We start from the raw sequence: 71,500 nt of genomic DNA, 5'->3' as shown, positions 1-71,500 counted from the left end.
AAAATCTGGATTTAGACCCTAAAACTGTGGGTTTAGACCGAAAAAAGGAGATTTAGACCCTAAAACAGGGAGTTCAGACCGAAAACTAGGACTTAGACTCTAACACTGGGTCTTTAGACCCCAAATACAAGGATTTAGACCCTAAAACCAGGGGTTTAATCTGCAAAACTGGGATAAAGACCCTAAAAGCGGGAGGTGCGGAGGCTCGTTGGCGCCCCGCAGCCTCCATTTCCCATCACCCCCAGCGCGTCGCTGCCGCCCAAAGCCGCGGGCGGGAGCCGCGGTGCGTGCCGGGAGTTGTAGTTGTGCGGCGGCGCCCGGCAGGAGGCGGCGTGCGGCGGAGGGGGCGGGGCCTCAGCTTCCCAGCGTGCCCCGCGCGGAGCCCTTGCTCGTGCCCCGCTGGCGTGGGCTGCAGGAGGCTGTGGCTGTGCTGGAAGCTCATCGTGGAGCGAGCTCCTGGCAGCAGCTGGGAGCCTGTGGGGAGGTGGCCGTGCAGAGCAGGTTTGTGTCAGTGCTTGTGAGCCTGGGAGGGCCCCGGGCTGGAGCAGTGTGTCCCCGTGGGACTGTTGTGGCGGTGGGTGACCCCCGCTGGGGCAGGGTGTGAGGAGCTGCCCCCATGGCAGGCCCCAGGCTGGAGCAGTCGGTGAGGAGCTGCAGCCCGTGGGAAGGAGCCACGCTGGAGCAGTTGGGGAGGAGCTGTTTGGGACTTCTGAGGGGGGAACTGTGTGGCTACTGGGAGGCACTGGGGAGTACTGGGAGTTACTGGGTGTGAACTGGGAGCTACGGGGTATTACTGGGCGGCTCATTGAGGCACAAGGGGCTGCAGTGAGGAGAACTGGGAGTCACTGGGAGCTACTGGGGGCCTCTAGGGGTAAACTGGGGGTTCCTGGGGAGGAATTTGGGACTTCTGGGAGCTACTGAGAAGAGACTACTGAGGGATAAACTGGGAGGATGTGGGAGCCTTTGGAGAGGGGAGTTGTGGCATTTTTAGGCCTTTTGGGGTTGTTTGAGTCCTTGAAGATTCTGGGGGGGTGTTGAAGACTTTTGGGGTGTTTTGGGGTTCCCTCCTCATCCTGAGCCCCCTCCCCAGCGTGGTGTGCCAGAGCAAATGCTGCGTTCCTGGAACTGGCCCAGTGACCCGAGTACTTCATGGGTGGCATTTCTGTGAGCCATGGTTACAGCATTGATCTCATTCAGATGGGGTTTTATTTCTTGAGGACAGTTCCCTTCCTCTTTGTGTATGAGCAGGTGGATCAGCACAGATCAGCAGGTCACCACCAAGGCTGCCATTCCTGTAGCCTGCCGTGTGCCCTGGCATCTCTGTGTCACATTTCTGGGGAGGATCTTGCCATAAGCTGATGCAGCTGTTTCTTGCTGCCAAACTGGAGTCCTGTCTCTGGTGCCCAGATGTAATAGCAGGGGTGCACCGACTGGCTGAAGCTGTCTTCCTCTGCTGATGGCTGATGGTTCAAGGAAGGAGTGTAGTCCAGGCTTTGTCTTTGTGGTACTTGTGCAGCAGAGACCAAACAGCTGAGGAGTTGCTCCTGCCCTGCTCTGTTCTGTCGCTGCATCTCTGAGAGGAAGCGGCGACAGAGCAGAAATGGGACGTTGAGGGGGGTTCAGTTGCACTGAGTGTAGCAGGAGAGAGCAGTGTCTGTGCAGGGATGGATTTGCACAGGAGCCCTCAGCGTTTCTGCTGCCCTCAGGGAGAACTGAGCGAGGGCTGCGAGGCCAGAGGACGGGCTGTGGGTGAGAGCAGAGCCAGGGCAGCCGGGCTGTGCCCCTGCCTGGTGCCCAGCGCCCTGTTGCTGCCCCTTTGTGGCCATCCCCTGTGCGCCTGCACAGCCCCAGCCCCTGCTGAGAGCAGAGGGATCCCCCTCACACCACTCCGTGTCTCGCCCTTGCTCAAGCTCTCAGCCCCCCATGGCCAGCCAAGGGCACTGAGGGCTCATTTCCCCGCCCAGCAGCACTGTCTGTGCCTCAGTGTGTCTGTGCTCTCTGTGGGGCACTGACACAGCACACAGATCCCAGCCAGAGCTGCTATGGCCCTGCAGAGGAGAAGGCTGAGCTCAGGGGCCCTTCTCAGTGCTGAGGGCTCCCTGCAGGGCGGGGGGCAAGAGGCTGGGGCCGGTGTGTGCTGTGTGGTGGGCAGGGACGGGACATGGGGTGCCGGGCACACGCTGACACAGGGGCGGCCACCCAAGGCCCTCCCTGGGTACCCCCAGGCACTGCCCATGTGCAGCCTGGGGTGTGAGGGGACGCGGCACGCAGCGGCCGCACGGGCACAGAGACACACAAGGGCAGCATCTGCCCAGCTCCTGCTTGTGCCCTCCAAGGGGAGGCCTTGGCAGCTCAAAAGGAGGGGGTTTGACCCAATGGGATGCTTTAGAAAGCTAAAAACGAGACTTTCAATGCTAAAAATAGAAGTTTGGAGCTAGATACAAGGCTTTGGAAGACAAAAAAAGAAACCTGGGCCCTAGCATGAGGGTTTGGAAGCTAAAAAGGAGCAAGTCTTTTTGAACCTAAAAACCCCCAGTTGAATACCCATTTTTGGGTCTAACCCCAAACATTTAGGATCTAAATCCTCATTTTTTGGGTCTAAACCCACAGTTTTAGGGTCTAAATCCTCATTTTTTGGGCCTAAAGTCTTTTTTTTAAGGTCTAAATCCTTGTTTTCGGTCTAAAACCCCTCTTTTAGGGTCTCAATCCCCATTTTTTAGTCTAAGCCCATGGTTTTAGGGTCTAAATCCCCTTTTTTGGTGTGTAAAGTCCCAGTATTAAGGTCTAGATCCTTGTTTTTAGGACTAAACCCTGTTGTTAGGGTGTAAATCCTTGTTTTCCGGGTCTAAACTCCCAGTTTTAGGGTCTGTATCCGTATTTTTAGGACTAAATCCCTGGTTTCTGGATCTAAATATGCATTTTTGGTGTCTAAACTCCTAGTTTTAGGGTCTAGACCCTCTTTTTTATTGCTAAAACCCTAGTTTTGGGGTCTAAACCCTCATTTTTTTGCTCTAAAGTCTAGCTTTTAGGGTCTAAAGCCTCGTTTTTGGGATCTAAACCCCCAGTTGTAGACCCATTTTTGGGTCTAACCCCAAGCTTTTAGGGTCTAAATCATCTTTTTTGGGTCTAAGCTCCCGGTTTAAGGGTCTTAATCCTGACTTTTTGGGCCTAAAGCCTAGTTTTTAGGGTCTAAATCCTTCTTTTAGGTGTATAGCACCTGGGTTTGGGTCTAAATCTACCCAATAGGATGCTTTGGAAAGCTCAAAACGAGGCCTTGGATGCTAAAAACTGAGATTGAGACCCGAGAATGAGGGATTGAAAGCTGAAAAGGAACAGTTTAAACCCAAAATAAGAACTTGGGCCACAAAGTGAGACTTTGGAATCAAAACCTTGAGGGCTGGGATCCAAGCAATAAGGTTGAAAAAGGCAAAAAAGAGGCTTTGGAAGCTCAAAATGAGCATCTGGGCCACAAAACGAGCATTTGGAAGCTAAAATTGAGTGTTTGGAAGCTAAGACATGAGGGTTAGGAAGCATAAAATGGGGGTTTGAACACAAAAATGAGGCTTTGGAAAGTAAAGATGATGGTTTGGATGTAGAAGAGGACGATTTGAAATCTAAACCCAAGGTCTGGAAGCTGAAAATCGGGCTTTGGGAGCAAAAATTAGGGTTTGGGTCACCAAGTGAGGTTCGAAAGCTTAAGATGGAGGCTTAGGCCTCCAAACAAGGCAATGGAAGCTAAAAAGGAGGGTATGGCCCCCCAAATGAGGGTTTGGAAGAGAAAACTCTCACTTTGGATGGTGAAAATGAGGATTTCTTCCAAAAGGTACCACTTGGCAAGCTAAAAATGAGAAGAGCTCGACCCCCAGGTCACTACAACCCCCTTCAGGCAGCTGTAGAGAGTGATCCTGTGTCCTCTCAGCCTCCTCTCCTCTAGGCTCAGCATCCCCAGCTCCCTGAGCCTCTCCTCATCACACCGGTTCTCGTGACCCTTCCCCAGCTGCGTTGAGACTCTGACACCCAGCTGAAGCCACGGTGCAGTTGCTGGCAGCAACAGGTTCCCAGGTGCTGGTGGGCTGCTGGGGATGGACACAGCGTGTGCCAAAGCACAGGCAGAAGCTGAGACTGCGAATGGTGCAGCAGGAGATGAGAGAAGCGACTGTGCAGAGGATTTCTGAGCTTCCCCAGCCAGCCCTCGGCACAACCAGCTCTGAGCCAGAGGCGTCCCTGTGGGGGGAGGGAGCTGCAGCCGTTGGCTGCTCCCAGGAGTCAGAGGCAGCCTGAGATGGAACCTTCCCTGACTTATTCACGATGGTGCCTTCCCCAACAGCCCCTTTCTTAAGCCATTTGTATAGTCTTTTCTTCCCTTTGAGGTGGGGCTGGAGTGACTCGGGGCACACAGGCCTTCATCGGGATTGCTGGGAAATGCTCTCGCTTTGCTTTAAAAGGTGTAGGGTAAGGAGAATGCAGAGCACACGCTCAGTGAGGGCTGGTGGCAGCTTGGAGGTGGGTGGGCTTTGGGATGGAGCTGTGTTTGGGTATTAGAATCATAGAATCACAGGATGGTGGGGGTTGGAAGGGACCTTTAGAGATCATCCAGTGCGACGCCCCTTCCAGAGCAGGTCAACCTAGGGCAGGTCACACAGGAACATGCCCAGGCGGGTCTTGAAGGCCTGCAAGGAAGGAGCCTCCACAGCCTCCCTGGGCAGCCTGGGCCAGGGCTTCCTCCCCTCACACTGAAAGAGTCTTTGCTTCTATTTAAGTGGAACTCGTTGTGTTCCAGCTTCATCCCATCACCCCTTGTCCTGTTGCTATACACAACAAAGTGTTGCCCCAGCATCCTGACACCCAGCATTGAGATATTTGTCACTATTCATCAGATCCCCCCTCAGTCTCCTCTTTTGCAGACTAAACAGCCCCATGATAATGAGAGTCTGATGAGCAAGGTGCACCCAAACCCAGCGCTTGCTAGAAAAGTGACAGACTCTTGGCCCAGGGTGTCCAATGAATTGCAGATGTTACAGAGCAGCATTTGGCCAGAAAACTGCAAGCACACATCTGTAACCGTTTGAAATATTGCCATTTAGGAACTTGTTACCCTTGTGGCAGTGCAAGCTTCAGGACATGGCTGATCTCTTAGAGTCACAAGAAGCTGTCACTGCAGCACATCTCACTCCTGTTGTGATCTGGCAAGAGCAGAACTTATCTTGGACCCATCAGAGTGAGACAAATGAATCAGCACCCGCTCAAGCCTGTTCTGTGGTTTGGACAAACACCAGGAAGCCAAAGGTGAGAAATACACTGTGAGGAAGACTCAGATCTTCATCCTCAGAGGCCCCTGTGGCTCAGCGAAGGAGGCGTGAGGGAGCTGTGACCTGGGCGGGCTGAGGCAGGGCCATGGGGGGAACTCATGAAAAGGTGCAATGAACATGCAGATCTAGTCTGGGACATGTGGAAAGTTTTGCTCTAAGCAGGGCACACACTTGGTGGAGCCATCCCCTGTGTGCCCAGCGCTGCCAGAAAGGCTTGCTTGATAGTCACATTGGCTACTGATTCCTGATTGGCACTTTCCTGGCATCACAGACATACAGCTTGTGAGTTCCACAGTACCCTGCTCCCTTCTTCTGCAAGAGCTCACAGGGCTGCCCACGCAGTCTCCACTCTGTCCCAGCCTCCGTGTTGCTGTCCCAGGGAGCCACTGTGGAGTGGGTTTCTTGCACCCCAGCTGCCTCCTCCCTGCAGCCCTGCTCAGTGTTAGACTTTTGCTGACAGTGTGAACAGTGCTGTGCCTTTAGTAGAAGTTGAAGTACTAAATGATTGCCAGGAATGATTGCAGAGGCCATCCCAGGGGAGGGGGAGCACTGTGGGTCACTGTCCTGGTTTAGGCCCATCAGGGAACAAAAGACCACCATTAGCCTCAAGTACTGAAGAGGCTGAGAACTGCCAAAGGGCAGGGAGAGCTTAATTGCAACTTAAGATTCAGGACGAAACAGAGCAGAACCCAGAGCAGGCTACTGGGCTTGGGGAAGGAAACAGAAAATAATTGAATGCCACATCAACTGAAACATAACCTCAAAACCCAAAACATAGCCAAAATAAACCAACTCAGATTAATACAACAATGAGGAGTCCAACCAGCCCTTTTAAGAACACCTTCTTGCCACACCTCCCCTCCTCCCTGGTTCAGAGCCCTGATCCCAGTGTCTTTACCCCCTCCACACCCCGAATGGCTTGGGGGGGTTGGGGGCCAGTGAGTGGGGGTTTTAGTCAGTCTGTTCACCATAGCTTCTGCCCTTTGTCCCTGCTCAGGGCAGGTGGGCTCTGCACCCGTCCTCCCTGCAAGCCCCTGGGGTCCCTCACACACAGGGCAGCCCTGCACTGGCTGCTCCAACGCTCATTTACTCCAAATGCTGCAGCTCCTCTCTGCCTCTCGTGTGGGGCTGCTCTGCTTACAAGGACAGTGCTGCAGTTCCCTTCCCCTGTTGCCAAGCAAAAAGCAGCTCCACACAAGGCCATGGCAGTGCCTCCTCCTGCAGCTGGAGCAGAGCCCCAGGCACACGGCGCCTGTGCTCCAGGCCAGAGGAGCAGCGGCGCTGGCCCCAGCACTCGCTTCTGTCTCAGTGCTGTCCTGTGCTGCTTTGCAGACGGATGTCTCCCGGGACAGGCGCTGGTGTTTCCCAGGGCATTCTGGCCAGGTTGTCATCAGGCTGCCAGCACGAGTCCAGCTGACTGCCGTGGCTCTGCAGCACGTCCCTGAGGAAGGCTCCTTGTCCGTGGCTGTCAGCAGTGCTCCCAGAGACGTGGCTGTCTATGTAAGTGTGTGCTGGGTGCTTCTGGCTGCATCTGGCCCTGGGGGGACGTGGCAGGGACTCGCTTGCTTTTGTGCCCCTCTGAGACTGCTGCCCTGCTCTCTGCTGAGCACTGCAGTGCCCTAGCCATGTGCCTCAGGGGCTCGAGAGCTTTCTCCCCCTCAAGACTTATTCTGGCCAAAGCCCCTCAGGGTTCTTGACCAAAGCTCAAGGCAGAGACTGAGCTCTTCCCCAGCCAGCAGTAGGCTGTGGCCATTGGCCAGGAGAAGGCGGGTGGGTACCAGGGCTGGTGCAGCACATCCTACTACCCAGACACCAGGCTGGGGAACGAACTCAGAGAGAAGTGTAGGGGAAAGGGATGTGGGGATGCTGTTGGGCAGCAGGGTGAGCATGAGCCAGCAATGGGCCATGGTGGCCAAGAAGGCCAAAGGCATCCTGGCGTGGATTAGAAAGGCTGTGGGCAGTAGGTGGAGAGAGGTTCTCCTCCCCCTCTCCTCTGCCCTCGTGAGACCACATCTGGAATACTGTGTCCAGTTCTGGGCTCCTCAGTTGCAGGAGGACAGGGAGCTGCTGGAGAGAGCTCAGTGTAGGGCCAGACAGATGATGGAGTGGAGCATCTCCCTTGTGATGAAAGGCTGAGTGAGCTGGGGCTTGGAGGAGATTGAGGAGTGACTTCATTCATGTTTACAAATCCATCAAGAGTGGGTGTCAGGAGGCTGGAGCCAGGCTGTGCTCAGTGATGGCCAATGACAGGACAAGGGGCAACGGGCACAAGCTGGAACAGAAGAGGTTCCAAAGGAACACAAGACAAAACTTCTTCCCTGTTGAGGTGAGGGAGCCCTGGAAGGGACTGCCCAGATGGACCGTGGAGACATTCAAACCCACCCGGAGGAGTTCCTGTGTGACCTCCTCTTGCTGGTCCTGGTGTGGCGGCGTTGTGAGAGCTGAGCAGCGTGTGGTGGTGGCAGCAAAAGGAGAACACGGGTTGAGACAAGGACAGTTTAATAGAACACCACAAAGGGAGACTGAACTTGATCCTGGCTGAAGCCAGGGCAAGATACCAGACACACTGCAACTACAGCTTCTACTTCCTCCAACCTAATGGCTACTGCTAAAGACCTGCAGCCGAGGGGCAGAGCCCAGGCCTGCACCTCCAGCGGCGTCCTGCTGCTCAAGCCGCTTGTCCCTTCATGGCCTGCAGGAGCTCCTGGACCCGCCTAAAGAAATCCCTGAGCTTCTGGAGGGGAAATGGGCAGGACCCAACCTGGCCCGCTGCTGGTGGTGCTGGGGTTTGTGTCAGGGCCGGTGCCTGTGTTGGTGCTGCAGCTGGGGCAAATGTTTCCCAGGTAAAGGGTCCTGAGCTGGTTGGATTCCAGTTCCACGCTGGGTTTGGTGCTGCGGTGGGTGCCTGTGTTGGTGCTGCAGTTGGGGCAAATGTTTCCCAGGTAAAGGGTCCTGAGCTGGTTGGATTCCAGTTCCACAATGAGTTTGGTGCCTGTGTTGGTGCTGCAGCTGGGGCAAATGTTTCCCAGGTAAAGGGTCCTGAGCTGGTTGGATTCCAGTTCCACGCCGGGTTTGGTGCCGTAGCTGGTGCCTGTGTTGGCCGGTGAAAGGGCCATGAGGCGCTGGGAAAACGTCTCCACGCCCGGGTGAGAGCAGCAGCCCTTCCTGCTGAGCGCATCTGTTCCAGTATCCAGTAGTAGAAGTGCTGGGTGGAGGTGTAGACCCCGGGCCTGTGCGCTCTGCCACAGCCTTTCCCCCAGCTGGTCACGCCCACGAGCCAGAAGAAGTTGGCGCCCGCAGCTCTGCAGACCAGCGGGCCCCCGCTGTCACCCTGCAGCACAGGACAGAGGCTCAGGGGGGTGTTGGGGAGCCCCAGCAGCCCCAGGTGGGACAGGGCTGCGGCTGCTGCTGCGGCTGACTCGCAGCTGCTCCTACCTGGCAGGCGTCGATGCCGCCCTGCGCGTAGCCGGCACACAGGTTGTAGCTGTGGATGGACCCATTGTTATATTGGCTGCTGTTACACAGCCTGGCATCGATGAGGCGCACCTTGGCCTCCTGCAGCACGTCGGATCCGTGGGCTGCGAGCACAGCAAGGAATTAGCCCCCAGCAGCTGCGGGACACTTCCCCTCCCCTGGCTGACAGAGCCCTTCCCTGGGCCTTGGCTTTGCACCTTGCCAAAGAGACACCGGACACATCTTTCCCGTGGGGCTGCCTTGGGGCCGTGGCTGAGAATCACAGCGTCCTAGAAGGCTGGGGGTGGGAAGGGCCCTCGAGAGCTCATCCAGCCCAAGCCCCTGCTCAAGCTGGTTCTCCTCAAGCAGGAGGCAGGGGAACGTGTCCAGCTGGGTTTGGAAACCACCAGGGAAGGAGCCTCCACAGCCTCCCTGGGCAGCCTGTGCAGGCCTCCAGCATCCTCACTGCAGAGGCATTTTTCCATCTCTTCCAGGGGAACTTTCCGAGTTCCAGCGTATGCCCCTTACCCCTCGTCCTGTCACTGGCCCCCAGTCAAAACAACCTGGCCCCAGCCTCTAAACCCCAGCCCTTGAGCTATCTCTCAGCATGGAGAAGGTTTCCTCTCAAAGGTCAGAGAGCTCCAGGTGCTCTCCTCACGAGAAAGGTGTCCCAGAGCCCTGAGCACCGTGGCAGCCTGAGGGAGCTCAGGCCCGTCTGCAGCCGCCCGTCCCCGCAGCCTGACTCTGGCTCCCGCCTGGGCTCCGCGCCAGCCTGAGCCATCTCCCCAGCGTGCCAGGCTTGCCCTGGGCACAGCAGCGCTTTCCCCAGGGGAACTCACTTCGTGCGGTGGTGTGGCCCCAGCCAGCGATGTAGCAGTCTCTCAGCTGGGACACCACCACGTCGGCGGGGTGAGGCACACAGGCCACCTGCACGTACTGGTTGCACTCCACGGGCCGGTCCAGCTCCAGCAGGGCAATGTCGTAGTCGGTGACGTTGAAGTAGCTCTGGTGGAGCAGCGCCCGCGTGGTGTATCGCACCTGCACCTCGGGGCCCGTCAGAGTCAGCTGGTTGGCCCCGACCACCACCCGAAACCACGGGAGTCTCCTGGAAGGCAGATGGGGAGCAGAGGGCTCAGAGGGAGCGGAGCCGTGCGCTGCAGCCCAGCCCAGCAGTGCCCTGCCTGCTGCTGGCCGAGGGAGAGAGGCGAGCCGCGCTGCGGAGGGCACGGCTGCCCCGGCGTGCCCTGGGCTCCAGGCAGCGCCGGCCCCAGGCTGCCGGGAAGCGGCGGCACCAGCCCGGCCCGTGCCCGGCACATGCCATCCCTGGCACGCCAGCGGCAGGCCGGGCCGCAGACAGGGCCCCTGCCGGTGCCGGGGGGACGGCCCTGCCCTGCTCCTACTCACCGGTAGAAGTCGACGCAGTGTCCTGCGGTGAGGACCCACTGGGAATGGATGAGGCTCCCTCCACAGAAATGCCCGGTGCCCACTCCCCAGGGATTCTGGATGCTGACGGTCCAGGGCCAGGCCCCCACGGGGGCATTCACGCCACCCACCACGCGCCACGGCTGCTCAGCCAGGGGCCGGGTGCCGCAGCTCCCCCTGCAAAGAGCAAGTCAGGAGTGTCCTGCTCCGGGGCTGGCTGCTGCTGGGGCTGCAGGGCAGCCATCTGCCCTCCCCAGCGGGCGCCGCACGGGCAGTGGGGCCGCTGGGGAACCCTTGGCTCCCAGCTCGTGGCACCGACGCACCCTGCAGGGAAGGGCTGCCCCAGCTCCCTCCCACAGCCACTTACCAACAGCTGTCCCCTGCCACGCTCGCAGGCCAGCAGCACAGGGCCAGCACGACAAAGACCAGCAGAAGCTTCATTGCTGCGGCAACACGCGGCAGCTGCCAGAGCCGAGGGAGGGCTCGTGCCCAGCAGCGCTGCGGCTGATGCAATGCCCGCAGTGCTGGCGCTGCCCGCGGCACCTCGGTCCCGGGGCTGATGTCACAGAGCCGCTGCCTGCGGGCGCTGGGGCGGGGGCCATTCTGCCTGGGGCACCATGCAGGGGGTGCCCCAGGCACAAGCAGGGATGGGACACTCCTCCCGCAACAAACTGCAGCACAGACTGTGCTTCGGGGGCCTGGGGAGAACGTGGCCGTGCTGCCTCCGGCAGCTGGCGGCAGCAGCAGCTCACACAAGTCAGAGAGTGTCTCTCTGACTCAACCAGAGTTGAGTTCTTGCCTCTTCCCAAGGAGGACTCTGTCTCCAGCTCCCATCAGCCGCCAGCTGCCTGCAGCCCTTTTTCTGCTTGTGCACAGCTTTCCAGCTCATCTGTGCACCTGCTTCCACTCCAAGTGCCTACATGAGAATGCAAATCTCTTTGGCATGAGTGAAAAAACAAAGGAGGTTTCATGCTTGGTGTTTCTTGTCAGTACTCTGCATCTCTCTGTGCTTCACCTCAGGCAGCTGTGTCCCTGCAGCCCAGAGAGGTGCCTGGTGGAGCAGAGAGCCACTCCCAGCCCGTGGAGGAGCCCACGCTGGAGCAGGTGGATGCCTGAAGGAGGCTGTGAGTGCGTGGGAAACCCATCCTGAAGCAAGGCTCCAGGAGCCCTTCCTACAAGGTGCAGCCCATCCTGCCTTCCCCAGCCACTGTCCTGGGTGCACTCCAGGGACCTCTTCTCCTCCCACAGTGTGCAGGGGTTTTGTTTGGGCAGGACCAGGACGGTCCGTTGAACCTCTGCTGTTAACCACCCAAATGGCTTCTGCTGCATCTTTATCCCACTGTTCCCATGCCCTATTGCCCAGTGCTCTGCACATAGAATCACAGAATGGTGGGGGTTGGGAAGGGACCTTTAGAGATCATCCAGTCCAACCCCCCTGCAGAAGCAGGTCCCACCTAGATCAGGTCACACAGGAACATGTCCCACATGTGTCTTGAAGAGCTCCAGGGAAGGAGCCTCGACACCATCCCGGGGCAGCCTGGGCCAGGGCTCCCTCACCTCACACTGAAAGACATTTTTCTTATGGTTAAGTGGAACTTTTTTGTGTTTCAACTTCATCGCATCACCCCTTGTCCTGTGGCTAGATACCATCGAAAAAAGTGCTGCCCCAACCTCCTGACACCCACCCTTTAGATATTTGTATCTATTAATAAGATCTCCCCTCAGTCTCCTCTGCTCCAGACTAAACAGCCCCAGGTCCCACAGCATTTTCTAGTATGAAAGATGCTCCAGTCCCCTGATCATCTTGGTGGCCCTGCGCTTGACTCTCTCCAGAAGTTCTCTGTCCCTCTTGAGCTGGGGAGTTCAGAACTGGAAACAAGACTCCAGATGAGGCCTCACCAGGGCAGAGAAGAGGGGGAGAAAAACCTCCCTTGACCTGCTGCCCACACTCTTCTTGATGCCCCCAGGCTGCCATTGGCTTCTTGCCCACGAGGGCACGTTGCTGGCTCATGGTCAGTTTATTTTCAGCCAGCACTCCCAGGTCTCTCTCTGCAGAGCTGCTCTCCAGCAGGTCACCCCCAGCCTGTCCTGCTGCAGGGGGTTGTTCCTTCCCAGCTGCAGGACTCTGCCCTTGTCCTTGTTGAACCTCAGGAGGTTCCTCTCTGCCCAACTCTCCAGTTGGACGAGATCCCACTGAATGGCAGCACAGCCTCTGGGGAATCAGCCAGTGCTCCCAGTTTGGTGCCAGCAGGGAACTTGCTGAGGGTCCCTCTGTCCCCTCACCCAGGTGGTTGATGAAGATGTTGAACCAGACTGGCCCCAGAACCCATCCCTGTGGATCTCCACTGCCCACAGGCCTCCAACTCGACTCTGTGCTGTTGATCACCAGCCTCTGGGCTCTGTCAATCTGTCAAATCCTTGACTTAAAGATTATTTGGGACATGGAGTTTTGGAAAGTTTTGACAGAACAGAGTTCTCCTGGTCCTAGGCTGCGAGTGTGAGCAATGTGATCTTCCACCTTCCCAGCCCCAGGCTGTCTTTCTGTTGATGAACCCATCATAATATGGGAGGGGGAGGCTGTCTGAGGGGCCTGTCAGAACCCTCATTCCTGCCCCCATGAGTGTCCCTGTTCTTGACCTCACTGCTCTTCCTCAGGAGTCTCTTTGATAACAGACTTGAGAGATTTCTCATGTACAGACCTCAAGTTCCTACCCTCACTTGCTGTTTTATACACACCTGAGTTGGATGTTGAGTTGAATAGTGAGAGAATTGCAAGTACAGGGTTCAAAGCACCAATGGCCACTTCTCTGTTGTGCAGACACTTGTGAGCTGAGGCCTTTAAAATCAGCCTGGGGAGTGACTGAGGGAGAGAGCCTTACAACAGAGCATCGAAACAGCTTCCCAACAGTGTCAGTGAGGCCCAAGTACAAGACCATCACTTGGTTTCTCTGATGTGTATGAGGAGTGTTGTTTCATTGCACAGGGGCACGTTGAGTGGAGCGATCCGCCGTGCACCCAGCGCTGCCATAAAGGAATGTCTGCTTCCCTGAGAGGGGTGTCAGCCCCTCTGCCAGGCTGCCCAGGGAGCGCCCAGCCCTGGAGGGATCCCAAAGCCGTGGAGCTGAGGTGCTGAGGGCTGTGGGTCAGTGCTGGGCTTGGCAGGGTGAGGAGAGGGCTGGGACTGCAGCAGCTCAAAGGGCTTTTCCAACCCAAACGATTGTGTGGCTCTAATGGTACATTGGCACTGAGGAGTCTGTTCCCAGGCCAGTGACACCTCTGTGCCAGGCAGGAGGCAGTCGTGCTGCCCAGGGAGCCCTCGGGGCCTCTCCCCCTTGCTGGGCCCCACTGTGATGTTCTCTGCCCACAGCGCCATGGTGACGAGGGAAGGAGCCCTCAGAGGCCATTTGGCAGTTGCCTGGGGCAGTTGCTCCTGGAGAGCTGCTTTGGCCTGAGCAGGCAGGGGCTGGGATTGGGGTGTGAGCAGGGACCCTGTCTCTGCCCAGAGATGCCGAGAAGAAAGGCAACGGCGGCAAGAGGCCGACGGCCCTCGTGGAAGCCAGAGGAAAAGGCAGCGGAGCCAGCCCAGGCGAGCAGGTCCGAGGGGGTGCAGGGAGGGATGAGGGGAGAATGGGGCTGGGCTGCTGGCTGGGCTGCTGCCACCTTGGTTCCTCTCCTCCCACTGCAGGCCTTGTGAAGCTAGGGATGGGGAAAGGAGAGGGGAGAGCCCTGGAAGCAGCCCAGCCTTGCTGCCCTCTCTCTCTGCAGCTGGGACATGCCCTGGGAGGCTGCCAGAGCCCAGCTGCTGGCAAGGGCCTTGGCTCACACAGCCTGCAGACAGTGGACAAGCGGCACCTCTTTTGTTTCTCCTGCCATAGGACCATCAGTGTAGAGCTGGATGTCAGCTTGCCATCAGCTCCCAGCTCGGTCCCTGCTCCAGAGCGGCCTGTGGCGTGGTACCACAGAGCCCGAGAGGTTCCAGGTAAGCTCAGCACTGCTGCTTGCTGCCAGGTCCTAGGGATGAGCTGGGAGAGCTGCGCTGTGCCCGTGGCAGCAGCGACAGGAGAAGCGCAGGCTCCTCTGCCCTTTGTGCCTTTGTCTTCTGCCCGTGTCCCTGCAGGGAGGCAAAAGACTCTCATCCCTGAGAAGAGGCCTTAAGAGACAGGCCTGACTTTTCTCTGGTTTCTTTGCCCAGGGATGATCTTCAGCCTCGCCTGCACACTGGCAGTCTGCCTGTGGAACCGCCTGCCACCCTCCAACACCTTTGCTAGGTACGTGCTGCATGCTTCTGCTGGGGACAGGGGGAGAAAGGGAAGGTCTGAGGGCCAGCACAAGCCCAGGAGAGAGCAGAGAGGCCTCCCCAGGCAGCTGCCCCCTGCTCCCCCCTGGGCACCGCAGCTTGAGCACTGCTGGGGCTGTGGCCATTCGCAGGGAGAACCAAGAGCAAAGCCCCTTGGCACTCTCTCTCGCACATCTGCCAGAGGCCCAAACTTGGCCACGCTGGCACAGTCACTAGCCAGCCACTTGCACAGGGAAAGGGTGAACCCCAGCTGTGGCAAGAGACCATGCAGGTGTGGGAGGGCCCTGAGAGCAAAGCCAGACGAGGCTCTTGCGCTTCCCAGCTGTGCAGAAACAGCCCTTAGAGAGAGCTGTGTGATGGCAGCGAGAGCACGCCTGCATTCTCAGCCAGACAGAGAGCAAGGTCCCCAGCAGAAAGACTGCTGAAATGCAGTCTCTGTGTCTGCTCCACCTCTTTGCTTCCCAGCATGACTGTCAAGGCCTTTGGAAGGTGCTCCTGGAGCCCTTCCCTTGGGCAAAAGCTGCTGGCACTGCTGAAGGGTGAGCACAGGATGTGTTCCTCCTGGGCGCTGCTCTGCCAGCTCTCTCTCTGTCAGCAGCAGGCATCCAAACACGGGCTTTTCAGCCTGAAAAGGGAAATCTGCCTGTGAAGGGGTTTGCTCCAGGCTCGGCTCACTGATGGCCACAAGACTCCCTCTGTTTCAGGCTGAAGACACTCCTGGAAAGCAAGAGGTTCAGGGCAGCCCTTGAAAACAAGCTCTTGGTGGTGCCTGCAGTGTTTCTGGGTGAGCTGGCGAGAGCAAACGCCCGTGTGTGCTGGATGGCAGCCCTCAGATGGCCAGCTCTCCTGTTTGTGTGTGGGAATTCTGGGGCCCAAGTGCTTCCTGAGCATGTCCTTGACTGGGACCAGCTTTTGTACGACCGCTAAGGCTGGTGCTGTCTCCGGCACAATGCAGCTCTGGGCAGTGAGCCAGAGAGCTCAGCCTGTGTCTGGGACAGAACGGTCTGTGTATTTCCAAGCCTGAACTGGAGACTGCCAGAGGGGCCATGCAGGGGACTGATGGACAGTTACCTCCCCTGGCCCCTGTAGCCTGGTGTCAGAGCTCAGGGAAGCAGGGGGGGGAAATGGGGCCCCGAGCACAGCTGGAGCCCAGGGCTGCGCAGCCCCTGGAGCCTGGGCTGATGGCTCCTGGGCAGAGGCACGCGGCCTCTCTCTGCAGCTCCCGTTCCCCACCTCTCCAGTTAACCTGCTGTCCCAGCCCAAGGCAACAGGGAGGAGACAAGGTGAGTGCAGGACTGCTTGCAGCGCCAGGCAAATAACTGTCTCTTGCTGATGTCAATTGCAGTTGGCATTTACTGTGGGACCCTGCTGGCAGCGTGGAGGATGCAGGCAAAGGCACGCACAGAGGTTGGTGACACTGGTGGGATGGGCACCTCCTGCAAGGGAGCAGCCAGGGCCTTGCTGGCTGAGCTTCTGCCCTGCCCTGGTCCTTCTCCAGTTTAACGAGCTGCTGCAGGCAGTGCAGGACTCCTGACGTCCTTTCCCTTGTAGTGCCGGTGCTGTGGCTGCGCCCCTGAGGCAGGGCTGAGAGCCAGGCACGCTCAGAGGACCAGCCACCGCTGGCAGGGCCTGAACCCATCTCCCAGCTGACCTGGAGAGCATGGAGGGTGCCCATGAGGGTGTGGGAACCCTTGTCAACCCAGCTCACAGCCACAGCCTCAGACAGTGTTTCTCAGCCTCTGTGGCTCAGGTCAGCAGCAGCAGCTCTCAGCTCCATGGACAAGGCTTGCCTCCAATTGCTGACGCCGACCTTTTGCATCTCTGGGTGCCAGCAGGCACGCTGAGCAGCCTGCTGATGGCCTTTTCTGTGTTCCTTCATGGCTTTCCCAGGAAGACGACCAGGGAGCGTTGGGGATGAGTTTAGAAGACATGATCAAGTCTAACTGGGCCCTGAAAAGCTTGGGTAAGGACACAGGCAGCCCCATCTCCTTGCCCCGTGCCTGTCTGCAGCAAGCCCCAAGGAGACTGTGCTCCAGGCACTGCTCTCCAAAGTGGGGGAGCTGCCACGCTCGCTGCAGCCCAAGAGGAAGGCTGTGGCAGCGTGGCTCTCAGAGAGCCTCCCGCTCCTGCCCTCAGCTCCTGCTGCTGCCCCCACACACGTTCCTGTGCTGATGGAGGGACTCTGCTCCTCTCCATGGCAGTTGGAAGGGGACTGGCTGGGTCATCTTTGCTGCTGGTGCAGCAGGCCCTCAGCCTTGCTCTGCTGACACCCACATGGGCGCCTGCTGTCTCCCAGCACCCTCAGCCCTTGTCCTGCCACAGGGACAGGAGTGACAGGCTTGGAGCTGCTCAGCTGATCTCGGGGCACCGAGGCCTCCTGATCTGTGGCTCTCGCAGTCATCTGCTCTCCCTTCCTCACAGGTGCCACCATTGACCTGACAAGAACTTCCAAGACCTACAGGTGCAGCTGGAATTGCATCTTCAACATTGTTCTGAGCAGAAGGTACCCTGAGGATGGGCCTGATACCATCCTGCAGGTACTGTAGCAGAAACCATCAGTGCTGCTTGCCTGCCTGCCTGCCACTGCTCCTGTGGAAGCCCACAGCGTTGGTCAGGTTCCTGAAACCAGAGCTCCAAGACAGGGCAGGGCTTGCTAGAAACCAGCGGTTTCCCTCAGGAAGGGAGCGGAGCAGGACTGAGGGGCCCTGCTGTGACCCCGCTGCCACCCTCTTCCCTACCAGTGCACTGACCCAGAGCTGCTGGTGCCTCTCCGCCCTGCCATTGCTCTCCACGGGTTGCAGGGACACAGCTGCTCTCTCACCACGGGCTACAGAGGGGTCTGTGGTCCAGTGCTGCTCTTTCCTTCCTCCTTCTCTGACTGGGATCCCCATGCTCTGCTCCATTTTGTACCACCTCCTCTTCTGGCTTAGATTTTGCTTCTTCAGTAGTGATGGCAGAGGCACCAGCTTGGCCTGGCCGGGCTGGAGGTGGATCCAGCTCAGATCCAGGGCATGTTTTGAGAGCTGCTTACAGGGACAGCGCTGCAGTTCCCTTCCCCTGTTGCCAAGCAAAAAGCAGCTCCACACAAGGCCATGGCAGTGCCTCCTCCTGCAGCTGGAGCAGAGCCCCAGGCACACGGCGCCTGTGCTCCAGGCCAGAGGAGCAGCGGCGCTGGCCCCAGCACTCGCTTCTGTCTCAGTGCTGTCCTGTGCTGCTTTGCAGACGGATGTCTCCCGGGGCAGGCGCTGGTGTTTCCCAGGGCATTCTGGCCAGGTTGTCATCAGGCTGCCAGCACGAGTCCAGCTGACTGCCGTGGCTCTGCAGCACGTCCCTGAGGAAGGCTCCTTGTCCGTGGCTGTCAGCAGTGCTCCCAGAGACGTGGCTGTCTATGTAAGTGTGTGCTGGGTGCTTCTGGCTGCATCAGGCCCTGGGGGGACGTGGCAGGGACTCGCTTGCTTTTGTGCCCCTCTGAGGCTGCTGCCCTGCTCTCTGCTGAGCACTGCAGTGCCCTAGCCATGTGCTTCAGGGGCTCGAGAGCTTTCACCCTCTCAAGACTTATTCTGACCAAAGCCCCTCAGGGCTTGACCAAGCTCAAGGCAGAGACTGAGCTCTTCCCCAGCCAGCAGTAGGCTGTGGCCATTGGCCAGGAGAGGGCGGGTGGGTACCAGGGCTGGTGCAGCACATCCTACTACCCAGACACCTGCTGGCAGACCTACATGGCTGCCACTTCCAGTCTAGGAGATGCCTTCAGTGCATGGATGATCACTTCTTGACGCAGGTGGTGGATGTGCCAACTAGGAGAGGAGCACTAGTGGATCTTGTGCTGATGAGCAAGCAGGGTCTGGTGGAAGTGGTGGAGGTCGAGAGCAGCCTTGGCTGCAGCAGCCATGAGATGGTGGAGTTCAGGATCTGGTGTGGTAGGAACAGAATACCAAGCAGGACCACAGCCCTGGGCTTTAGCAGGGCCAACTTTGGCCTTTTCAAGCAATTGCTAGGGGACATCTTGTGGGACAGGATATTAGAGGACAAAGAGGCCCAAGAGAGTTGGTCTGTATTCAAAGATCCTTTTTTCCAGGCTGAGGATCAGAGCATGCAGTGGGTAGGAAGTCCAGGAAGGGAGCCAGGAGACCCACATGGTTCAACAGGGAACTGTTGGGCAAACTCAAGTGGAAGGAGAGAGTCTAGAGATGATGGAAGGAAGGGATGGCCACTTGGGATGAATGTAAGGCTGTTGTCAGAAGATGTAGGGAGGCAAGTAGGAAAGCTAAAGCCTCATTGGAGTTGTACCTTGCAAGGGAGGACAAGGACAACAAGAAGGGCTTCTTCAAATACACTGCAGGTAGAACTAACACCAGAGGCAATGTAGGCCCAGTGCTGAACGAGGTGAGTGCCCTTGTGACAGAGGAGACAGAGAAGGCAGAGTTACTGAATGCCTCCATTGCCTCTGTCTGTATTGCTGGAGACTGCCCTCAGGAGCCCCAGACTCCAGAGGAAGTCAGGTTGAAGGAGGAGTTGTGTTTGGTTGCTGAGGACTGGGATCAGGATCAGCTGAGCAGGCTGGATGTGCATCAATCCATGGGCCCCGATGGGATGCACCCGCGGGTGCTGAGGGAGCTGGAGGCAGCCATTGCTGAACCACCCTCCATCCTCTTCAGTAATTCATGGAGGACAGGAGAGGTGCCTGAGGGCTGGAGGAGAGCAAATGTCACTCCAGTCTGCAACAAGGGTAAGAAGGAGGAGCTGAGAAACTCCAGAGCGGTCAGCCTCAGCTCCATCCCTGGGAAGGATGGAACAACTTCTCCTGGGCGCTGTCTCCAGGCAGTTAAAGGACAAGAGGGTCATTGGGAGCAATCAGCGTGGCTTGACCAAGGGGGAGTCATGTGTGACCAACCTGAGAGCCTCTGATGAAGATGTAAGCAGGTGGATAGATGGTGGCAGTGCAGCAGATGTGGTTTATCTGGGTTTCAGTCAAGCATCTGGCACCTTCTCCCACAGCATCCTGGCAGCAAAACTGAGGCAGTGTGGGCTGGATGATCAGACCATGAGGTAGAGTGTAAAGTGGCTGAAGGGCAGAAGGCAGAGTGGTGACCAATGGGGCAGGGTCCAGCTGGAGGCCTGTGTCTAGTGGAGTCTCTCAGGGGTCGGTGCTGGGCCCGGTGCTGTTCAATCTATTCATTAGTGACCTTGCTGTGGGAACAGAGGCACTGTCAGCAAGTTTGCTGCTGATACTGAACTGGGGCGGTGGCTGCCACCCCAGGGGCTGTGCTGCCATCCAACCAGACGTGGACAGGCTGAGAATGGGCAGAGAGAACTCTAAGGAAGTTCAACAAGGGCAAGTGTGGAATCTTGCACCTGGGAGAGAACAACCCCATGTACCAGCACAGGTTGGGAAATGAACTGTGAGAGCAGTGTAGGGGAAAGGGACCTGGGGGTCTTGGTGGGCAGCAGGATGAGCATGAGCCAGCAATGTGCTTTCGTGGCCCAGAAGACCAATGGCATCCTGGAGTGGATTAGAAGGACTGTGGTGAGCAGGTGGAGAGAGGTTCTGCTCCCCCTTTCCTCTGCCCTCGTGAGACCACATCTGGAACAGTGTGTCCAGTTGTGGGCCCCTCAGTTCAAGGACAGGGAGCTGCTGGAGAGAGTTCAGCACAGGGCCACAGAGATGATGGAGTGGAGCATTTCTCTTGTGCTGAAAGGCTGAGGGAGCTGGGGCTCTGTAGCTTGGAGGAGGGGAGACTGAGAGGTGACCTCATTCATGTTACAAATGCATCAAGGGTGGGTGTCAGGAGGATGGAGCCAGGCTGTGCTCAGGGATGGCCAATGATAGGACAAGGGGCAATAGGGACAAACTGGAACAGAAGAGGTTCCAAAGAAACAGAAGGAGGAATTTGTTCCCTGCTGAGGTGAGGGAGCACTGCAAGGGGCTGCCCAGATGGGCTGTGGAGTCTCTTTCTCTGGAGACATTCCAACCCAGCTGGACGAGTTCCTGTGTGACCTACTCTAGGGAGTCGTGCTCTGGCAGGGGGGTAGCACTGGATGAGCTTTCCAGGTCCCTCCCAACCCTTGAGATGCTCTGGTTCTGTGATTCTGCACGTTGCCTCTTTGTTGACATGAATCTGAGCTGCTCTCCTTGTGCTTTGCCCCGAGGGACTGGAGGCATCCGGAAAAGAGGAAACTCAGCTTGGGACCCTCACGTACGACGTGGCAAAAGAGGCCGTTCAGCCCTTCCCTCTGAAGGTACGGCCTGTGCACGGGGGAGAGATGCCATGGAGCAAAAAGGGTTTGCCTGCAAGTGCACAGCAGGCAGCGTGTGAATGCTGTTTCCCTGGGCACTGGCTCGCTTTGAGAGAGACCTGGTGGGGTTATGAGAGCTGAGCAGCGTGTGGTGGTGGCAGCAAAAGGAGAACACGGGCAGGATCGGGCGGGTGGGAGCACAAGCTCTGAGAGATCTCTGGCTGCAGCCACTGCCTTCAGCAGAGCCAGCTGCACACACAGACACTGCACAAGGCCTTTGTGCCCTGCAGAAAGAGGGGTGCCCCGTGCCAAAAGCCCTCGGGCAGCACCAGCGCTGTGTCCTGTGGCCTATGGCGGATGGGACAGTGTCCTCTCCTCCCAGTACAGCCCCTTCTGTCCCCTGCCCTCAGGCTGCAGGGGAAGGCGAGCCCAGGGGACAGCGGGAGCTTGGTGGGGCTGCCCAGCAGCTGCCCTACGCGTCAGAGCCCCTCCTGGGCCTCTCTGTCAGCACAGAACAAGCAGCAGAGGCAAAGGGCCGAGGGAAGGAGGCGCAGCCCCAGCGGGGCCGGCGTGCAGAGGATGCCCAGCTGCTTTGGGGAGCCTGATCCCTGAGCAGGAGCGGGGCTGGCAGGGGGAGATATGGCTGCACTGTTGCTCTGAACACCTGCATTTCCTTGTCTCTCTTCACAGAACACGCCGCTCCCCAGAGCTTTTCCTTACATCAAAGTTCTTGTTACAAGCAACTGGGGAAACCCAACGTGCAGCTGCATTTCCAGAGTGTGGCTGCATGGGAGGATGGCGAATCAGGAGAGCCTCAGATGACAGCAGGGACAGCGGGTGTGGACAGTGATAACTGCTGTTTGCTCGTGTCCTTTCCTTCATGTATTTTCTATGTATTGTCTTGAATGTATTTTCTCTGGAGTTCAAGTGAGGGGCTCTGCCTTCCTCACGCTGCTGCTGGGCTCAGTTTGTTGTGTTATTTCGCTGGTTCTCTTAGTGCTTTAGTTGTCAATAAAACTGCCCCTGTTTCCTTTTGACTCGGTGCCTGTGTGCTTTGTTCTGGCCCCGCTCCCAGCAGAACGATTCTTGCTGTGCCCATGGTTTCTGTCCTCATTTCATCCCTTTTTCTCCAGTTCCCCGACACCCTTTGGTTTGTCATTGTTCTTTCTGAGCCCATTTGGATCCGTTTGCTGCTTTCCAGTGTTTTCCTTCCTTCCAGCATCACAGGGGCTTCCAGAATCTTCTGTTGAACCCATCCTTTGGTGTCCATGTGTCACGGTGCCAGTCTCTGCCCCGCTCGTGTCCCTTTCCCGGGGGCAGACTGGGAGCGGGGCCGGGCGGCAGAGGCAGGGGTTGGGTGAGTGTGCGGCTGCAGCCCCGAGTGACAAAGCGTCCCCTCAGCCCCGGCCCCGCGGCCGCCTGGGGCTGCTCCTCGCCCGGGCGTTTGCCGATGGGGCTCTGCTGGAGTCCAAGCCCTGCCCTCACCCTGCCACGGCCACCACTGACCGTGGCCCTCAGCACCTCAGCTCTGCGGCTTTGGGATCCCAAACCTGCCCCTCAGCACCGTTCCCTCGGGTCTGTATTCCAATGGCTCCGCGGGATTTGGTGCTGCAGACAGAGCTGGTTCTTGCCTGTGGGTTCAGTAACTAAAGACGTGTCTCTCCACGTGCTGTAGCTGACATTTAACAGCTCTCTGCACAGTCTCCTTTGGGTTTTTTTTCACATAAGGACGAGTCCCTGACTTTCAAAGAGCTCCAGTAGGTTCTTCCAGCCCTTTCCCCAAAGTCAGCCCTGTTGCTTAGCTCTGTGCTCTGTCCATCAGAGACACAGGCCAGAGCATCCCATGAGTTGAGAACAGTCTCTTCCCTTCTCCTGTAGGCACAGATGGGATCCAGCATGGCATGGCTAAATTTAGGTCAGAAGTCTTGATCCTCCCAACAACTGACCAAGGTCACAGGAGATATTGCTACTGGTTTCCTACTCAATCTCCGTGCCCTGAGACTGCATCCCAAATTGCTCTTTGCTCACGATGTCTGTGCTCTTGGACCTCGCAATTCTCTGAGCAAAGTCTTGTGTCTTGTCTTTGTCTCTTCCCCAGAACTGACCAGTGCTCACCAAATGGAAAAGGCTCAAATGCAGCTGTGTCTCCAGGTTGGCAGCCCCACTGTTTCATTCCCCACCCCTGTCTCTCCAGGTTGGCAGCCCCACTGTTTCATTCCCCACCCCTCTCTCTCCAGGTTGGCAGCTCCACTGTTTTATTTCTCACGTGGCTGTGGCAGTTTGAGGCAGCTCAGCAGTTGTGCAAAGAGCACTGGTGTCAGGTCCCAGAGAAGAACACCAGTTTCACAGCAGCTGTGACTTTTACTCTTGCACAGAGAGAGGTACCAGGTGTAACCATGGTGATGGCCTTCTACCATGGCATGGCTGGCTGGGTAGATGAGGGGAGAGCAATGGATGGCCTCCACCTCTAGGTGCTCTCCAGAGGTGCCTCCCAACTCCTGCCATTCTGGGATTCAGCGAATGCTTTGGACGGTAACAGCAACACAATTGCTTAAAATAACATCTTGTTGCTGTGTCCAGCTCTGAGATGGATGAGCATTGAAAGTCCACATCACTAACTCAGCGTTGCCTGTTGCCACATTAGAAGCCCAGCAAGGTGATGGAAGCAGGGGTGGGCTGTCTCCTGCCTCTTTCTAACTCCAGGATCCACACCAATGGGCTCTTTCATGCCTGAGATAGAAATGCCAGCAATCTGAAGGAAGGACAGGCTTGTTCTGCTGCAGCCCAAGGCAACAGGGTGACAGTTTCACAGAGCAGTGCCAGGCAGGGTCAGCAGCCGCAGGTGCTGCGGGGGTTTCGGGCTTCCCTGAGGCACTGCATATTCAAGCAGCCCATGGCAGGGCTTTCTAAGCCCTGTCCAGCTCCCTGGTGGGTTCAGAGCACATGCTGCCTCATGTGAGTGGAAGAGGAGTGAGAACATGGTTGGGGTGTTTATTGGCGTGTCTGCCCTCCAGGCCCTCACTGTCCAGAACCAATCTTTCCAGGCCAAACTCTACCATCTTGATTGAGAAGGCTCTGAAGAAAAGCTCCGAGGAATACAGGAAGGTTGGTGGCAACTCCATCCACTCATCAAGACTGGCATTTCTCAGGAGGACTCTCACCATGGAGGCAGTGGATAACAATGGGCTTCTTACCCCATGGACTGGTGGGCAGGTCTCAACTGAGATCCCTGATCTTGAGCTCTGAGGTGGAGTCAGAAATAACTCTAAAATGAGCCCCCACAAAAAAGAGCTTTCTTGGAACCCTGGGGCAATTCTCTGTGTTAACCCAATGGGATGGGGAAAACACCCTGTCCAGAAAACCCTTAGTCTCAGCTGCTGCCAAATGCATCTGCACTGAAGGGTCAGTCTCAGCTGCTGCCAAATACACCTGCACTGAAGGGTCAGTCCCAGCTGCTGCAAATGCACCTGCACTGAAGGGTCAGTCCCAGCTGCTGCCCAATGCATCTGCACTGAAGGGTCAGTCCCAGCTGCTGCCCAATGCATCTGCACTGAAGGGTCAGTCCCAGCTGCTGCCAAATACACCTGCACTGAAGGGTCAGTCCCAGCTGCTGCAAATGCATCTGCACTGAAGGGTCAGTCCCAGGTGCTGCCCAATGCATCTGCACTGAAGGGTCAGTCCCAGCTGCTGCAAATGCATCTGCACTGAAGGGTCAGTCCCAGCTGCTGCCCAATGCATCTGCACTGAAGGGTCAGTCCCAGCTGCTGCCAAATACACCTGCACTGAAGGGTCAGTCCCAGCTGCTGCAAATGCATCTGCACTGAAGGGTCAGTCCCAGGTGCTGCCCAATGCATCTGCACTGAAGGGTCAGTCCCAGCTGCTGCACTGAAGGGTCAGGTTTCTACTGACTTTTGGCCTCTTTAGACATAATATTTTAGTATCTAAAATATTTCAGAAGTGGTAAAACCCTCTAACTCCTGGGGATTTGTGGTTTTTTCCCTATTTATGCAGGACTATGAGGAAAAGCACGTCAGGCAGCAACCTCGGCTTGGTATTTGGCCCGGCTCTGCTCAGGCCACATCAAGCAGATGCTTTGTCATCACTTCTGGATTCCTGTTAGCAAATGTGGATGGCAGAGCTGCTCATCACATACTATGAGGAGCTATTGGCTGTGCCTCAGAAGGCACCTGGCTGGCTTGGCCGCTGCAACCCAAATGATGGATCAACATCTTGAGCCCAGGGCGGGATGGAACAGGACCGTGGCCCAGGCTGGCAATGCCTGGTGGCTTTGCAGTCACTGTTCTAATCTCTGTTCCATGTCTCATTTCATGTTTTATGTGGCCAACAAAGGAAAAGAAATGTTGTGAGGGTTCACCTGTAGGTCAAAAGACCAACTGAAGTGCTGAGGCCTGAGCAGCAGGCCCCAAACTCAAGCTGACCTCTAATGAACCTCACAGCCAAATAGGAGATGAAGTGAGTGTCTGATTATCAGTGAAATACGTGAGATGATTAGTGACAGACGTAGCCAGACAGAATAGAATCATTAGTGAAGAGAGATGCCACAAGATTCCTTTGCTTGTTTGGAGGCAACTGTCGAGGTCATGAAACCAGGTGTCTGGCCTGGCGTGAAAATACATGATCAGAGCCGAACAGGGAAAGAAACTCCCTTGGTTCCTCCCTGAGCCCTGGCCAGGCTCCGGGGGGGATCTCAATGCAGTGTGCAACCAGCTGTTCCCGCTTTGGGAGTGATGTGACGTTGTTGATTCGAGAAGAGAAGAGCTGGACCTTCTTGGACACCTCCCCTACGAGTGGACGCGCTGCGTGGGACTCCCCAGTTGCAGCAACAGGTTCTGCAAGTCCTGGCTGCACTGGGGCTCCCCAGCCACTGCGGGTCTGGGTGATGAGAACTCAGGCACCTGCCGATGTCTCTTCCTTAGTTACTGTCCATGACTGGATGCAGTTGGTGGATGGAGTGTAGTGTATGCTCACGCTTTAGATGTCAGTATCAATCAGCCTGTTTCCTTCTGACTCGCTGCCCGTGTCCTTTGTGCTGACCCCACTATGAGCACAACAATTCTTGACATGCTGATGGTTTTTTGCCTCCAATGTCTTTGCCAAAGTATATTAGATGTCCATTCTGCACGTCCATAGTGGTTCCCTGACGCTCATTTTCACCTTTCCCCTCGTTCCCTTAATTGCTTTTAATTTTGTCTGTTGCTTTTCATCCATTTGCTGCCCTATTTGTTTCCTTTTTCCCTTGCCTTTCCTCGTTCCCTTCTCTTCTTCTCTTTCCACATCCCTTTTAGTCTCTGTCCCCATTTTGTCCCTTTTTCTCTTTAGTTCCCTTACACCCATTGATTTTTAAGTGGTTCTTTCTGTGCTTTCTATATCTCCCATTGAGATATATAACTTCTACCAACAGTGTGTACTTTTTCAATGGGAGTTGAGGAGTCAAAGTGAGTGTGATTGGAGATAGCTCCCACAGGAAAGCAGCTGCAAATGTGACACCGTGCTGGCTGATAGACTGCATGGGGACCTACTTACTACTGTAGCTGGGGTCTGCCTTCCTGCTTTCTTGTAGCTCCCATACTCAGTGGTATACGTTAAGGGAGGGCATGTGTTATTTCAGTGGGAGCTGAGCAGTCCAAATGGGTGGGACTGAAGATAGCTCCCTGTTCTGGTTTTTCCTTCCTGCCTCTTACGTGGCAAAAAGTGGGGTTTTAGTAGAGTTTTGAGAAGAAAAGTAGGGCTTGGGGGGGGTTCTGAGGGATAAAATAAGGTTTTGGCGCAATTGTGAGAGAAAAAGTGTGGTTTCAGTGGAGTTGTGAGGGATGAAAGGAGGTTTTTGGGCATGTCTGAGGGGAAAGGTGAGGTTTGGGTGGCATTTTACAGGAAAACAGTTGGGATTTGGGTGGAATTTGATAGAGGAAAAGCGGTGTTTTTGAGCAATTCTGAGGGAAAAAGTAGAGTTTTTGTTTATTTCTGAGAGCAAAAGTGAGGTTTTGTTGGAGTTGTAGGAGAAAAAGTGGGTTTTGGTGCAGCTTTGCAGGGAAAAGTGTAGTTTGGAAGAGTTTTGAGGGGAAAAGTGGGGATGGAGTACATTTCTGAGGGCAAAAAGCCGTGGAGTTGTGGGATAAAATGAGGTTTTGGTGCAATTCTCAGGGGAAAAGGTGGGATTTGGGTGGAGTTTTGAGGGAAAAAGTGGGGTATGGGTGGATTTTTGAAAAAAACAAGTGTTTTGGTGGGGTTTTGAGGGGAAAAATGTGGTTTTGTGGAAATTCTGAGGGTAAAAGTGGAGTTTGGGTGGTGTTTTGAGGGGGAAAATGGGGTTTTGGTGGAGTTTTGAGGGGAAAGGTGCGGTTTTGGGGAACTTCTGGGGGAAGAAGCGGGGTTTTGGTGCAGTTTTGAGGGAAACAGTGGTGTTTTGGTGGAGTTCTGAGTGAAAAAGTGAGGTTTTGGAGGTATTTTCCGAGGAAAAGTGGGTCTTGGGTGCTATTCTGAGGGAAAAAGTGGGATTTTTGGGAACTGCTGGGTAAAAAAGTGCCATCTTGAGGGAAAAAGTGGAGTTTTGGAAGCGTTTTGAGGGGGGAAAGTGGGGTTTGGGGGAGTTGTGAGGGATCAAATGAGGTTTTGGTGCAATTCTGAGAGAAAAACAAGGATTTTGGAGGAGTTTTGAGGCTGTAAAGTGGGGTTTGAGTACATTTCTGAGAAAGAAAAGTGGCATTTGGGTGGAGCTTTGAGGGAAAAGATGAGGTTTTGGGGCATTTCTGAGGGAAAAGGTGGGATTTGGGTGGTGTTTTGAGGGAAAAAGCAGGGTTTTGGTAAATTTCTGAGAGCAAAAGTGGGGTTTAGGTGGAGTTTGTATGGAAAAAGTGAGGTTTTGGAGTAATTCTGAGGGGAAAAGAGGGACTTTGGGGAAGATGTGAGGAGAAAAGGGGTTTTGTGTGAGTTTTGAAGGACCAAGTGGGGTTTTGGGGGAGTTCTGAGGGATGAGAAGAGGTTTTGGGGTAATTGTGAGGGAAAGCAATTGGGATTTGGGTGTAGTTTTGAGAGGAAAAGTGGGGTTTTGGAGCAATTCTGAGAGAAAAAGTGGGGGTTTGTGTGGAGTTTGGAAGGAAAATATGTGTTTTTGTTGGGGTGTTTAAAGAAAAAGTGAGGTTTTTGGGAAATCCTGAGGGGAAAGTGTGGGGGTATGGGTGGAGTTGTGAGAAAAAAAGGAAGGTTTTGGTAACTATCTGAGGTCCAAAGTGGGGGTTTGGGTGGAGGTTTGAAGGAAAAAGTTGTTTTCTGTTGGGATTTAGAGGGGAAAAGTGAGGGTTTGTGGGAGTTGTGAGGGATAACATGAGGTGTGGGGGCAAATCTGAGGGGAAAAGTGAGGTTTGGGTGGCATTTTACAGGAAAACAGTTGGGATTTGGGTGGAATTTGATAGAGGAAAAGCGGTGTTTTTGAGCAATTCTGAGGGAAAAAGTAGAGTTTTTGTTTATTTGTGTTCTGGTTTAGCAAGGAGCAGCTTTTGGCTTAGTAACAGGGGGAGCGGGTTGCAGTGAAGACCCGGTAAAGTGTTTGCGGACTCTCCCCCGGCTCCTGGGTTCACACCCACCTCCGGCCCGGCTGGGCCAATCTGGCGCCTCTGCCAGCACTATTTAGGGGACGGGAATTTGAAATGCGAGGCAGGAGGTGTAAGAGTGACACGAGATGGAGGCGACCACGCGGACCCTTCAGCCAGAGAAGGAGGAAGGAAGGAGAAGCAAATGACCAGAGACCCCTCTGCAAGCCGTGGCGAGAATGCAGCTGTGCCCCTGCAGCCTATGGAGATCCATGGCAGGACCGAGAGTTCCCAGCAGCTCCGTGTGAGTGAGCCCGGACGGGAGAGGGACTGTGTGGGGAGGGGCCATGGCCCAGGCTGTGCTGGAGAGCCTGCACGCCGCAGAGCAGCCCCACACGAGAGGCAGAGACGAGCTGCAGCCTTTGGAGTCAGTGGGCATCGGAGCAGCCCGTGCAGGGCTGCCATGCGTGTGAGTTACCCCACGGACTCGCAGGGAGGACTGGTGTGGAGTTCACCCGTCCTGAGGAGGGACAAACGGCAGAAGCTATCGGGAACAGACTAACTGAAACCCCCACTGCCTGCCCCCCCCCCCGAACCGTTCATGGGGGGACAAGGTAAAAACCCCGGGATCAGGGCTCTGAGCCCGGGAAGAGGGGAGGGGTGGCAAGAAGGTGTTCTTCAAAAGGCTGGTTGGACTCTTCATTGATGTATTGCTCTGTGTTGTTTCATTTTGGTTATGTTTTGGGTTTTTGGGGGTATGTTTTAGTTGACTTTGCATTCAATTGGGCTTTTTTTTTTCTGTTTTCTTCCCCAAACCGAGTGGCCTGGTCTGCTTTGTCCTGAACCTTAAGCGGCAATTAAGCTCTCCCTGCCCTGGAGCAATTCTCAGCCACTTCAGTACTCAGGGCTAATCGTGGCCTTTGTTCCCTGATGGGCCTAAACCACGACAATTTCTGAGAAGAAAAGTGAGGTTTTGTTGGAGTTTTAGGAGAAAAAGTGGGTTTTGGTGCAGTTTTGCAGGGGAAAAGTGTAGTTTGGAAGAGTTTTGAGAGGAAAAGTGGGGATGGAGTAGATTTCTGAGGGCCAAAAGCCGTGGAGTTGTGGGATAAATTGAGGTTTTGGTGCAATTCTCAGGGGAAAAGGTGGGATTTGGGTGGAGTTTTGAGGGAAAAAGTGAGGTTTTGGTAAATTTTTAAAGGGAAAAAGTGGGGTTTGGGTGGATTTTTGAAAAAAACAAGTGTTTTGGTGGGGTTTTGGGGAAATTCTGAGGGTAAAAGTGCAGTTTGGGTGGTGTTTTGAGGGGGAAAATGGGGTTTGAGTGGAGTTTTGAGGGGGAAAAAATGGGGTTTGGTAGAGTCTTGAGGGGAAAAGTGCAGTTTTGGGGAACTTCTGGAGGAAGAAGCGGGGTTTTGGTGCAGTTTTGAGGGAAACAGTGGTGTTTTGGTGGAGTTCTGAGTGAAAAAGTGAGGTTTTGGAGGTATTTTCCGAGGAAAAGTGGGTCTTGGGTGCTATTCTGAGGGAAAAAGTGGGATTTTTGGGAACTGCTGGGTAAAAAAGTGCCATCTTGAGGGAAAAAGTGGAGTTTTGGAAGCGTTTTGAGGGGGAAAAGTGGGGTTTGGAGGAGTTGTGAGGGATCAAATGAGGTTTTGGTGCAATTCTGAGAGAAAAACAAGGATTTTGGAGGAGTTTTGAGGCTGTAAAGTGGGGTTTGAGTACATTTCTGAGAAAGAAAAGTGGCATTTGGGTGGAGCTTTGAGGGAAAAGATGAGGTTTTGGGGCATTTCTGAGGGAAAAGGTGGGATTTGGGTGGTGTTTTGAGGGAAAAAGCAGGGTTTTGGTAAATTTCTGAGAGCAAAAGTGGGGTTTAGGTGGAGTTTGTATGGAAAAAGTGAGGTTTTGGAGTAATTCTGAGGGGAAAAGAGGGACTTTGGGGAAGATGTGAGGAGAAAAGGGGTTTTGTGTGAGTTTTGAAGGACCAAGTGGGGTTTTGGGGGAGTTCTGAGGGATGAGAAGAGGTTTTGGGGTAATTGTGAGGGAAAGCAATTGGGATTTGGGTGTAGTTTTGAGAGGAAAAGTGGGGTTTTGGAGCAATTCTGAGGGGCAAAGTGGTGTTTTGGTTTATTTCTGAAAGGAGAAGTGGGGTTTTGTTGGAGTTTTGGGAGAAAAAGTGGGGCTTTGGTGCAGTTTTGCAGGGGAAAGCTGGGATTGAGTACATTTGCGAGGGCAAAGAGCGGTGAAGTTGTGGGCTAAAACGGGGTTTTGTTTCAATTCTGAGAGCAAAAGTGTGGGTTTGTGTGGAGTTTGCAAGGAAAAAGTGGGTTTTTGTTGGGGTTTTGAGGGGAAAAGTGAGGGTTTAGGGGAGTTCTGAGAGATAAAATGAGGTTGGGGGCAATTCTGAAGTCAAGTGAGGTTTGGGTGGCGTTTTGAGTGGAAAAATGGGTTTTTGGGGAACTTAGGTGGCAAAAAGTGGGGTTTTGGTAGAGTTTTGAGAAGAAAAGTAGGGTTTGGGGGGTGTTTGGAGGGATAAAATAAGGTTTTGGCGCAATTGTGAGAGCAAAAGTGTGGTTTCAGTGGAGTTGTGAGGGATGAAAGGAGGTTTTTGGGCATGTCTGAGGGGAAAAGTGGGGGTTTTGGTGGTTTTCTGAGGCGGCAAAAATGGGGTTTTGAGGGTATTTCTGTGGGGAAAAGTGTTTGATTTGGTAGAGTTTTGAGAGGAAAAGCGAGCTTTTGGGGAAATCCTGAGGGGAAAGTGTGATATGTGGGTGGAGTTGTGAGAAAAAAAAGAAGGTTTTGGTAACTATCTGAGGTCCAAAGTGGGGGTTTGGGTGGAGGTTTGAAGGAAGAAGCTGTTTTCTGTTGGGATTTAGAGGGGAAAAGTGCGGGTTTGTGGGAGTTGTGAGGGATAACATGAGGTGTGGGGGCAAATCTGAGGGGAAAAGTGAGGTTTGGTTGGCATTTTACAGGAAAACAGTTGGGATTTGGGTGGAATTTGATAGAGGAAAAGCGGTGTTTTTGAGCAATTCTGAGGGAAAAAGTAGAGTTTTTGTTTATTTCTGAGAGCAAAAGTGAGGTTTTGTTGGAGTTTTAGGAGAAAAAGTGGGTTTTGGTGCAGCTTTGCAGGGAAAAGTGTAGTTTGGAAGAGTTTTAAGAGGAAAAGTGGGGATGGAGTACATTTCTGAGATCCAAAAGCAGTGGAGTTGTGGGATAAAATGAGGTTTTGGTGCAATTCTCAGGGGAAAAGGTGGGATTTGGGTGGAGTTTTGAGGGGAAAAGTGGGGTTTGGGTGGATTTGTGGAAAAACAAGTGTTTTGGTGGTGTTTTGACGGGAAAAAGTTTTGGTGGAGTTCTGAATGAAAAAGTGAGGTTTTGGTGGAGTTCTGAATGAAAAAGTGAGGTTTTGGAGGTATTTTCCGAGGAAAAGTGAATTTTGGGTGCTATTCTGAGGGAAAAAGTGGGATTTTTGGGAACTGCTGGGTAAAAAAGTGCCATCTTGAGGGAAAAAGTGGAGTTTTGGAAGCGTTTTGAGGGGAAAAAGTGGGGTTTGGGGGAGTTCTGAGGGATAAAATGAGGTTTTGGTGCAATTGTGAGAGAAAAAAAAGGATTTTGGAGGAGTTTTGATGCAAATTGCCTTTGCATCAGGCCAGTGCAGAGAGCCTCAGGTTCCATCAGAAATCATCTGCTGGTTGTTTCAAGTGCAAAAATCCATCTTTATAGATACCAATAATTCTAACTCCTGTGGCTCTGTTGTTATTATTGGCAACCATGAAATGATCAAATTCCAGTTGTCAACTTTGCCATTACCACATCTGATGGAACTCCCACCAAACAGGTAGAAAAAGGATTATCTGGAGTGGCCATTGATAAACATATTGTAGACTGATTTATTGCTTTGGACAGTAAGTCACATGTTTTGCTTGGGTTGTTGAAATTGTCTAAAACCATTTACTATAATCATTTGAAGCATCAACATAAACCACCTTTTAGCTTCTCAATGCCAAAATGTTCTGTTCTTCCAAGTTCCATTCCCAACACCCAAACGCCTTAGAAAGCCTCCACTGTAAGAAAACCACTATTCATCATCACATTTACAGCAAAATGCATAACATCACGACCAACAGTTTTTACACTCGTTGAGGCAAGGGACTGAGGATGGAAAGGACGAGCCCAGCGGTCCGTGAGGGCCGGGGCCGGCGGTGTCGGCGCGGTGTGTGTGGGGGGCTCCGGAGACACCGACCGGGCGCGGGAAGCGGCTGCGCGGCGGCGGCTGCGGATGGAAGGGGCGGGGGGGTCTGGCTCACTCCGTGCCGTACTCTCTCCCGTGTTTTCTTTGTCTCCCCTCACATGCCCGATGGTGTCAAGTGTAACACGGGGTCGAGCTCCCCCACTCTCCTCTGATCATCCTGCGCCGCACCCCGGCCCGACTCCGCCCGCTCGGCATTCCCCTGCGAGTCGCCCCAGGGGTAACTCGGCGGGCTGGGCTCGAATGGGAAGCAGCTCTCCCGCGGGGGCTCTGCTCCGAAGCCCCTTCGCCTCTCTGACTTTGTAAATACTCTTGTGTAGAGAAGAACCTTTTTCTTTTTTCTCGGTATCATCCGCCTCAGCGCCGCTCCCGACACTACTCGCTCCCGGCGCTTCTCCCGGCGCTACTTTCGGTGCCTCTGCCAGTTCACTCTCTGCCCCAGGGACAGGCTCACTAAGTGGCGGGGGCAGAGGCGGGGGCTCTTTAGGCCGGCACTCTTGTTCCTCGGGAGGGGCTGATGGCTCATATGGTTCTCGTACCCCGTCCGTGCCTCCAGGGTCATTTTCTACACGCGGGGGGAGGGGGGGAGCACTACTTTTGAGACGGTAGGAGCCAGCGGGGTGGATTGGAACCAGTCACGCTCATCGTTTTTGTTTTTACTCTGTGCTGCTGATGCGTACTCAGCAGCCTTCTTTTCTGCCTGATGTTGCAACAACTCATTGTGCACTATCCGCCAAAACTTCCCTAACTTTTCAGCTATCTCATCGTCCTCCAGGGTAGCTTCCCACAGCAAATCCCCAAATCTACACCATTCGCTCAATTCATGCACTGTATGTGGATTCTGAAACACTCCCTTAGCATACCCATAAGCTAACAACCCTGGGAGGTCTTTTTGCAGATCTATACCCTTTATCTGCCGCTTCTGCAAGAATGCAGTAAATAAATCATATGCCGCTTGCCTTTCCACACCTATTTGTCAGCGCGCTGTTGCAGCCCTTCAAGGTCCAGCTGCAGGTATCGGCCGGGCTCGGCTATACGGTCACCCAGGGCACGACGTGTTCCCAATTTTCACTCTTATTGCCGTCCTTGCTGCATAGGACCCGAACCCCTTCGTCGCTCCGCCGTGGCACCCAGTCAGTATATCACGTCCTTCGTGTATCGCGTCGGGGTCACCATTTGCTGAAGAGGACGGGAGACAAGCCCACCCTGCAGTGCAACAAGTCTCAACTTTATTTGCAAAGATACAGCTCTTTTATAGATACAATAATCAGGCTCATGCATATTGCAAAAGCTAAGCTCATCATTGGTTCCCAATTACGTACAACCCCCCCCCCCCCATTTCAACATACTTCAGATGCTTGTGGCTGCTCAACCCAAACCAGGCTCCTGATTTTCTCATCCTGTTATCATACAACTCTCTTGCTCTCACGGCCTTGAGCAGGAGTCCAGTAGCTTATCGCTTAATGCTCACTGCCTAACCAGCTATATTCTATCATGTCCTCTTTTCTCTAGCCAAGTCTCTACAAAACTCCCCACAACTAAGTATTGCCTTTGTCATCTATTTCATATGGTTTCAGAGTTTTCAAAATCTTGAAGACAGAAATTTTGTCTTTCTTGGCAAGAAAATGAAGCCACCATCAATTCTGGAAACAGCACCACTTCTTGAAGATCTGGGAAGGGTAATGCTAATGTAATACATTACATTTAGTATTTTTAAGACTAGTATCATACCTTAACTTTCAGATACTAAATACTATAGTAGCTAATTTTGATTGAGGAATGTGTAGGAGGTTGTTCATACGGTTGAGTAAATTATGCTTCAGAGAGACTGTAGAATTGTACAGTTTCATCTGATCTATCAACCACTGCTACAAATGATGGCATTTGAATTAGATGTAAGAATTTAACTCCTCATCCCAGAAGAACTCTTATCATATTGTGTGTTAAGGAAATGTATTATGCAGTGGGTCAAAGGCTTTTAAATTGCTCAGTGCTTTGTGTTGCCTTGTTGGTGTTTCAAGCACACGATTTTCAGGTAGAACTCTTTATTTCTCTTTCTGTAGGAACTTACTTGGAAAAAAGATGTAGGTCCTAACTCCACTGAATCTTACTGTTGGCCACCAATAGCTCAAGGATGTGATGTAGTTGCCATCTCATGTCAGGGATTTCCCTTTCTTGTATATTCCACCAGTTCTTATACTTTTGCAGTTGAGCAGTTGCTACAAACCTTGAGAAACAGGAGTGGAGGATGTATATATTAGAGTACTGCAGGTTTTGTGTTCTAAGGTGCAAATGTCAATGAATGATCCAAAAGGTAGTGCATGTTGAGAATGGGTGCATCTGATGTCATCTTAGAGTATCTTCATGATGCTTCCCAGGTTATTTAGGCCATCTGCTTAGACATTGACAGAGATGGACTGCATGAGTGTGGGAGTCTGTAACTTATTTATCAAGTAATATCTAACAAGTGGTTAATGTCATATCACTTTGATACTCGATGAAGCTTGATTTTTAAGGGGCTGTTACATAGTGAAATGGAAATGATTTGATTTTTAAAACATTGTCATTCATTTTCTAATGCATAATAACACAGAAACATAGACTCACTGAGACTGTAAGGGACCACTGAAAATAGTACACCTCTGAAATAGTACAATGACTAAGATTCTAAACAGTTGTCTCATGCTATACTGTAACACACCTAGCCACTAGCACTTATCTTGTGTCCTGGGTGGAAGAAGGCACAACTTGTTTTTGAGCTACTGAAAACATACCAGAGATGCTCCAGACAGCTTCATCCAATGTTGTTAATACTTGGGCAGAACAAAGAAGCAGCTAAAAGTGTGAAAATCTGAGGAAGTAAGAATACTTCTGTCGTCTTAATGACACTTGAATGCAATGTAGGCTGTCTTAGTTGTTTGTGACCAGAATGTTCAGAATGTTTTTGTGGTTGTTGATTGAGTGGCAGAACTACAAGTGAGTTTTCCAAAGACAGAGCTAGTAAAATGCTTGTTTGACTGCTCTGTGCCACACAGTGCAGAAATTAATTTGATCTAATATTTTGAGAAAGCTACTGTATATCCTGAGGTGTCTTCTCATGGAACTTCCAGTCAGTGTGGTATAGAGCTGAACAATTGTATCAAATGTTACAAGGATGATCTGAATTCTTCAATGACTCAAAACATAATCATTTGGGGATTGAAAATGTTGGGAAGTCTCTAAGACCAGACATTCTGAGCATGACATGAAACTGGAAAAACATCACTTTTTGTGAAAAGTCTAGTGATTTGGCAGCACTGCAAATGTCCATGTTTTGGGGCTTTTTTTAAGACTATCTGAGGTAGTGCACTGTGCTTATGGAGTGTGAAACTTCTTCAGTGGTACTTCAGTGAGAAACTTCAACACTGACAAATCATCAAAAATCACACGTATAAGAAAATACCGATGTGAGATTTTGATTGTGATGGGTTTTAATTTTGCTTCTGGAAGCTGTCAGAAATTCACATCCTGTGTGAGAATTGTATATTGTACATTATAAGTTTAACAGAAGATTTAGGATTTACCAATGTTCTTTGGCATATAACAATGCTTCGTGCTTCTTAAAAGAAGAAATACACAGTAAAGCATGTCTAGATTACATGAATTACCAGCCCTCTGGTTTGTATCCACCTTTAGGTTATACAGCCTTGTATGGACAGTGAAAGAACCGCTGTGTTACTCAAAATACTGGCTTTTACCCACAGTAATCTTCAGAAGGTGCTGACATTCACTAATTCAGGAGATGAGGCAGAAATGATTCATCAGGTGAGCATCATTTTACACAGGTAAGTGGGGTTTTTAATTATTAAGATATAACAAACTATCTTGACTTCTAAGAATAAAGGAGGTTGGGAATTTGTAATTTAACTACTTCTGCTAAAAATAGCCCAAACCCTGCCCTTCTGCCAGCTAGAAGAAAGGCTGACAGGAATGTCTGACACAGAATGCATTCATGATGACATTTTTAACTATGTTCTGTCTCATTGTGATAAATCCCAATATGGTTCCTCCCCACAGTTACAGCTGTGGATATTGGGTCCCTCCTTCGGGACACGGCCTGCTCTGGCCATAGTGATAAAGAAGGAAATCACTGCCCCTGGCTCGGGGCCAACAATGAAGTGAATCGCTGCCCCTGGACTGGGGCCAGCTTTAGCAAAATGAGTCTCTACCGCTGCTGTAGGGTCTTTAAAGAAATGCAAACAAACCTCAGCTTCCCCAGTTCTCTGCATAGAATGCAGGGAGGTCTCTGTTCCAGCACAGCTCCTCCTCTCTTTCATCACTGACCTTGGAGTCCGCGTGGTTGTTTCTCTCACTGTTCCTACTCCTTGCACCACTGTGGAGAGTGTTGCTCAAGTATGGCTGAAAGAAAGAGGTCATAGCAATGTTAACCTAATAGACATGTCTTAAATAGAAAAAAGGTTAGCCCAAGGGCGCATTGTCCTTGAGATAAGGGACTGCTTGCAGCTGCATGTAGACAGGATATAAAAAGAGGATGTATTAACCACAAAAATGTAGAACAAGATGTTTCTTAAGAGGAATTGACATTTAGACAAATAGCCAATGATGAGCTTAGCTTTGGCAATATGTATGAGGCTGATTATTGATGCTATAAAAGAGTGGTGTCTTTGCAAATAAAGTGAGATTTGCTGATCATCCTTGTTGGCCGTGTTGCATTTCTCCCGCCGTCTCCGACAAATGGTGACCTCGACGTGATACACGGGGGACGTGATATACCGAGGTGATACATGAACGACGTGATACAAGATTGGCAACCACGGCGGAGCGGCGAAGGAGCTCGGGTCCTAGCAGCGAGGACGGCAACTAAGCACCAGAAAGCAGAAGGAAGGGGTGGTGCCGTGCCCTGGGTGACCGTACAGACGAGCCCGGCCGATACGTGCTGCTGAGACCTTGTGGGGCTGCAACAGCGCTGACGACTTCTGAAAATGGAAAGGCAAGCAGCATATGATTTATTTACTTGCTTTTTAAAGAAGCGACAGGTTAAGGGAATAGATCTGCAAAAGGATCTCCCTGGGCTTTTAGCTTATGGGTATGCTAAGGGTTGTTTTCAGAACCCACATACTGTTCATGAGTGAAGTGAATGGCGAAAGTTTGGGGATAAACTATGGGAAGCTACCCTGGAGGACGATGAGATAGCTGAAAAGTTAGGGAAGCTTTGGAGGATAGTGCACAATGAGTTGTTGCAACATCAGGCAGAAAAGAAGGCTGCTGAGCACGCATCAGCAGCACAGAGTAAGAACAAAAACGATGAGCATGACTGGTTCCAATCCACCTCGCTGGCTCCTACCGTCTCAAAAGTAATGTTCAACCCCCCCCGTGTAGAAAATGGGGTGCGGGAGCCATGTGAGTCATCGGCCCCTCCCGGGGCACGAGAGTGCCGGCCTAAAGAGCCCCCGCCTCTGCCCCCCCCACTTAGTGAGCCTGTCCCTGGGGCAGAGAGTGAACTGGCAGAGGCACCGACAGTAGCGCCAGGAGAGGTGCCGAGAGCAGCGCCTGGAGCAGCACCGAGAGTAGTGTTGGGAGCGGCGCTGAGGCGGATGATACCGAGAAAAAAGAAAAAGGTTCTTCTCTACACAAGAGTATTTACAAAGTCAGAGAGGCGAAGGGGCTTCGGAGCAGAGCCCCCGCGGGAGAGCTGCTTCCCATTCGAGCCCAGCCCGCCGAGTTACCCCTGGGGCGACTCGCAGGGGAATGCCGAGCGGGCGGAGTTGGGCCGGGGTGCGGCGCAGGATGATCAGAGGAGAGTGGGGGAGAGCGACCCCGTGTTACACTTGACACCATCGGGCATGTGAGGGGAGACAAAGAAAACACGGGAGAGACTAATACCGACTGCGCCGCCGGCGCCGGGGACGGCACGGAGTGAGCCAGACCCCCCCCACCCCTTCCATCCGCAGCCGCCGCCGCGCAGCCGCTTCCCGCGCCCGGTCGGTGTCTCCGGAGTCCCCCCACACACATCGCACCGACACCGCCGGCCCCGGCCCTCACGGACCGCTGGGCTCGTCCTTTCCATCCTCAGTCCCTTGCCTCAACGAGTGTAAAAACTGTTGGTCGTGATGTTACGCATTTTGCTGTAAATGTGATGATGAATACTGATTTTCTTACAGGGGAAACTTTCTAAGGTGTTTGAGGTGTCAGGAACAGAACATTTTGGCATTGAGAAGCTAAAAGGTGATTTGTGTTTTAGGCAATTTCAACAACCCAAGCAAAACATGTGGGTTACACTGGCCAAAGCAATCAATCAGTCTACAATATGTTTATCAATGGCCACTCCAGATAATCCTTTTTCTACCTATTTGGTGGGAGTTCCATCAGATGTGGCACAATGGCCTGTACCAAATGCATTAAAAACAAATCCCTTAGTTAAGGGTAATGGCAAAGTTGACAGCTGGGATTTGATCATTTCATGGTTGCCAATAATGACCACAGAGCCACAGGAGTTAAAATTTATTGGGATCTATAAAGATGGATTTTTGTGTTATGTTTAATTTTACCAGCAATACCAAAACATTTGGGACAGAATGTGGATCCCATCCTGGGCGTGTATAAGAACACAACATCTTGGTGCAATTATACTTCACCAAAAAGATCCAGGTCTAGTCTTGTGCCTGTACAGTTACCAAAGGGAATTTTTCTGATCTGTGGGGACCAGGCATGGCCTGGAATACCCTCGAGATTACAAAGGGGACCACGCAGTTTGGAACAACTGACGCTCTTGATGCCTAATCACACAATGATTTAGAAACATCATTGTCCAAACCAATTTGTGCATGCATTTACTGGCGAATGTGATGACCATGTTACCTTTGGTCTCCCTCAACAATAATAGCAACTAGTATATTTGCTCCAGGTGTAGGAGTATCTGCTTTATTAACTCAGCTATGCAAATTAGGATAGTGGCCTAGCAAACAAAGTAACCAAACCTCAATGACATTAGAAGACTTGATTAGTAATGTAAGTAGTATTAGCCATACAACTTTGCAACATAGACCTGCTAGAGATTTTACCTTTAGCACAAGTATAATAACTTTGTTTGTCAGCTGTGGGTTTTTTTTCAGTGTATGAGAAGAAGCTTAACAGGCATGAGTTGCTATCACTAAGGTGCAGATTGTCCTTGAGCTGCTCTCTACTGTGAGAAACGAAGAAGCAAAAATACCTACGAGATAACAACTTGGAGCAAGGAGGAAGCTGAGGCAGCGTGTGAAACTGCAAGGCTTCTCGCAGAAAACTACAGCTGGCTTTTAGAGAAAGGACCAATTAGAAGTACTATAAACACGCTGGCTTTGCTGCTGATTGTAAGGGTCTGATGCTTGTTAGTAAAATTTGAGTTATAGGCTGCCCGCAGGGGCTGCCATGCATTGAGCCACGGTATCCCTCACACTAGTCTTAGGGAGGGGGGGAGAGCATGGGGTGTAGAAGAGTCACTCAACTATTGGCAAGATTGAATAGTGAAGTGGAACACAACCAGCACCTGATCATATCTTCCTGCAATTGGCTCAGCTAGCATATGTGCTGGGCAGACACGTTATGTAGCAGCCCGTGCCACAGGACACTGGAGTCATCAAGCATAGGAGATGTGGTAGGCATCTGGAAGATCTCGGGTTGTGATGTGAGAGGTGAAAGGTACAGAAGAGGTGGGCATTGGTGGAGTGAGAGGAGGTGCTGGTGGTAGCAGATATAAGCACATGGTGTAAACAAAGGGCCAGCCTATATAAGTAGAAGCATAGAACAGTTTATGAGGCAATGGGGAGTTAAACATGTAGCAGGGATTCCCCATTCCCCCACAGGACAGGCCATAATAGAAAGAGCTAATGGGACTCTAAAAAGATATCTTGGCAAATATGGGGATGTTAAAGACCCACATATGAAATTGTTAAAGGCCTTATTTGTTATGAACCACCTGTGTGTGTTTGGGGAACAGAAGCTACCACCTGCAATAATACATCATAATCCAAAGGCACAAAAGGAGAGAAAGAAAGAAATATGGGTTAAATATCGTGACCCTAAAACAGGGATATGGCAGCCTCCGGCCAAAGTATTATACTGGGGACGTGGGTATTTGTGTGTTGATTCTCATACAGGATCCATTTGGGTGCCAGCCAGGTGGACAAGAGCTGTCCTTGAAGCTGCAAAGATCAAATCATCTGATGAAAAAGGACAGGAAGAGATTGAAGAATAAATACACCCTCGTCTTGCAGTCATTGGAGGACTGGCTAACAATCAAAAGACTGAAGGTTATATAACAGAAATATAGCGATTTTTAATGAATAATAATGTAATGTTTTGTTATAACCATAGCTTCTAGTGTAACTATCATTGCTAACAGCTTGACACATTTTAATCAGCCTAGAGATAATATTTGGATAACCTTTGCTAATCGAACTGGTCAATCATCTCTTTGTCTTAGTTTCGGAGGGGTTACTAATCCTTTTTAAAACATGTTTGGTAGGATTGCCCGTGTGGAATCTGGAGGAACTTTGTGGACTAGTAGATGATAACACCTTGTGTAATAGAATGAGGCTGAATGCAATTAGGATGGGAAACGTCAATGTGAGATGATTAAGTCCCTTAATACCACATTAGCCTCACCCCCTGAGGAAATAGACCTGTTTGGAAGAGCCAATGCAAGCTTCGCTACTAATGTAACTGGGGGAAAAATTGGATAAGTTTTAGGCCACAGGATATCCATAACTTTAATAGGAATCAAAAATACTGGGCCACCTTAGACTCTTCTTTGAAGTCAGAAACAGTATTTAAGCAATTGCATTCCAGCTGTAATGTTTCTAGTATTACATCACCGAAGAAATTGCCCACGGGTATATTTTTAATCTGTGGAGAAAGGGTCTGGAACGGAATACCAGTAAATCCCCCGGGTGGACCCTGTTCTTTGGGGAAACTCTCTTTATTCCACCCTTACTTAACCACGCTAATGCAGCTTACTGACCATAATAATACCTGTCGCAAAAAATGTAGCTATTATCAGTTTGATTGTACTGAAATTGGTGCCCATGATTTTAGAGTGAGTGGGATTGAAGATAGCTCCCAAAGGAAAGCAGCTGCAAATGTGACACCGTGATGGCTGATAGACTGCATGGGGACCTACTTACTACTGTAGCTGGGGTCTGCCTTCCTGCTTTCTTGTAGCTGCCATACGCAGTGGTATACCTTAACAGACATATGTATTTTTTCAATGGGAGCTAAGGAGAAAAAGAGTGTGGTATTGAAGATAGCTCGCACATGAAAACAGCTGCAAATGTGACACCGTGCTGGCTGCTAGACTGCATGGGGACCTACTTACTACTGTAGCTGGTTTCTGCCTTCCTGCTTTCTTGTAGCTCCCATACTCAGCGGTATACCTTAACCGACAAATGTATTCTTTCAACGGGAGCTGAACAGAAAAAGTGTGGTATTGAAGATAGGTCCCACAGGAAAGGAGCTGCAAATGTGACACCGTGCTGGCTGATAGACTGCATGGGGACCTACTTACTACTGTAGCTGGGGTCTGCCTTCCTGCTTTCTTGTAGCTCCCATACTCAGCGGTATACCTTAAGAGACAAATGTATTCTTTCAATGGGAGCTGAACAGAAAAACTGTAGTATTGAAGATAGCTCCCACAGGAAAGCAGCTGCAAATGTGACGCCGTGTTGGCTGATAGACTGCATGGGGACCTACTTACTACTGTAGCTGGGATCTATCTAACTGCTTTCTTGTAGCTCCCATACTCAGCGGTATACCTTAACTTAAAAAATGTAGTTTTTTCAATGGGAGCTGAGAAGAAAAAGTGTGGTATTGAAGATAGCTCCCACAGGAAAGCAGCTGCAAACGTCACACCGTGCTGGCTGCTAGACTGCATGGGGACCTACTTACTACTGTAGCTGGGGTCTATATTCCTGCTTTCTTGTAGCTCCCATACTCAGCGGTATACCTTAACTGACAAATGTATTCTTTCAATGGGAGCTGAACAGAAAAAGTGTGGTATTGAAGATAGCTCCCACAGGAAAGCAGCTGCAAAAGTGACACCGTGCTGGCTGCTAGACTGCATGGGGACCTACTTACTACTGTAGCCGGGGTCTGCTTTCCTGCTTTCTTGTAGCTCCCATACTCAGTGGTATACCTTAACTGACAAAATGTAGTTTTTTCAATGGGAGCTGAACAGAAAAAGTGTGGTATTGAAGATAGCTCCCACAGGAAAGCAGCTGCAAATGTGACACCGTGCGGGCTGCTAGACTGCGTGGGGACCTACTTACTACAGTAGCTGGGATCTATCTTCCTGCTTTCTTGTAGCTCCCATACTCAGTGGTATACCTTAAGAGACAAATATATTTTTTCAATGGGAGCTGAACAGAAAAACTGTGGTATTGAAGATAGCTCCCACAGGAAAGGAGCTGCAAATGTGACACCGTGCTGGCTGCTAGACTGCATGGGGACCTACTTACTACTGTAGCTGGGGTCTGCCTTCCTGCTTTCTTGTAGCTCCCATACTCAGTGGTATACCTTAACTGACAAATGTATTCTTTCAATGGGAGCTGAACAGAAAAAGTGTGGTATTGAAGATAGCTCCCACAGGAAAGCAGCTGCAAATGTGACACCGTGCTGGCTGCTAGACTGCATGGGGACCTACCTACTACTGTAGCTGGGGTCTGCCTTCCTGCTTTCTTGTAGCTCCCATACTCAGCGGTATACCTTAACTGACAAATGTATTCTTTCAATGGGAGCTGAGGAGAAAAAGTGTGGTATTGAAGATAGCTCCCACAGGAAAGCAGCTGCAAATGTGACACCGTGCTGGCTGCTAGACTGCATGGGGACCTACTTACTACTGTAGCTGGGGTCTGCTTTCCTGCTTTCTTGTAGCTCCCATACTCAGTGATATACCTTAACTGACAAATGTGTTCTTTGAATGGGAGCTGAACAGAAAAAGTGTGGTATTGAAGATAGCTCCCACCGGAAAGCAGCTGCAAAAGTGACACCGTGCTGGCTGCTAGACTGCATGGGGACCTACTTACTACTGTAGCTGGGGTCTGCCTTCCTGCTTTCTTGTAGCTGCCATACTCAGCGGTATACCTTAAATGACAAAATGTAGTTTTTTCAATGGGAGCTGAACAGAAAAAGTGTGGTATTGAAGATAGCTCCCACAGGAAAGCAGCTGCAAATGTGACACCGTGCTGGCTGATAGACTGCATGGGGACCTACTTACTACTGTAGCTGGAGTCTGTCTTCCTGCTTTCTTGTAGCTCCCATACTCAGTGGTATACCTTAAGAGACAAATATATTTTTTCAATGGGAGCTGAACAGAAAAACTGTGGTATTGAAGATAGCTCCCACAGGAAAGGAGCTGCAAATGTGACACCGTGCTGGCTGCTAGACTGCATGGGGACCTACTTACTACTGTAGCTGGAGTCTGCCTTTCTGCTTTCTTGTAGCTCCCATACTCAGCGGTATACCTTAACTGACAAATGTATTCTTTCAATGGGAGCTGAGAAGAAAAAGGTGTGGTATTGAAGATAGCTCCCACAGGAAAGCAGCTGCAAATGTGACACCGTGCTGGCTGATACACTGCATGGGGACCTACTTACTACAGTAGCTGGGGTCTGCCTTCCTGCTTTCTTGTAGCTCCCATACTCAGCGGTATACCTTAAGAGACAAATGTATTCTTTCAATGGGAGCTGAACAGAAAAAGTGTGGTATTGAAGATAGCTCCCACAGGAAAGCAGCTGCAAATGTGACACCGTGCTGGCTGCTAGACTGCATGGGGACCTACTTACTACAGTAGCTGGGATCTATCTTCCTGCTTTCTTGTAGCTCCCATACTCAGTGGTATACCTAAAGAGACAAATATATTCTTTCAATGGGAGTTGAACAGAAAAAGTGTGGTATTAAAGAAAGGTCCCACAGGAAAGTAGCTGCAAATGTGACACCGTGCTGGCTGATAGACTGCATGGGGACCTACTTACTACTGTAGCTGGGGTCTGCCTTCCTGCTTTCTTGTAGCTCCCATACTCAGCGGTATACCTTAACTGAAAAAATGTATTTTTTTCAATGGGAGCTGAGAAGAAAAAGTGTGGTATTGAAGATAGCTCCCACAGGAATGCAGCTGCAAACGTCACACCGTGCTGGCTGATAGACTGCATGGGGACCTACTTACTACTGTAGCTGGGGTTTGCCTTCCTGCTTACTTGTAGCTCCCATACTCAGTGGTATACCTTAACTGACAAATGTATTCTTTCAATGGGAGCTGAACAGTAAAACTGTAGTATTGAAGATAGCTCCCACAGAAAAGCAGCTGCAAAAGTGACACCGTGCTGGCTGCTAGACTGCATGGGGACCTACTTACTACTGTAGCTGGGGTCTGCTTTCCTGCTTTCTTGTAGCTCCCATACTCAGTGGTATACCTTAACTGACAAATGTATTCTTTCAATGGGAGCTGAACAGAAAAAGTGTGGTATTGAAGATAGCTCCCACAGGAAAGCAGCTGCAAATGTGACACCGTGCTGGCTGATAGACTGCATGGGGACCTACTTACTACTGTAGCTGGGGTCTGCCTTCCTGCTTTCTTGTAGCTCCCATAATCAGCGGTATACCTTAACTGACAAAATGTAGTTTTTTCAATGGGAGCTGAACAGAAAAAGTGTGGTATTGAAGATAGCTCCCACAGGAAAGCAGCTGCAAATGTGACACCGTGCTGGCTGCTAGACTGCATGGGGACCTACTTACTACTGTAGCTGGAGTCTGTCTTCCTGCTTTCTTGTAGCTCCCATACTCAGCGGTATACCTTAAGAGACAAATATATTTTTTCAATGGGAGCTGAACAGAAAAACTGTGGTATTGAAGATAGCTCCCACAGGAAAGGAGCTGCAAATGTGACACCGTGCTGGCTGCTAGACTGCATGGGGACCTACTTACTACTGTAGCTGGAGTCTGCCTTTCTGCTTTCTTTTAGCTCCCATACTCAGCGGTATACCTTAACTGACAAATGTATTCTTTCAATGGGAGCTGAGAAGAAAAAGGTGTGGTATTGAAGATAGCTCCCACAGGAAAGCAGCTGCAAATGTGACACCGTGCTGGCTGATAGACTGCATGGGGACCTACTTACTACAGTAGCTGGGGTCTGCCTTCCTGCTTTCTTGTAGCTCCCATACTCAGCGGTATACCTTAACTGAAAAAATGTATTTTTTTCAATGGGAGCTGAGAAGAAAAAGTGTGGTATTGAAGATAGCTCCCACAGGAATGCAGCTGCAAACGTCACACCGTGCTGGCTGCTAGACTGCATGGGGACCTACTTACTACTGTAGCTGGGGTTTGCCTTCCTGCTTACTTGTAGCTCCCATACTCAGTGGTATACCTTAACTGACAAATGTATTCTTTCAATGGGAGCTGAACAGAAAAACTGTAGTATTGATGATAGCTCCCACAGAAAAGCAGCTGCAAAAGTGACACCGTGCTGGCTGCTAGACTGCATGGGGACCTACTTACTACTGTAGCCGGGGTCTGCTTTCCTGCTTTCTTGTAGCTGCCATACTCAGCGGTATACCTTAACTGACAAAATGTAGTTTTTTCAATGGGAGCTGAATAGAAAAAGTGTGGTATTGAAGATAGCTCCCACAGGAAAGCAGCTGCAAATGTGACACCGTGCTGGCTGATACACTGCATGGGGACCTACTTACTACAGTAGCTGGGGTCTGCCTTCCTGCTTTCTTGTAGCTCCCATACTCAGCGGTATACCTTAAGAGACAAATGTATTCTTTCAATGGGAGCTGAACAGAAAAAGTGTGGTATTGAAGATAGCTCCCACAGGAAAGCAGCTGCAAATGTGACACCGTGCTGGCTCCTAGACTGCATGGGGACCTACTTACTACTGTAGCTGGGGTCTGCTTTCGTGCTTTCTTGTAGCTCCCATAATCAGTGGTATACCTTAACTGACAAATGTATTCTTTCAATGGGAGCTGAACAGAAAAAGTGTGGTATTGAAGATAGCTCCAGCAGGAAAGCAGCTGCAAATGTGACACCGTGCTGGCTGCTAGACTGCATGGGGACCTACTTACTACTGTAGCTGGGGTCTGTCTTCATGCTTTCCTGTAGCTCCCATACTCAGCGGTATACCTTAACTGACAAATGTATTCTTTCAATGGGAGCTGAACAGAAAAAGTGTGGTATTGAAGATAGCTCCCACAGGAAAGCAGCTGCAAATGTGACACCGTGCTGGCTGATAGACTGCATGGGGACCTACTTACTACTGTAGCTGGGGTCTGTCTTCCTGCTTTCCTGTAGCTCCCATACTCAGCGGTATACCTTAACTGACAAATGTATTCTTTCAATGGGAGCTGAACAGAAAAAGTGTGGTATTGAAGATAGCTCCCACAGGAAAGCAGCTGCAAATGTGACACCGTGCTGGCTGCTAGACTGCATGGGGACCTACTTACTACTGTAGCTGGAGTCTGCCTTCCTGCTTTCTTGTAGCTCCCATACTCAGTGGTATACCTTAAGAGATAAATGTGTTCTTTCAATGGGAGCTGAACAGAAAAAGTGTGGTATTGAAGATAGCTCCCACAGGAAAGCAACTGCAAATGTGACACCGTGCTGGCTGATAGACTGCATGGGGACCTACTTACTACTGTAGCTGGGGTCTGCCTTCCTGCTTTCTTGTAGCTGCCATACTCAACGGAATACCTTAACTGACAAAATGTAGTTTTTTCAATGGGAGCTGAACAGAAAAAATGTGGTATTGAAGATAGCTCCCACAGGAAAGCAGCTGCAAATGTGACACCGTGCTGGCTGATAGACTGCATGGGGATCTACTTACTACTGTAGCTGGGGTCTGCTTTCCTGCTTTCTTGTAGCTCCCATACTCAGTGGTATACCTTAACTGACAAATGTATTCTTTCAATGGGAGCTGAACAGAAAAAGTGTGGTATTGAAGATAGCTCCCACAGGAAAGCAGCTGCAAATGTGACACCGTGCTGGCTGCTAGACTGCATGGGGACCTACTTACTACTGTAGTTGGGCTCTGCCTTCCTGCTTTCTTGTAGCTCCCATACTCAGTGGTATACCTTAACTGACAAATGTATTCTTTCAATGGGAGCTGAGGAGAAAAACTGTGGTATTGAAGATAGCTCCCACAGGAAAGCAGCTGCAAAAGTGACACCGTGCTGGCTGCTAGACTGCATGGGGACCTACTGACTACTGTAGCTGGGGTCTGCCTTCCTGCTTTCTTGTAGCTCCCATACTCAGCGGTATACCTTAACTGACAAATGTATTCTTTCAATGGGAGCTGAACAGAAAAAGTGTGGTATTGAAGATAGCTCCCACAGGAAAGCAGCTGCAAATGTGACACCGTGCTGGCTGCTAGACTGCATGGGGACCTACTTACTACTGTAGCTGGGATCTATGTTCCTGCTTTCTTGTAGCTCCCATACTCAGCGGTATATCTTAACTGACAAATGTATTCTTTCAATCGGAGCTGAACAGAAAAAGTGTGGTATTGAAGATAGCTCCCACAGGAAAGCAGCTGCAAATGTGACACCGTGCTGGCTGCTAGACTGCATGGGGACCTACTTACTACTGTAGCAGGGGTATGCCTTCCTGCTTTCTTGTAGCTCCCATACTCAGCAGTATATCTTAACTGACAAATGTATTCTTTCAATGGGAGCTGAACAGAAAAAGTGTGGTATTGAAGATAGCTCCCACAGGAAAGCAGCTGCAAATGTGACACCGTGCTGGCTGCTAGACTGCATGGGGACCTACTTACTACTGTAGCTGGGGTCTATATTCCTGCTTTCTTGTAGCTCCCATACTCAGCGGTATACCTTAACTGACAAATGTATTCTTTCAATGGGAGCTGAACAGAAAAAGTGTGGTATTGAAGATAGCTCCCACAGGAAAGCAGCTGCAAATGTGACACCGTGCTGGCTGCTAGACTGCATGGGGACCTACTTACTACTGTAGCTGGGATCTATCTTCCTGCTTTCTTGTAGCTCCCATACTCAGTGGTATACCTTAACCGACAAATGTATTCTTTCAATGGGAGCTGAACAGAAAAGGTGTGGTATTGAAGATAGCTCCCACAGGAAAGCAGCTGCAAATGTGACACCGTGCTGGCTGCTAGACTGCATGGGGACCTACTTACTATTGTAGCTGGGATCTATCTTCCTGCTTTCTTGTAGCTCTCATACTCAGCGGTAGACCTTAACTGACAAAATGTATTTTTTTCAATGGGAGCTGAGAAGAAAATGTGTGGTGTTGAAGATAGCTCCCACAGGAAAGCAGCTGCAAATGTGACACCGTGCTGGCTGCTAGACTGCATGGGGACCTACTTACTACTGTAGCTGGGGTATGCCTTCCTGCTTTCTTGTAGCTCCCATACTCAGCGGTATACCTTAACTGACAAATGTATTCTTTCAATGGGAGCTGAACAGAAAAAGTGTGGTATTGAAGATAGCTCCCACAGGAAAGCAGCTGCAAATGTGACACCGTGCTGGCTGCTAGACTGCATGGGGACCTACTTACTACTGTAGCTGGGGTCTGTCTTCCTGCTTTCCTGTAGCTCCCATACTCAGCGGTATACCTTAACTGACAAATGTATTCTTTCAATGGGAGCTGAACAGAAAAAGTGTGGTATTGAAGATAGCTCCCACAGGAAAGCAGCTGCAAATGTGACACCGTGCTGGCTGCTAGACTGCATGGGGACCTACTTACTACTGTAGCTGGAGTCTGCCTTCCTGCTTTCTTGTAGCTCCCATACTCAGCGGAATACCTTAACTGACAAAATGTAGTTTTTTCAATGGGAGCTGAACAGAAAAAGTGTGGTATTGAAGATAGCTCCCACAGGAAAGCAACTGCAAATGTGACACCGTGCTGGCTGATAGACTGCATGGGGACCTACTTACTACTGTAGCTGGGGTCTGCCTTCCTGCTTTCTTGTAGCTGCCATACTCAACGGAATACCTTAACTGACAAAATGTAGTTTTTTCAATGGGAGCTGAACAGAAAAAATGTGGTATTGAAGATAGCTCCCACAGGAAAGCAGCTGCAAAAGTGACACCGTGCTGGCTGCTAGACTGCATGGGGACCTACTTACTACTGTAGCTGGGGTCTGCCTTCCTGCTTTCTTGTAGCTGCCATACTCAGCGGTATACCTTAAATGACAAAATGTAGTTTTTTCAATGGGAGCTGAACAGAAAAAGTGTGGTATTGAAGATAGCTCCCACAGGAAAGCAGCTGCAAATGTGACACCGTGCTGGCTGATAGACTGCATGGGGACCTACTTACTACTGTAGCTGGGGTCTGCTTTCCTGCTTTCTTGTAGCTCCCATACTCAGTGGTATACCTTAACTGACAAATGTATTCTTTCAATGGGAGCTGAACAGAAAAAGTGTGGTATTGAAGATAGCTCCCACAGGAAAGCAGCTGCAAATGTGACACCGTGCTGGCTGATAGACTGCATGGGGACCTACTTACTACTGTAGTTGGGCTCTGCCTTCCTGCTTTCTTGTAGCTCCCATACTCAGTGGTATACCTTAACTGACAAATGTATTCTTTCAATGGGAGCTGAGGAGAAAAACTGTGGTATTGAAGATAGCTCCCACAGGAAAGCAGCTGCAAAAGTGACACCGTGCTGGCTGCTAGACTGCATGGGGACCTACTTACTACTGTAGCTGGGATCTATGTTCCTGCTTTCTTGTAGCTCCCATACTCAGCGGTATATCTTAACTGACAAATGTATTCTTTCAATCGGAGCTGAACAGAAAAAGTGTGGTATTGAAGATAGCTCCCACAGGAAAGCAGCTGCAAATGTGACACCGTGCTGGCTGCTAGACTGCATGGGGACCTACTTACTACTGTAGCTGGGGTATGCCTTCCTGCTTTCTTGTAGCTCCCATACTCAGCGGTATATCTTAACTGACAAATGTATTCTTTCAATGGGAGCTGAACAGAAAAAGTGTGGTATTGAAGATAGCTCCCACAGGAAAGCAGCTGCAAATGTGACACCGTGCTGGCTGCTAGACTGCATGGGGACCTACTTACTACTGTAGCTGGGGTCTATATTCCTGCTTTCTTGTAGCTCCCATACTCAGCGGTATACCTTAACTGACAAATGTATTCTTTCAATGGGAGCTGAACAGAAAAAGTGTGGTATTGAAGATAGCTCCCACAGGAAAGCAGCTGCAAATGTGACACCGTGCTGGCTGCTAGACTGCATGGGGACCTACTTACTACTGTAGCTGGGGTCTGTCTTCCTGCTTTCCTGTAGCTCCCATACTCAGCGGTATACCTTAACTGACAAATGTATTCTTTCAATGGGAGCTGAACAGAAAAAGTGTGGTATTGAAGATAGCTCCCACAGGAAAGCAGCTGCAAATGTGACACCGTGCTGGCTGCTAGACTGCATGGGGACCTACTTACTACTGTAGCTGGAGTCTGCCTTCCTGCTTTCTTGTAGCTCCCATACTCAGTGGTATACCTTAAGAGATAAATGTGTTCTTTCAATGGGAGCTGAACAGAAAAAGTGTGATATTGAAGATAGCTCCCACAGGAAAGCAACTGCAAATGTGACACCGTGCTGGCTGATAGACTGCATGGGGACCTACTTACTACTGTAGCTGGGGTCTGCCTTCCTGCTTTCTTGTAGCTGCCATACTCAACGGAATACCTTAACTGACAAAATGTAGTTTTTTCAATGGGAGCTGAACAGAAAAAATGTGGTATTGAAGATAGCTCCCACAGGAAAGCAGCTGCAAAAGTGACACCGTGCTGGCTGCTAGACTGCATGGGGACCTACTTACTACTGTAGCTGGGCTCTGCCTTCCTGCTTTCTTGTAGCTGCCATACTCAGCGGTATACCTTAAATGACAAAATGTAGTTTTTTCAATGGGAGCTGAACAGAAAAAGTGTGGTATTGAAGATAGCTCCCACAGGAAAGCAGCTGCAAATGTGACACCGTGCTGGCTGATAGACTGCATGGGGACCTACTTACTACTGTAGCTGGGGTCTGCTTTCCTGCTTTCTTGTAGCTCCCATACTCAGTGGTATACCTTAACTGAAAAATGTATTCTTTCAATGGGAGCTGAACAGAAAAAGTGTGGTATTGAAGATAGCTCCCACAGGAAAGCAGCTGCAAATGTGACACCGTGCTGGCTGATAGACTGCATGGGGACCTACTTACTACTGTAGCTGGGGTATGCCTTCCTGCTTTCTTGTAGCTCCCATACTCAGCGGTATACCTTAACTGACAAATGTATTCTTTCAATGGGAGCTGAACAGAAAAAGTGTGGTATTGAAGATAGCTCCCACAGGAAAGCAGCTGCAAATGTGACACCGTGCTGGCTGCTAGACTGCATGGGGACCTACTTACTACTGTAGCTGGGGTATGCCTTCCTGCTTTCTTGTAGCTCCCATACTCAGCGGTATATCTTAACTGACAAATGTATTCTTTCAATGGGAGCTGAACAGAAAAAGTGTGGTATTGAAGATAGCTCCCACAGGAAAGCAGCTGCAAATGTGACACCGTGCTGGCTGCTAGACTGCATGGGGACCTACTTACTACTGTAGCTGGGGTCTATATTCCTGCTTTCTTGTAGCTCCCATACTCAGCGGTATACCTTAACTGACAAATGTATTCTTTCAATGGGAGCTGAACAGAAAAAGTGTGGTATTGAAGATAGCTCCCACAGGAAAGCAGCTGCAAATGTGACACCGTGCTGGCTGATAGACTGCATGGGGACCTACTTACTACTGTAGCTGCGATCTATCTTCCTGCTTTCTTGTAGCTCCCATACTCAGTGGTATACCTTAACCGACAAATGTATTCTTTCAATGGGAGCTGAACAGAAAAGGTGTGGTATTGAAGATAGCTCCCACAGGGAAGCAGCTGCAAATGTGACACCGTGCTGGCTGCTAGACTGCATGGGGACCTACTTACTACTGTAGCTGGGATCTATCTTCCTGCTTTCTTGTAGCTCTCATACTCAGCGGTAGACCTTAACTGACAAAATGTATTTTTTTCAATGGGAGCTGAGAAGAAAATGTGTGGTGTTGAAGATAGCTCCCACAGGAAAGCAGCTGCAAATGTGACACCGTGCTGGCTGCTAGACTGCATGGGGACCTACTTACTACTGTAGCTGGGGTCTGCCTTCCTGCTTTCTTGTAGCTCCCATACTCAGCGGTATACCTTAACTGACAAATGTATTCTTTCAATGGGAGCTGAACAGAAAAAGTGTGGTATTGAAGATAGCTCCCACAGGAAAGCAGCTGCAAATGTGACACCGTGCTGGCTGCTAGACTGCATGGGGACCTACTTACTACTGTAGCTGGGGTCTGTCTTCCTGCTTTCCTGTAGCTCCCATACTCAGCGGTATACCTTAACTGACAAATGTATTCTTTCAATGGGAGCTGAACAGAAAAAGTGTGGTATTGAAGATAGCTCCCACAGGAAAGCAGCTGCAAATGTGACACCGTGCTGGCTGATAGACTGCATGGGGACCTACTTACTACTGTAGCTGGGGTCTGCTTTCCTGCTTTCTTGTAGCTCCCATACTCAGTGGTATACCTTAACTGAAAAATGTATTCTTTCAATGGGAGCTGAACAGAAAAAGTGTGGTATTGAAGATAGCTCCCACAGGAAAGCAGCTGCAAATGTGACACCGTGCTGGCTGATAGACTGCATGGGGACCTACTTACTACTGTAGCTGGGGTATGCCTTCCTGCTTTCTTGTAGCTCCCATACTCAGCGGTATACCTTAACTGACAAATGTATTCTTTCAATGGGAGCTGAACAGAAAAAGTGTGGTATTGAAGATAGCTCCCACAGGAAAGCAGCTGCAAATGTGACACCGTGCTGGCTGCTAGACTGCATGGGGACCTACTTACTACTGTAGCTGGGATCTATCTTCCTGCTTTCTTGTAGCTCCCATACTCAGTGGTATACCTTAACCGACAAATGTATTCTTTCAATGGGAGCTGAACAGAAAAGGTGTGGTATTGAAGATAGCTCCCACAGGAAAGCAGCTGCAAATGTGACACCGTGCTGGCTGCTAGACTGCATGGGGACCTACTTACTATTGTAGCTGGGATCTATCTTCCTGCTTTCTTGTAGCTCTCATACTCAGCGGTAGACCTTAACTGACAAAATGTATTTTTTTCAATGGGAGCTGAGAAGAAAATGTGTGGTGTTGAAGATAGCTCCCACAGGAAAGCAGCTGCAAATGTGACACCGTGCTGGCTGCTAGACTGCATGGGGACCTACTTACTACTGTAGCTGGGGTCTGCCTTCCTGCTTTCTTGTAGCTCCCATACTCAGCGGTATACCTTAACTGACAAATGTATTCTTTCAATGGGAGCTGAACAGAAAAAGTGTGGTATTGAAGATAGCTCCCACAGGAAAGCAGCTGCAAATGTGACACCGTGCTGGCTGCTAGACTGCATGGGGACCTACTTACTACTGTAGCTGGGATCTATCTTCCTGCTTTCTTGTAGCTCCCATACTCAGTGGTATACCTTAACCGACAAATGTATTCTTTCAATGGGAGCTGAACAGAAAAGGTGTGGTATTGAAGATAGCTCCCACAGGAAAGCAGCTGCAAATGTGACACCGTGCTGGCTGCTAGACTGCATGGGGACCTACTTACTACTGTAGCTGGGGTCTGTCTTCCTGCTTTCTTGTAGCTCCCATACTCAGCGGTATAACTTAAGCGACAAATGTATTCTTTCACAGGGAACTGAGGAGAAAAAGTGTGGTATTGAAGATAGCTCCCACAGGAAAGCAGCTGCAAATGTGACACCGTGCTGGCTGCTAGACTGCATGGGGACCTACTTACTACTGTAGCTGGGATCTATCTAACTGCTTTCTTGTAGCTCCCATACTCAGTTGTATACCTTAACCGACAAATGTATTCTTTCAATGGGAACTGAGGAGAAAAAGTGTGGTATTGAAGATAGCTCCCACAGGAAAGCAGCTGCAAACGTCACACCGTGCTGGCTGCTAGACTGCATGGGGACCTACTTACTACTGTAGCTGGGGTTTGCCTTCCTGCTTACTTGTAGCTCCCATACTCAGTGGTATACCTTAACTGACAAATGTATTCTTTCAATGGGAGCTGAACAGAAAAGGTGTGGTATTGAAGATAGCTCCCACAGGAAAGCAGCTGCAAATGTGACACCGTGCTGGCTGCTAGACTGCATGGAAACCTACTTACTACTGTAGCTGGAGTCTGCCTTCCTGCTTTCTTGTAGCTCCCATACTCAGTGGTATACCTTAACTGACAAATGTATTCTTTCAATGGGAGCTGAACAGAAAAAGTGTGGTATTGAAGATAGCTCCCACAGGAAAGCAGCTGCAAATGTGACACCGTGCTGGCTGCTAGACTGCATGGGGACCTACTTACTACTGTAGCCTGGGTCTGCCTTCCTGCTTTCCTGTAGCTGCCATACTCAGCGGTATACCTTAACTGACAAAATGTAGTTTTTTCAATGGGAGATGAACAGAAAAAGTGTGGTATTGAAGATAGGTCCCACAGGAAAGCAGCTGCAAATGTGACACCGTGCTGACTGCTAGACTGCATGGGGACCTACTTACTACTGTAGCTGGGATCTATCTTCCTGCTTTCTTGTAGCTCCCATACTCAGTTGTATACCTTAAGAGACAAAATGTAGTTTTTTCAATGGGAGCTGAACAGAAAAAGTGTGATATTGAAGATAACTCGCACAGGAAAGCAGATGCAAATGTCACACCGTGCTGGCTGCTAGACTGCATGGGGACCTACTTACTACTGTAGCTGGGGTCTGCCTTCCTGCTTTCTTGTAGCTCCCATACTCAGCGGTATACCTTAAGAGACAAATGTATTCTTTCAATGGGAGCTGAACAGAAAAAGTGTGGTATTGAAGATAGCTCCCACAGGAAAGCAGCTGCAAATGTGACACCCTGCTGGCTGATAGACTGCATGGGGACCTACTTACTACTGTAGCTGGGATCTATCTAACTGCTTTCTTGTAGCTCCCATACTCAGCGGTATACCTTAACTGACAAAATGTAGTGTTTTCAATGGGAGCTGAGAAGAAAAAGTGTGGTATTGAAGATAGCTCCCCCAGTAAAGCAGCTGCAATCGTCACACCGTGCTGGCTGATAGACTGCATGGGGACCTACTTACTACTGTAGCTGGGGTTTGCCTTCCTGCTTTCTTGTAGCTCCCATACTCAGCGGTATACCTTAACCGACAAATGTATTCTTTCAATGGGAGCTGAACAGAAAAAGTGTGGTATTGAAGATAGCTCCCACAGGAAAGCAGCTGCAAATGTGACACCGTGCTGGCTGCTAGACTGCATGGGGACCTACTTACTAATGTAGCTGGGATCTATCTTCCTGCTTTCTTGTAGCTCCCATACTCCATGGTATACCTTAACTGACAAATGTATTCTTTCAATGGGAGCTGAACAGAAAAGGTGTGACATTGAAGATAGCTCCCACAGGAAAGCAGCTGCAAATGTGACACCGTGCTGGCTGATAGACTGCATGGGGACATACTTACTACTGTAGCTGGGGTCTTCCTTCCTGCTTTCTTGTAGCTCCCATACTCAGTGGTATACCTTAACTGACAAATGTATTCTTTCAATGGGAGCTGAACAGAAAAAGTGTGGTATTGAAGATAGCTCCCACAGGAAAGCAGCTGCAAATGTGACACCATGCGGGCTGCTAGACTGCATGGGGACCTACTTACTACAGTAGTTGGAATCTATCTTCCTGCTTTCTTGTAGCTCCCATACTCAGTGGTATACCTTAAGAGACAAACGTATTCTTTCAACGGGAGCTGAACAGAAAAAGTGTGGTATTAAAGATAGGTCCCACAGGAAAGGAGCTGCAAATGTGACACCGTGCTGGCTGATACGCTGCATAGGGACCTACTTACTACAGTAGCTGGGGTCTGCCTTCCTGCTTTCTTGTAGCTCCCATACTCAGCGGTATACCTTAAGAGACAAATGTATTCTTTCAATGGGAGCTGAACAGAAAAAGTGTGGTATTGAAGATAGCTCCCACAGGAAAGCAGCTGCAAATGTGACACCGTGCTGGCTGCTAGATTGCATGGGGACCTACTTACTACTGTAGCTGGGGTCTGTCTTCCGGCTTTCTTCTTGGTCCCATACTCAGCGGTATACCTTAACTGACAAATGTATTCTTTCAATGGGAGCTGAAAAGAAAAAGTGTGGTATTGAAGATAGCTCCCACAGGAAAGCAGCTGCAAATGTGACACCGTGCTGGCTGCTAGACTGCATGGGAACCTACTTACTACTGTAGCTGGAGTCTGCCTTCATGCTTTCTTGTAGCTCCCATACTCAGTGGTATACCTTAACTGACAAATGTATTCTTTCAATGGGAGCTGAACAGAAAAAGTGTGGTATTGAAGATAGCTCCCACAGGAAAGCAGCTGCAAATGTGACACCGTGCTGGCTGCTAGACTGCATGGGGACCTACTTACTACTGTAGCTGGGGTCTGCCTTCCTGCTTTCTTGTAGCTGCCATACTCAGCGGTATACCTTAACTGACAAAATATAGTTTTTTCAATGGGAGATGAACAGAAAAAGTGTGGTATTGAAGATAGGTCCCACAGGAAAGCAGCTGCAAATTTGACACCGTGCTGACTGCTAGACTGCATGGGGACCTACTTACTACTGTAGCTGGGATCTATCTTCCTGCTTTCTTGTAGCTCCCATACTCAGTTGTATACCTTAAGAGACAAAATGTAGTTTTTTCAATGGGAGCTGAACAGAAAAAGTGAGGTATTGAAGATAGCTCCCACAGGAAAGCAGCTGCAAATGTGACACCGTGCTGGCTGCTAGACTGCATGGGGACCTACTTACTACAGTAGCTGGGGTCTGCCTTCCTGCTTTCTTGTAGCTCCCATACTCAGCGGTATACCTTAACTGACAAATGTATTCTTTCAATGGGAGCTGAACAGAAAAAGTGTGGTATTGAAGATATCTCCCACAGGAAAGCAGCTGCAAATGTGACACCGTGCTGGCTGCTAGACTGCATGGGGACCTACTTACTACTGTAGCTGGGATCTATCTTCCTGCTTTCTTGTAGCTCCCATACTCAATGGTATACCTTAACTGACAAATGTATTCTTTCAATGGGAGCTGAACAGAAAAGGTGTGACATTGAAGATAGCTCCCACAGGAAAGCAGCTGCAAATGTGACACCGTTCTGGCTGATAGACTGCATGGGGACATACTTACTACTGTAGCTGGGGTTTTCCTTCCTGCTTTCTTGTAGCTCCCATACTCAGTGGTATACCTTAACTGACAAATGTATTCTTTCAATGGGAGCTGAACAGAAAAAGTGTGGTATTGAAGATAGCTCCCACAGGAAAGCAGCTGCAAATGTGACACCGTGCTGGCTGCTAGACTGCATGGGGACCTACTTACTACTGTAGCTGGGATCTATCTAACTGCTTTCTTGTAGCTCCCATACTCAGCGGTATACCTTAACTGACAAAATGTAGTTTTTTCAATGGAAGCTGAGAAGAAAAAGTGTGGTATTGAAGATAGCTCCCACAGGAAAGCAGCTGCAAATGTGACACCGTGCTGGCTGCTAGACTGCATCGGGACGTACTTACTACTGTAGCTGGGGTCTGCCTTCCTGCTTTCTTGTAGCTCCCATACTCAGTGGTATACCTTAACTGACAAATGTATTCTTTCAATGGGAGCTGAACAGAAAAAGTGTGGTATTGAAGATAGCTCCCACAGGAAAGCAGCTGCAAATGTGACACCGTGCTGGCTGATAGACTGCATGGGGACCTACTTACTACTGTAGCTGGGGTCTGCCTTCCTGCTTTCTTGTAGCTCCCATACTCAGCGGTATACCTTAACTGACAAATGTATTCTTTCAATGGGAGCTGAACAGAAAAAGTGTGGTATTGAAGATAGCTCCCAGAGGAAAGCAGCTGCAAATGTGACACCGTGCTGGCTGCTAGACTGCATGGGGACCTACTTAATAATGTACCTGGGATCTATCTTCCTGCTTTCTTGTAGCTCCCATACTCAGCGGTATACCTTAACTGACAAAATGTAGTTTTTTCAATGGGAGCTGAACAGAAAAAGTGTGGTATTGAAGATAGCTCCCACAGGAAAGCAGCTGCAAATGTGACACCGTGTGGGCTTCTAGACTGCATGGGGACGTACTTACTATAGTAGCTGGGATCTACCTTCCTGCTTTCTTGTAGCTCCCATACTCAGTGGTATACCTTAAGAGACAAATGTATTTTTTCAATGGGAGACGAACAGAAAAGGTGTGGTATTGAAGATAGCTCCCACAGGAAAGCAGCTGCAAATGTGACACCATGCGGGCTGCTAGACTGCATGGGGACCTGCTTACTACAGTAGTTGGAATCTATCTTCCTGCTTTCTTGTAGCTCCCATACTCAGTGGTATACCTTAAGAGACAAACGTATTCTTTCAACGGGAGCTGAACAGAAAAAGTGTGGTATTAAAGATAGGTCCCACAGGAAAGGAGCTGCAAATGTGACACCGTGCTGGCTGATACGCTGCATAGGGATCTACTTACTACAGTAGCTGGGGTCTGCCTTCCTGCTTTCTTGTAGCTCCCATACTCAGTGGTATACCTTAACTGACAAAATGTAGTTTTTTCAATGGAAGCTGAGAAGAAAAAGTGTGGTATTGAAGATAGCTCCCACAGGAAAGCAGCTGCGAATGTGACACCGTGCTGGCTGCTAGACTGCATCGGGACGTACTTACTACTGTAGCTGGGGTCTGCCTTCCTGCTTTCTTGTAGCTCCCATACTCAGTGGTATACCTTAACTGACAAATGTATTCTTTCAATGGGAGCTGAACAGAAAAAGTGTGGTATTGAAGATAGCTCCCACAGGAAAGCAGCTGCAAATGTGACACCGTGCTGGCTGCTAGACTGCATGGGGATCTACTTACTACTGTAGCTGGGGTGTGCCTTCCTGCTTTCTTGTAGCTCCCATACTCAGCGGTATACCTTAAGTGACAAATGTATTCTTTCAATGGGAGCTGAACAGAAAAAGTGTGGTATTGAAGATAGCTCCCACAGGAAAGCAGCTGCAAATGTGACACCGTGCTGGCTGCTAGACTGCATGGGGACCTACTTACTACTGTAGCTGGGGTCTACATTCCTGCTTTCTTGTAGCTCCCATACTCAGCGGTATACCTTAACTGACAAATGTATTCTTTCAATGGGAGCTGAACAGAAAAAGTGTGGTATTGAAGATAGCTCCCACAGGAAAGCAGCTGCAAATGTGACACCGTGCTGGCTGCTAGACTGCATGGGGACCTACTTACTACTGTAGCTGGGATCTATCTAACTGCTTTCTTGTAGCTCCCATACTCAGTTGTATACCTTAACCGACAAATGTATTCTTTCAATGGGAACTGAGGAGAAAAAGTGTGGTATTGAAGATAGCTCGCACAGGAAAGCAGCTGCAAACGTCACACCGTGCTGGCTGCTAGACTGCATGGGGACCTACTTACTACTGTAGCTGGGGTTTGCCTTCCTGCTTACTTGTAGCTCCCATACTCAGTGGTATACCTTAACTGACAAATGTATTCTTTCAATGGGAGCTGAACAGAAAAGGTGTGGTATTGAAGATAGCTCCCACAGGAAAGCAGCTGCAAATGTGACACCGTGCTGGCTGATAGACTGCATGGGGACCTACTTACTACTGTAGCTGGAGTCTGCCTTCCTGCTTTCTTGTAGCTCCCATACTCAGTGGTATACCTTAACTGACAAATGTATTCTTTCAATGGGAGCTGAACAGAAAAAGTGTGGTATTGAAGATAGCTCCCACAGGAAAGCAGCTGCAAATGTGACACCGTGCCGGCTGCTAGACTGCACGGGGACCTACTTACTACTGTAGCTGGGGTCTGCCTTCCTGCTTTCTTGTAGCTGCCACACTCAGCGGTATACCTTAACTGACAAAATGTAGTTTTTTCAATGGGAGATGAACAGAAAAAGTGTGGTATTGAAGATAGGTCCCACAGGAAAGCAGCTGCAAATGTGACACCGTGCTGACTGCTAGACTGCATGGGGACCTACTTACTACTGTAGCTGGGATCTATCTTCCTGCTTTCTTGTAGCTCCCATACTCAGTTGTATACCTTAAGAGACAAAATGTAGTTTTTTCAATGGGAGCTGAACAGAAAAAGTGTGATATTGAAGATAACTCCCACAGGAAAGCAGCTGCAAATGTCACACCGTGCTGGATGCTAGACTGCATGGGGACCTACTTACTACTGTAGCTGGGATCTATCTTCCTGCTTTCTTGTAGCTCCCATACTCAGTTGTATACCTTAAAAGACAAATGTATTCTTTCAATGGGAGCTGAACAGAAAAAGTGTGGTATTGAAGATAGCTCCCACAGGAAAGCAGCTGCAAATGTGACACCCTGCTGGCTGATAGACTGCATGGGGACCTACTTACTACTGTAGCTGGGATCTATCTAACTGCTTTCTTGTAGCTCCCATACTCAGCGGTATACCTTAACTGACAAAATGTAGTGTTTTCAATGGGAGCTGAGAAGAAAAAGTGTGGTATTGAAGATAGCTCCCCCAGTAAAGCAGCTGCAATCGTCACACCGTGCTGGCTGATAGACTGCATGGGGACCTACTTACAACTGTAGCTGGGGTCTGCCTTCCTGCTTTCTTGTAGCTCCCATACTCAGTGGTATACCTTAACTGACAAATGTATTCTTTCAATGGGAGCTGAACAGAAAAAGTGTGGTATTGAAGATAGCTCCCACAGGAAAGCAGCTGCAAATGTGACACCGTGCTGGCTGCTAGACTGCATGGGGACCTACTTACTACTGTAGCTGGGATCTATCTTCCTGCTTTCTTGTAGCTCCCATACTCAGCGGTATACCTTAAACGACAAATGTATTCTTTCAATGGGAACTGAGGAGAAAAGGTGTGGTATTGCAGATAGCTCCCACAGGAAAGCAGCTGCAAACGTCACACCGTGCTGGCTGCTAGACTGCATGGGGACCTACTTACTACTGTAGCTGGGGTTTGCCTTCCTGCTTACTTGTAGCTCCCATACTCAGTGGTATACCTTAACTGACAAATGTATTCTTTCAATGGGAGCTGAACAGAAAAGGTGTGGTATTGAAGATAGCTCCCACAGGAAAGCAGCTGCAAATGTGACACCGTGCTGGCTGCTAGACTGCATGGGGACCTACTTACTACTGTAGCTGGAGTCTGCCTTCCTGCTTTCTTGTAGCTCCCATACTCAGTGGTATACCTTAACTGACAAATGTATTCTTTCAATGGGAGCTGAACAGAAAAAGTGTGGTATTGAAGATAGCTCCCACAGGAAAGCAGCTGCAAATGTGACACCGTGCTGACTGCTAGACTGCATGGGGACCTACTTACTACTGTAGCTGGGATCTATCTTCCTGCTTTCTTGTAACTCCCATACTCAGTTGTATACCTTAAGAGACAAAATGTAGTTTTTTCAATGGGAGCTGAACAGAAAAAGTGTGGTATTGAAGATAGCTCCCACAGGAAAGCAGCTGCAAATGTGACACCGTGCTGGCTGCTAGACTGCATGGGGACCTACTTACTAATGTAGCTGGGATCTATCTTCCTGCTTTCTTGTAGCTCCCATACTCAATGGTATACCTTAACTGACAAATGTATTCTTTCAATGGGAGCTGAACAGAAAAGGTGTGACATTGAAGATAGCTCCCACAGGAAAGCAGCTGCAAATGTGACACCGTGCTGGCTGATAGACTGCATGGGGACATACTTACTACTGTAGCTGGGGTCTTCCTTCCTGCTTTCTTGTAGCTCCCATACTCAGTGGTATACCTTAACTGACAAATGTATTCTTTCAATGGGAGCTGAACAGAAAAAGTGTGGTATTGAAGATAGCTCCCACAGGAAAGCAGCTGCAAATGTGACACCGTGCTGGCTGCTAGACTGCATGGGGACCTACTTACTACTGTAGCTGGGGTCTGTCTTCCGGCTTTCTTCTTGGTCCCATACTCAGCGGTATACCTTAAATGACAAATGTATTCTTTCAATGGGAGCTGAACAGAAAAGGTGTGGTATTGAAGATAGCTCCCACAGGAAAGCAGCTGCAAATGTGACACCATGCGGGCTGCTAGACTGCATGGGGACCTACTTACTACAGTAGTTGGAATCTATCTTCCTGCTTTCTTGTAGCTCCCATACTCAGTGGTATACCTTAAGAGACAAACGTATTCTTTCAACGGGAGCTGAAGAGAAAAAGTGTGGTATTAAAGATAGGTCCCACAGGAAAGGAGCTGCAAATGTGACACCGTGCTGGCTGATACGCTGCATAGGGACCTACTTACTACAGTAGCTGGGGTCTGCCTTCCTGCTTTCTTGTAGCTCCCATACTCAGCGGTATACCTTAAGAGACAAATGTATTCTTTCAATGGGAGCTGAACAGAAAAAGTGTGGTATTGAAGATAGCTCCCACAGGAAAGCAGCTGCAAATGTGACACCGTGCTGGCTGATAGACTGCATGGGGACCTACTTACTACTGTAGCTGGGGTCTGCCTTCCTGCTTTCTTGTAGCTGCCATACTCAGTGGTATACCTTAACTGACAAATGTATTCTTTCAATGGGAGCTGAACAGAAAAAGTGTGGTATTGAAGATAGCTCCCACAGGAAAGCAGCTGCAAATGTGACACCGTGCTGGCTGCTAAACTGCATGGGGACCTACTTACTACTGTAGCTGGGATCTATCTTCCTGCTTTCTTGTAGCTCCCATACTCAACGGTATACCTTAACTGACAAATGTATTCTTTCAATGGGAGCTGAACAGAAAAGGTGTGGTATTGAAGATAGCTCCCACAGGAAAGCAGCTGCAAATGTGACACCGTGCTGGCTGATAGACTGCATGGGGACCTACTTACTACTGTAGCTGGAGTCTGCCTTCCTGCTTTCTTGAAGCTCCCATACTCAGTGGTATACCTTAACTGACAAATGTATTCTTTCAATGGGAGCTGAACAGAAAAAGTGTGGTATTGAAGATAGCTCCCTCAGGAAAGCAGCTGCAAATGTGACACCGTGCTGGCTGATAGACTGCATGGGGACCTACTTACTACTGTAGCTGGGGTCTGCCTTCCTGCTTTCTTGTAGCTGCCATACTCAGCGGTATACCTTAAATGACAAAATGTAGTTTTTTCAATGGGAGATGAACAGAAAAAGTGTGGTATTGAAGATAGCTCCCACAGGAAAGCAGCTGCAAATGTGACACCGTGCTGGCTGCTAGACTGCATGGGGACCTACTTTCTACTGTAGCTGGGATCTATCTTCCTGCTTTCTTGTAGCTCCCATACTCAGTTGTATACCTCCAGAGACAAAATGTAATTTTTTCAATGGGAGCTGAACAGAAAAAGTGTGGTATTGAAGATAGCTCCCACAGGAAAGCAGCTGCAAATGTCACACCGTGCTGGCTCATAGACTGCATGGAGACCTACTTACTACAGTAGCTGGGATCTATCTTCCTGCTTTCTTGTAGCTCCCATACTCAGCGGTATACCTTAACCGACAAATGTATTCTTTCAATGGGAGCTGAACAGAAAAAGTGTGGTATTGAAGATAGCTCCCACAGGAAAGCAGCTGCAAATGTGACACCGTGCTGGCTGCTAGACTGCATGGGGACCTACTTACTAATGTAGCTGGGATCTATCTTCCTGCTTTCTTGTAGCTCCCATACTCAATGGTATACCTTAACTGACAAATGTATTCTTTCAATGGGAGCTGAACAGAAAAGGTGTGACATTGAAGATAGCTCCCACAGGAAAGCAGCTGCAAATGTGACACCGTGCTGGCTGATAGACTGCATGGGGACATACTTACTACTGTAGCTGGGGTCTTCCTTCCTGCTTTCTTGTAGCTCCCATACTCAGTGGTATACCTTAACTGACAAATGTATTCTTTCAATGGGAGCTGAACAGAAAAGGTGTGACATTGAAGATAGCTCCCACAGGAAAGCAGCTGCAAATGTGACACCATGCGGGCTGCTAGACTGCATGGGGACCTACTTACTACAGTAGTTGGAATCTATCTTCCTGCTTTCTTGTAGCTCCCATACTCAGTGGTATACCTTAAGAGACAAACGTATTCTTTCAACGGGAGCTGAACAGAAAAAGTGTGGTATTAAAGATAGGTCCCACAGGAAAGGAGCTGCAAATGTGACACCGTGCTGGCTGATACGCTGCATAGGGACCTACTTACTACAGTAGCTGGGGTCTGCCTTCCTGCTTTCTTGTAGCTCCCATACTCAGCGGTATACCTTAACTGACAAAATGTAGTTTTTTCAATGGAAGCTGAGAAGAAAAAGTGTGGTATTGAATATAGTTCCCACAGGAAAGCAGCTGCAAATGTGACACCGTGCTGGCTGCTAGACTGCATCGGGACGTACTTACTACTGTAGCTGGGGTCTGCCTTCTTGCTTTCTTGTAGCTCCCATACTCAGTGGTATACCTTAACTGACAAATGTATTCTTTCAATGGGAGCTGAACAGAAAAAGTGTGGTATTGAAGATAGCTCCCACAGGAAAGCAGCTGCAAATGTGACACCGTGCTGGCTGATAGACTGCATGGGGACCTACTTACTACTGTAGCTGGGGTCTGCCTTCCTGCTTTCTTGTAGCTCCCATACTCAGCGGTATACCTTAACTGACAAATGTATTCTTTCAATGGGAGCTGAACAGAAAAAGTGTGGTATTGAAGATAGCTCCCACAGGAAAGCAGCTGCAAATGTGACACCGTGCTGGCTGCTAGACTGCATGGGGACCTACTTACTACTGTAGCTGGGATCTATCTTCCTGCTTTCTTGTAGCTCCCATACTCAGCGGTATACCTTAACTGACAAAATGTATTTTTTTCAATGGGAGATGAGAAGAAAAAGTGTGGTATTGAAGATAGCTCCCACAGGAAAGCAGCTGCAAATGTGACACCGTGCTGGCTGCTAGATTGCATGGGGACCTACTTACTACTGTAGCTGGGGTCTGTCTTCCGGCTTTCTTCTTGGTCCCATACTCAGCGGTATACCTTAACTGACAAATGTATTCTTTCAATGGGACCTGAAAAGAAAAAGTGTGGTATTGAAGATAGCTCCCACAGGAAAGCAGCTGCAAATGTGACACCATGCGGGCTGCTAGACTGCATGGGGACCTGCTTACTACAGTAGTTGGAATCTATCTTCCTGCTTTCTTGTAGCTCCCATACTCAGTGGTATACCTTAAGAGACAAACGTATTCTTTCAACGGGAGCTGAACAGAAATAGTGTGGTATTAAAGATAGGTCCCACAGGAAAGGAGCTGCAAATGTGACACCGTGCTGGCTGATACGCTGCATAGGGACCTACTTACTACAGTAGCTGGGGTCTGCCTTCATGCTTTCTTGTAGCTCCCATACTCAGTGGTATACCTTAACTGACAAATGTATTCTTTCAATGGGAGCTGAACAGAAAAAGTGTGGTATTGAAGATAGCTCCCACAGGAAAGCAGCTGCAAATGTGACACTGTGCTGGCTGCTAGACTGCATGGGGACCTACTTACTACTGTAGCTGGGGTCTGCCTTCCTGCTTTCTTGTAGCTCCCATACTCAGCGGTATACCTTAACTGACAAATGTATTCTTTTAATGGGAGCTGAACAGAAAAAGTGTGGTATTGAAGATAGCTCCCACAGGAAAGCAGCTGTAAATGTGACACCGTGCTGGCTGATAGACTGCATGGGGACCTACTTACTACAGTAGCTGGGGTCTACATTCCTGCTTTCTTGTAGCTCCCATACTCAGCGGTATACCTTAACTGACAAATGTATTCTTTCAATGGGAGCTGAACAGAAAAAGTGTGGTATTGAAGATAGCTCCCACAGGAAAGCAGCTGCAAATGTGACACCGTGCTGGCTGCTAGACTGCATGGGGACCTACTTACTACTGTAGCTGGGGTCTGCCTTCCTGCTTTCTTGTAGCTGCCATACTCAGCGGTATACCTTAACTGACAAAATGTAGTTTTTTCAATGGGAGCTGAACAGAAAAAGTGTGGTATTGAAGATAGCTCCCACAGGAAAGCAGCTGCAAATGTGACACCGTGTGGGCTTCTAGACTGCATGGGGACCTACTTACTATAGTAGCTGGGATCTATCTTCCTGCTTTCTTGTAGCTCCCATACTCAGTGGTATACCTTAAGAGACAAATGTATTTTTTCAATGGGAGCTGAACAGAAAAGGTGTGGTATTGAAGATAGCTCCCACAGGAAAGCAGCTGCAAATGTGACACCGTGCTGGCTGCTAGACTGCATGGGGACCTACTTACTACTGTAGCTGGAGTCTGCCTTCATGCTTTCTTGTAGCTCCCATACTCAGTGGTATACCTTAACTGACAAATGTATTCTTTCAATGGGAGCTGAACAGAAAAGGTGTGGTATTGAAGATAGCTCCCACAGGAAAGCAGCTGCAAATGTGACACCGTGCTGGCTGATAGACTGCATGGGGACCTACTTACTACTGTAGCTGGAGTCTGCCTTCCTGCTTTCTTGTAGCTCCCATACTCAGTGGTATACCTTAACTGACAAATGTATTCTTTCAATGGGAGCTGAACAGAAAAAGTGTGGTATTGAAGATAGCTCCCTCAGGAAAGCAGCTGCAAATGTGACACCGTGCTGGCTGATAGACTGCATGGGGACCTACTTACTACTGTAGCTGGGGTCTGCCTTCCTGCTTTCTTGTAGCTGCCATACTCAGCGGTATACCTTAAATGACAAAATGTAGTTTTTTCAATGGGAGATGAACAGAAAAAGTGTGGTATTGAAGATAGCTCCCACAGGAAAGCAGCTGCAAATGTGACACCGTGCTGGCTGCTAGACTGCATGGGGACCTACTTTCTACTGTAGCTGGGATCTATCTTCCTGCTTTCTTGTAGCTCCCATACTCAGTTGTATACCTTCAGAGACAAAATGTAATTTTTTCAATGGGAGCTGAACAGAAAAAGTGTGGTATTGAAGATAGCTCCCACAGGAAAGCAGCTGCAAATGTCACACCGTGCTGGCTGATAGACTGCATGGAGACCTACTTACTACAGTAGCTGGGATCTATCTTCCTGCTTTCTTGTAGCTCCCATACTCAATGGTATACCTTAACTGACAAATGTATTCTTTCAATGGGAGCTGAACAGAAAAGGTGTGACATTGAAGATAGCTCCCACAGGAAAGCAGCTGCAAATGTGACACCGTGCTGGCTGATAGACTGCATGGGGACATACTTACTACTGTAGCTGGGGTCTTCCTTCCTGCTTTCTTGTAGCTCCCATACTCAGTGGTATACCTTAACTGACAAATGTATTCTTTCAATGGGAGCTGAACAGAAAAGGTGTGACATTGAAGATAGCTCCCACAGGAAAGCAGCTGCAAATGTGACACCATGCGGGCTGCTAGACTGCATGGGGACCTACTTACTACAGTAGTTGGAATCTATCTTCCTGCTTTCTTGTAGCTCCCATACTCAGCGGTATACCTTAAGAGACAAATGTATTCTTTCAATGGGAGCTGAACAGAAAAAGTGTGGTATTAAAGATAGCTCCCACAGGAAAGCAGCTGCAAATGTGACACCGTGCTGGCTGCTAGACTGCATGGGGACCTACTTACTACTGTAGCTGGGATCTATCTAACTGCTTTCTTGTAGCTCCCATACTCAGCGGTATACCTTAACTGACAAAATGTAGTTTTTTCAATGGAAGCTGAGAAGAAAAAGTGTGGTATTGAATATAGTTCCCACAGGAAAGCAGCTGCAAATGTGACACCGTGCTGGCTGCTAGACTGCATCGGGACGTACTTACTACTGTAGCTGGGGTCTGCCTTCTTGCTTTCTTGTAGCTCCCATACTCAGTGGTATACCTTAACTGACAAATGTATTCTTTCAATGGGAGCTGAACAGAAAAAGTGTGGTATTGAAGATAGCTCCCACAGGAAAGCAGCTGCAAATGTGACACCGTGCTGGCTGATAGACTGCATGGGGACCTACTTACTACTGTAGCTGGGGTCTGCCTTCCTGCTTTCTTGTAGCTCCCATACTCAGCGGTATACCTTAACTGACAAATGTATTCTTTCAATGGGAGCTGAACAGAAAAAGTGTGGTATTGAAGATAGCTCCCACAGGAAAGCAGCTGCAAATGTGACACCGTGCTGGCTGCTAGACTGCATGGGGACCTACTTACTACTGTAGCTGGGATCTATCTTCCTGCTTTCTTGTAGCTCCCATACTCAGCGGTATACCTTAACTGACAAAATGTATTTTTTTCAATGGGAGATGAGAAGAAAAAGTGTGGTATTGAAGATAGCTCCCACAGGAAAGCAGCTGCAAATGTGACACCGTGCTGGCTGCTAGATTGCATGGGGACCTACTTACTACTGTAGCTGGGGTCTGTCTTCCGGCTTTCTTCTTGGTCCCATACTCAGCGGTATACCTTAACTGACAAATGTATTCTTTCAATGGGAGCTGAAAAGAAAAAGTGTGGTATTGAAGATAGCTCCCACAGGAAAGCAGCTGCAAATGTGACACCATGCGGGCTGCTAGACTGCATGGGGACCTGCTTACTACAGTAGTTGGAATCTATCTTCCTGCTTTCTTGTAGCTCCCATACTCAGTGGTATACCTTAAGAGACAAACGTATTCTTTCAACGGGAGCTGAACAGAAATAGTGTGGTATTAAAGATAGGTCCCACAGGAAAGGAGCTGCAAATGTGACACCGTGCTGGCTGATACGCTGCATAGGGACCTACTTACTACAGTAGCTGGGGTCTGCCTTCATGCTTTCTTGTAGCTCCCATACTCAGTGGTATACCTTAACTGACAAATGTATTCTTTCAATGGGAGCTGAACAGAAAAAGTGTGGTATTGAAGATAGCTCCCACAGGAAAGCAGCTGTAAATGTGACACCGTGCTGGCTGATAGACTGCATGGGGACCTACTTACTACTGTAGCTGGGGTCTACATTCCTGCTTTCTTGTAGCTCCCATACTCAGCGGTATACCTTAACTGACAAATGTATTCTTTCAATGGGAGCTGAACAGAAAAAGTGTGGTATTGAAGATAGCTCCCACAGGAAAGCAGCTGCAAATGTGACACCGTGCTGGCTGCTAGACTGCATGGGGACCTACTTACTACTGTAGCTGGGGTCTGCCTTCCTGCTTTCTTGTAGCTGCCATACTCAGCGGTATACCTTAACTGACAAAATGTAGTTTTTTCAATGGGAGCTGAACAGAAAAAGTGTGGTATTGAAGATAGCTCCCACAGGAAAGCAGCTGCAAATGTGACACCGTGTGGGCTTCTAGACTGCATGGGGACCTACTTACTATAGTAGCTGGGATCTATCTTCCTGCTTTCTTGTAGCTCCCATACTCAGTGGTATACCTTAAGAGACAAATGTATTTTTTCAATGGGAGCTGAACAGAAAAGGTGTGGTATTGAAGATAGCTCCCACAGGAAAGCAGCTGCAAATGTGACACCGTGCTGGCTGATAGACTGCATGGGGACCTACTTACTACTGTAGCTGGAGTCTGCCTTCATGCTTTCTTGTAGCTCCCATACTCAGTGGTATACCTTAACTGACAAATGTATTCTTTCAATGGGAGCTGAACAGAAAAAGTGTGGTATTGAAGATAGCTCCCACAGGAAAGCAGCTGCAAATGTGACACCGTGCTGGCTGCTAGACTGCATGGGGACCTACTTACTACTGTAGCTGGGGTCTGCCTTCCTGCTTTCTTGTAGCTGCCATACTCAGCGGTATACCTTAACTGACAAAATGTAGTTTTTTCAATGGGAGCTGAACAGAAAAAGTGTGGTATTGAAGATAGGTCCCTCAGGAAAGCAGCTGCAAATGTGACACCGTGCTGACTGCTAGACTGCATGGGGACCTACTTACTACTGTAGCTGGGATCTGTCTTCCTGCTTACTTGTAGCTCCCATACTCAGTTGTATACCTTAAGAGACAAAATGTAGTTTTTTCAATGGGAGTTGAACAGAAAAAGTGAGGTATTGAAGATAGCTCCCACAGGAAAGCAGCTGCAAATGTGACACCGTGCTGGCTGCTAGACTGCATGGGGACCTACTTACTACAGTAGCTGGGGTCTATCTTCCTGCTTTCTTGTAGCTCCCATACTCAGCGGTATACCTTAACCGACAAATGTATTCTTTCAATGGGAGCTGAACAGAAAAAGTGTGGTATTGAAGATAGCTCCCACAGGAAAGCAGCTGCAAATGTGACACCGTGCTGGCTGCTAGACTGCATGGGGACCTACTTACTAATGTAGCTGGGATCTATCTTCCTGCTTTCTTGTAGCTCCCATAGTCAATGGTATACCTTAACTGACAAATGTATTCTTTCAATGGGAGCTGAACAGAAAAGGTGTGACATTGAAGATAGCTCCCACAGGAAAGCAGCTGCAAATGTGACACCGTGCTGGCTGATAGACTGCATGGGGACATACTTACTACTGTAGCTGGGGTCTTCCTTCCTGCTTTCTTGTAGCTCCCATACTCAGTGGTATACCTTAACTGACAAATGTATTCTTTCAATGGGAGCTGAACAGAAAAAGTGTGGTATTGAAGATAGCTCCCACAGGAAAGCAGCTGCAAATGTGACACCGTGCTGGCTGCTAGACTGCATGGGGACCTACTTACTACTGTAGCTAGGATCTATCTAACTGCTTTCTTGTAGCTCCCATACTCAGCGGTATACCTTAACTGACAAAATGTAGTTTTTTCAATGGAAGCTGAGAAGAAAAAGTGTGGTATTGAAGATAGCTCCCACAGGAAAGCAGCTGCAAATGTGACACCGTGCTGGCTGCTAGACTGCATCGGGACGTACTTACTACTGTAGCTGGGGTCTGCCTTCCTGCTTTCTTGTAGCTCCCATACTCAGTGGTATACCTTAACTGACAAATGTATTC

The sequence above is a fragment of the Colius striatus genome, chromosome 22 (genome assembly GCF_028858725.1).
Source record: "Colius striatus isolate bColStr4 chromosome 22, bColStr4.1.hap1, whole genome shotgun sequence".
In the NCBI taxonomy this organism is placed as follows: domain Eukaryota; kingdom Metazoa; phylum Chordata; class Aves; order Coliiformes; family Coliidae; genus Colius; species Colius striatus.
The sequence above is the reverse complement of the archived record's forward strand: the minus strand, read 5'-3'. Positions refer to the sequence as shown.